Below are 71923 nucleotides of genomic sequence, written 5' to 3' on the forward strand. Positions count from 1 at the left end.
TAATGCTGTCTGTGGATTGCATTTTAGTATCAAATCCTGGGACAATGTTTTATAGAGTGTGATCTTATCATTGATCACCTACATCAAAATCACTTTGGGAATACGTTTAAAATTCAGAAACCTGGAACATATTTTACACTTAAAATGACACTTCTCAACTTTAATGCGCATCCAAATCACTTGGGGATCTTGTTAAAATACATTTTGGATTCCTTCAGAGTGAGGCCTCAGATTTTGCATTTCTAATAAGCTCCTAGGCCATGTCAAGAGTGCTGTCATAAGAATCACATTTTGAGGAGCAAAGAAATCATAAGGTTCAAATTTGAGGAGGGTAAGAAATCTCCAGCTAATTATTATGCATGAGAATCTTTGCTCAAGGCCAAAAGATATTAAAAGAACATCCTTATGAAAAATCTTCTACATTTATTCAGGTAACATTGAAGACATTGCCAAGAATGTTCTTCAATTTAATGTGTCTCTAAGAAACTGGACTACTTTCTCAAAGATAACAAAAACTTTGTTTTAACCTTGTCATTGATAAGATTGAGACAATTATTCTAATAGGTCTATGGTAGGGATCAAACACAAAAGTATATATAAAGTACTTAGCATCAAATCTGATACATAATAAGTGCTAAATAAATGTTGGTTGTCTTCACTGTCATTGTTATTATTTTGGTGCAGAAAGCTAAGTTCCAAATATATAGCAAAAATCATTGCAATTGTGGAAAACTTTCTAGATTTTATTTGTGTCCTGTTTACTTCCTGTTGGAACTTCCAAGGGTAGATGAGAATTTCTTTGGTCTTAATGGGAGTTGTTTTGTAGTTTATTAGTAATTTACTGCATTTCTGAACTTCCTATACACCATTTCAAATCTTGTATAGGATGATTTCTATAGTCTATTCAGTTCTAATTAACAGGCATTTTTGAGTATCTTCTAGGCTGAACCATATGATATTGCTGATATTTGATTAATTTTGACATAAAAGTGATAATTTCATATGGTTCAACCCAGTATTATGAGCCCCATACTCTGTGATTGGTGTAAACAAAATCCAAATGTGAAAACCCACTTCTGAGTATCCACCTGAAGACACTGTTGAACCCTGTCCAAATCTAGGAAAATTCCATTCACTCATAGGTTGGATCAGTCCAGCGCAGTTTTCCAGGTGATCAATCAAGAAATATTAATCTTTTTTTAAAAGATGGTTGGCCCACAATATAATAGCAGCTTGTTGAAATGGACCGTATAAATACCCATTTTTACTTTTTTGGCAGCAGAGACTAAAGACAAGCTGTCAAAAGACCTTGCCAATTTCATCCGGATGCCCATTCTCTGGCAGAGAAGAGGACAGAATGAAACAATAAAGGTGAGTTTAGCTGAATCCCTGGATGAATCTGTGCAGGAAAGGCTAATGAGAGACAAAAGGAGAGAAAGAACAGAAAAGAAAGAGGAAAGGAAATGGAACATCTCAGGAAGAGAAAAGGCAAAAGAGAATAATTAATAAATATTCCAAAATGTTCAGTGGTATAATTTAGCTCCCCCCCACAAAAACAAAAACAAAAAACACTTGTCTGTGATTTTCAAGAGAACTTTTTAAAACAAAAAATAAATCAGGACTTTAAATTCTTTCATTTTCATTGAATAAAAGCCACTTTATAATATTTTTAGCCATCTGCTCAAAGTCACCTGTTTCCATTCTGCACAAATCATTATTAAAACATAATTTGCTTTCTTTTATCTCGTATTGCTAACTTCCAAACACCCACATATAACAGCCTTCTCATCAGAGCTACTACTTTCTGCTTTTGAAATCCTACTACGATTTCACATGTGGCTGCAACACAGCATAAGCAGAATATGAATTGTCAATGAGCCCATCCTGATGAAAGTATTGAATCCCATCACTTATACAAAAATAGAAGAAAAAGATGGTATTGTTACTCAGAGATGACGGAAAGGCAAGAAATGTCAGCTGCAATTCAATTGTCAAAATCAAAAGATGGATTAGTATGTAGCGCAAACTGTAACCAAAATATTTATTATGCCAAGGACTACATTTATCTTTAATGTTTATTTCTTAGGAAAAACCCCTCCCATTTCTTTCCATTATACTCCAGTCGCTATAATACTCAGGACATTTGAGGCTGTCGGATTTGTTACTTTTTTTCCAGAAACACAGTCTGTAGAGTTATTATTCCTCTTTTTATGCTCCTAGTTAGACAGATGCTCCTCGTGAGTGCACAAAGGAAATTTTAAAAGAATCCTGTGGTATAACTTTTTGTAAAGGAAAGAACATTTTCGAAAAACAATTATCACTTGCTCTACCTTTTTGATTTAAGTTCAAATTTTTATAAACCAGGTCTTCCTTTAAAGCAGCAGCTCTCAAGTCAGTTAAAATGACTGCTGCCTTCTTTTTTTTCAACTGTTTTAAAATTCGCTTTATGAGCAGTTTTAAGTTTACAAAAAAATATTGGGCAAGGACTTCCCATAGAATTCCCCACTTCATTCATTTCCCGTTATTAACACTCTATATTTTGAGTGGTAAGCTTGCTTACTGAAGTCCATAGTGTATGGTTAAGGTTGACTCTGCATTGTACATCCCATGTTTTTTAAATTTTGTTTTGTTTTGATATTAGGAATTGAACCCAGGGATGCTTTACCACGGAGCCACATCCCCAAACCCTTTTCTATTTGAGAAAGGGTCTCACTAAATTACTTAGGGTCTTGCTCAGTTGCTAAGGCTGGCCTCAAACTTGTGATCCTCCTGCCTCAGCATTCCAAGTTTCTGGAATTATAGGCATACATTCCATGAGTTTTAACAAATGTATAAATGATATGCATCCACTGAGACAATATCATACGGAATAGTTTCACTGCCCTAACAGATACTGGAGTTGCATATTCTACATTTTTACTGTTGGGGTTAAAATTTTTAAAAAGTTTGCAGATCCCTATCTATAAGGACAAGTCAGAAGCAGAGCAGCAGACACAACTTGCCTTTGCCTTTGGCCCTATCTTACATCCTTTCCAAATTCCAAGGTCCTAGGAGTGATTCTTATTATTTTGAGTAAAGCACATGTGACAGACTCGAGGACCCTTCATGATTGACATCTCCGGGCACAAACCCTGCCTGTATTTGTTTTAGCCACACTCCACTCTTGCAGCTCCTCATATGCACCTCTCCCCTTCCTCACACTATCACACAGGGGCTGTTACCCTGCTTTAAACCTTTAGGGAGGCAAAACTTTGCCTTATCCTTGGAGGTTCATTCTCTGGGGTGTGAATTAATTTGACAATGCAGTTTGTGGTGAGGCTTGGGCAGGTGCTAGTAGTCTTTCCATCTTCTCTATGGCATTGACACCTGCCCATCACTATCCCCACTGAGAGAGGATTCTTGGTAGCCCCATTTTACAGAAGTTACTGGTTTTAGTCTGGTAAGGGAAGCTCCAAGAGGACTTCTTTCTGTATCCATTGAATCTCAAATGATTCTGCGTGAAAAAATCTTCTTGCCATCTTCTGAATGGGTCCTCACAGGACATCCATGCCCGTCCACGCGAGTGTGTACGCGTTCCATATCCTTATCATCTTTCTGCCTGTCTTCCCACCTTTAAAACTCAGCTATGGCATCATCCCAGGAAAACTGTCCTCAGCACCCTCCCGTGGGACACAGTAAGTGCCCTTCCTAAGCATCCCCACAGCATCTTATGTCATTTGGCCAGAGCATCGCTATACAGTGTCCTCATTATCTGTTTGGTCCATTTTCTGGCCTGGAAGTTGACGCAGCATGCTTGAGTGCTAGAACACAGAAATGCTAAATGACTGTCTATTGAAAAACGCAAATGAATAGTGACATCATTTTGGCAAGCTATGTAGTTTGAAAATTGGATTCCTTGTCTTATAAGAGGTCTTCTTAATTATTTTCTTCTGATTTTTTTTTTTCAAAAAATGTAAAACATAAGCTGGGTATGGTGGCGTACTCCTGTAATCCTAGCGGCTCTAGAAGCTGAGGCAGGAGAATCGTGAGTTCAAAGCCAGCCTCAGCAAAAGTGAGGCACTAAGCAACTCAGTGAGACCATGTCTCTAAATAAAATACAAAATAGAGCTGGGGATATGGCTTAGTGGTTGAGTGCTCCTGAGTTCAATCCCCAGCACCACCAAAAAAAAAAAAAATTGCAAAACATACATAAAACTTAACCATTTTTAAGCATATAGTTCACTAGCTGCATTAACATTGCTGGTGTGCCATCATCACCATCCATCTCCATGATTCTTATCTTATAAAACCAAAACTCTGTACCCATTAAGCAATATGAAATAATATAGTGTTTTGGTTTGCATTTTACTAATGATTAGTGATGTTGATTAACATTTCATGTGTTTATTGGTTATTGGTATACCTATTTTGGAGAAAGATCTGTTTAAGTCTTTTAGCCATCATTGAAACAGGGTGTTTGTTTTGTTGATGATGAGTTTTAGAAGTTGTTTATATATTCTGCATATTGATCCCTTATCAGATATGTGATATGCAGAAAATTTCCCCCATTCCGTGTGTGTTACCCTTTCACTGTGCTGATAGTGTCTTTTGATTCATAAATTTAAAAATTTGCATAAAGTTCTATTTGTCTGTGTTCTTTTGTTGCCTGCTGCAAAAGACTTGAACAGATACGTTTTTAGCTATTGCTTCTTTGAATATTCTTTCTATCTCTTTATCTGTGTCTTTCCTCCTGGAACTCACAATGCATATTTTGGTCTGCTCAATGATATTCCACAGGTCTCTTAGGCTGTGTTCACATTTTTTTTCAATCATATATTTTTTTTTTCTGTTCCTCAGACTCAATAATTTTCATTGTACCAACAAGTTCACTGATTCTTTTATCTGCTCAAATTTGAATTTGAATCTCTTTAGTGGATTTTTCATTTCAGTTATTGTACTTTTAACTCTAGAATTTCTTTTTAGTTTTCTAAAGTATTTTAATCTTTATTGATGCTTCTGATTTGTTCAGACGTTGTTTTCTTGACTTTCTGTGCATCTTCTTTAGATCTTTGAACATCTTCAAGACAATTGTTTTGAAGTCTTTGTCTTGTAGATTTGCCATCATGTCTTTTCAGGAAAAATTTCTGACCATTTTTTTTTTCTATTCAGATGAGCCACACTTTCTTGCTTTTTGTTTTTTTTTTTAATCTTGTGATTTTTTTGTTTTTGTTATTGAAAACTGGATATTTGAATCAATAATGTGACAAGTCCAGACTAATGTACAAACTTTAGTTCTTCTTAGTTCTCTGAGCCTGAACTTCTTCCTGGGCATGTATAATCACTTTTTAATTTTCCCCATATAAGTAGTTGTTTTTGAATGTGCCAGTATTTAATGTCTAGCTCCAAAAAGGAGAGAAAAGAAAAATTAGGAGGGATGGGGTAAAGATGGGGGTAAGAATACAGGATACTTAAATTCCCTAGAAGTTATCTCAGCTGGAGGGAACAGGCTTGCAGCAACATGGTGGGTACCACAATGGCTGCCTTTGTGATCAGAAGCAGCAACCAGTAAGCAGAGCAGAGATCCCCAATATTTAGAGGAGAGGGTCTTTTTTGCTCACTTTGGCTCCCACAAGCTGTATATGAGCTGCTTCAGGAACATGTACACAGATGACTGGCAAAGGGCTGAGTTCGGGGTTGGGGAGCTACACTGAGAAAAAGAGGTGAAATCGACCACATTAACTGCAGTTAATTGTCCAGCCTTCTCCTGGTGGCTGCAAGCATTTGATGTACTCCAGAGCTCCATGTTAGTTACATCACACAGTCTTCTTTCCACAGTTTTATTGAGGGAAAATTGACTGTACATTTCCATGTTAGATACATACATATTTACTTATAGGTTATAAATATTTTATATACATGTGCAGATAGTCCTGATTTTTGATTGTTTGACTTGTGAGTTTTTTGGTTTTTTTTTTTTTTTTGGTGCTGGGGATTGAACCCAGGGCCTTGTGCATGCGAGGCAAACACTCTACCAATTGAGCTATATTCCCAGCCTTTACTTATGATTTTTTGACTTTATAATGGTACCAAAACATACCAATACATTTTATTTTTCACTTTCCATATGGTATTCAAAAATTATGTGAGATATTTAAAACTTCATTATAAAATAAGCTTTGTGTATTCTGAAGCATGTGTAAAGTAAGCTAGGCTGAGTTATGATGTTCAGTAGTAGATTAGGCGTAGTAAACACTTTTTTCCCCCTTGATACTGGGGATTTAACCTAGGCATTCTACCACTGAACCACATCCCAGCTATTATTATTATTATTATTATTATTATTATTATTATTAATTTATTTTTTTTGAGACACGGTCTCACTAAATTGCCCAGTCTGGTCTTGAGTTGGTAATCCTCCTGCCTTAAGTCTCCTGAGTAGCTGGGATCACAGGTATGTACCATTACATCTGGCTTAGGCATATTTTTAACTTAAAATATTTTCATATTATGATGGATTTATTTGGATGTAACCCTATTGTAAATCAAAGAACATCTTTATGTTGATATTTCATATATGATATGTTATAAAATAATTACTACAGTCAAAATTAGATTAACATATCCACCACCTCACATAAGTGCATTTTTTCTTCTCATGAGAACAATTAAGATTTACTCTTAGCAATTTTAAGTATACAATAAAATATTATTAATTACAATCACCTTTCTAGGGATATTTCAGTATGTTAGGTATATTACATCACTCTCCACACCTCTAGCAAGTACCCTCCTATTCTCTGTTTTTATTAGTTTGACTGAGATTCCACATATAAGTGAGATCATTTGGTACATGTATGATTTATTTCACTTGGCATAATGTCCTCCAGGTTCATCTATGTTGTCTCAAATGGCAGGATTTCCTTTTTAATGGCTGAATCATATTCCTCTGTCTGCATAGACACAAATTTTTGAAAAACCCCATTAATCCATCAACTGACCTTTAGGTTGTGGCCATGCTTAGGCTATTGTAAATAATTCTACAATGTACATGGGAAGGCAGCTATTTCTTCTACATGGGGGTTTCATTTCCTTCAGATATGTACCCGGTTGTGGGGATGCTGAATCATATGGCAGTTTTATTTTTAATTTTTTGAGGCATCTCCATGTTGTTTTCCATGGTGGTTGTACCAATCTACATTCCCACCCACCGAGCACCAGGGTGCCCCTGGTATGATTTTAGAGCTGGAGGGATGAAGGGAAGGAGAGAGACAGAGAAAGAGAGGGACCGAGGGAAAGGATATATTTGAACTGGCATTGTGAATTTCAGAGCTCTGTTCAGAATTTGAACGGTGCCTTACTAGTTATCTCGTGTCTCTTGCTCAGAGCCTTCCTAACAGGTATGTGTGATATCTCACTGTGGTTTTGGTTGGCATTTCCCTGATGATTAATGATGTTCAGTATCTTTTCACATACCCAATGGCCATTCGTATGAGTCTCTACTGCCATCTGTGCAGCACAAAACGGTTCTCGGAATGCAGGTAGTGGTTGGATTAAAAAAAATAAAAAAATTATAAGAAATAAGGGCAAAGACTCAATTATGAGTGGAAGTGGGACTTGGGTGATCCAGCTCGGATGGAGTCTGGTTCTAACAATGATTGAGACCCTGTGTGTTTATTTTATAGGTTTTAAACATCAAAGGGATTCACTGAGAAAAGGCTTCTTCCGAAATAAACAGGACAAAGTTTGTGAGCAAAACAGCCTAGTTGGGGCTTATCAGTTTGCACCCATCTCTTCTACCTCAGGGCAGCTGGGGATTTGAATTCAAGGCTTCTGAACTAGTACATTCCAAGACAAGCAAGGAATTCTCCCTATCAACAGGAGTCATTTGCAAATGGGTGTTCCCCTTGGTGCCCCAGCACTGAGCACTGAAGGATTCCTAGGAGAGGCTTCTCATTCTCTGGGGTTACACAGTTAAAAGCAATGATTCATTTGCAGCTCCTGATGTATGTCTTTGGAAAAATGGCCCATTTAGTAATTGAGTTATTTGTTTGTTTGTTTGTTTTTTATTGTTGTTGTTGTTTTTGTTTTTTACCTATTAGGTTGTATCAGTTTCTAATATATTTTGAGTATGACCTCCTGATTGGATGTATGGTTTGCAAGTATTTCTCCTGTTCTGTGCCTTTTCATTTTGTTGGTTGTTTCCTTTGCCACGTGAGATTGTTTGGTTTGATGTTCTCTCCCTTGTTTACTTTGCTTTTGTTGCCTGTGCTTTTAGGGTCATCTCCAAGAAAACCACTGCCAAGACCCGTGCCAAGGAGCTTTCCCACTGTTTTCCTAGGAATTATATATCTCAGAGCTTGCATTTAAGTCTTCAATCCACATCAAGTCAATTTTCGTGAGTGGATCAAGATGGACCAAGCAGATTCTGCCAGTACAATTTTTTTCTGTCTTCCTGGACTCTCCCTTAATTAATTTTGATGAAGTCAGTTTATCAAAGTGAAGAAGGATGAACAAAAGTAAGAGATAAAGAGCTATGACATTTAGGATGAAAGTAAGATGGATTACATTTCAATGTCTTTAGCAGAAGGCTCTGAGAGTAAGATCTATTCAATTTGAGGCAACTGAGGCAGAGTAGAAAGAGTCCTGAATTTGAAGGTGAAATTCCATCATTTTATTGATTTGACCTTTGCCCCACTTCCCTATAAAATAGGGAAAAGAGTATATGATTTTAGAGCTGGAGGGATGGAAGGGAAGGAGAGAGAGAAAGAGAGGGACTGAGGGAAAGGATATATTTGAAATGGCATTGTGAATTTCAGAGCTGTGTTCAGAATTTGAAGAGTTTGGGGAAGGCAGCTTTGGAGAAGCTGATCCTGATTGAACTACAGGCAGAAATTCCAGTGTGTCCTGGCAGGGGGAGCATCTCCTGTGAAGTGTACCTGGGTGTCCTGAGACCCTTCAGCAGCACACCTGGATGCGAATGCACTCTTCCAATTTGATTTGGAACCTCTGGTTTGCTGCTGGCTCTAGTTGAGTTTCATAAACCCAGGACAGGCTACTTGAATGAAGGTGGGGTAACCAGTTTCATCAGTTTATACCATATGGGCACAGCTGTAAGCTGTGGATTAGGACCAGAGCTCACTGTAGAGGACGAGGAAGCAAATTAAATAATGGCTCCCATGGAGGGCCCTGAGAAACCTTTGGGCCAAAATCGCTCTCCAGTTGGCTTCTCCCTAGTGCTTGGATTGTCTGCATTGCTTAATCTCTTTGAGGGGCTCAGAATCCAATTTGGAATCAGAAATTGTGATTACTATCTATTATTTTAACTAAAGTTCCACAAGGATCTGTCATTTTTCTTCCCAGAATGACAACAATAAAAACAGCGAGCAGTTGTCTAGAGGTATGGATGTGCACACGTGTTGTTCCAAGCACGTCACACAAGTTGCTCATTAAGTCTTCATTGCAGCCCTGAGTGAGGGCTATTATCACTCCCATTTCAGAGATGAAGGCATTCCGGTGCAGAAGGTGACAAGTCTTTCCTAAGGACATAGATCAAGTACTTAGCAAAGCCAGACTCAGAATCAGGGCAGTCCTGCTCCCAAGTCTAACCACTTAACCACTGTGTTGTTGGCTATGTATTTGTGACAGTGAAACAGAATATTACTCATTTATTGCTTCTTTTAGGAATTAGTACCTGACCTCATTTTTACTTAAGAGATTATGTTTGCTTGATTTTTAGTATTTCTATTACAGAGTCAAGGGGAAGAGGACAGCTGTAGAACACTTGCCTAGCATGTACAAGGCCCTGAATTCGATCCCTAGCACTGAAAAACAAAATAAAACAAAAACAAATGAACAACAACAACAAAAACCCAGAATAACTGTGATTGGATGTTACTAATTAGCCCACAAAATCTCCGTGATGAAAGTGAAATAGACCAGAACATCTCGCTACCACCACAACCTCTAACAGTTTTTCTCCTCTTGAACGGTCACCCAGATGTACAGGCAGTGGCTCAGGGGTAGGAAGAAGACAGCCCCTCCCTTATCTGCTCCTCAAGTCCCCATTAATGGAGCCAGTCCTGAGCCCTGGGCCATCTGGATCATTGGAGGCTGAAGGTGGGAGCAGAGTGGATGACCCCCTCTGTTTTTGGTGTTCTTATTTCAAGAGATAATGGGGAAGCTGAAACCTTTTGTCTAGTCTGTCACTTTTTCTGTCTCTTAGTTTCTCTCTAATTGCAAATTTTAAAAAACCAAAGTAATGTCTGGCAGATCCTGAAATGCTTGGATTAAGGCACAGGAAGTCCTTGTTAGAGTGTCATTACACGGGAGCAGGACACTAACCCATAACAGTTATTCATAGCTATAGAGCCCAGCTCTGATTCATCTATCACATGGCCAGTCTTCCTGGCCAGGAGAAATTCCAGGCCTAGCCCCCTCTCTTGGAGGGCCACTATGGGAAGAGCTGACTTGGGGAGCAGAACACTGACAGCAGGATGGTACAACCTGAGGGGTACATGCTCGCTAGGACCAGAGGAGGCTGCTGCCAGCTTCTCGCCCTGCAATGGCTTAGATGGGCCTATCTAGAAGTCATTTCACCTAAAATATATCAAATTAAATGCACTAATGTACATGAAACCCTTTGTAAATTTAAGCGCTTGTCATTATTGACATCAGCTAAAACTTAGGATATATAGATCCATAACCACATTAAAGGAAGATTCTCTCTCTCTCTCTCTCTCTCTCTCTTTCTCTCTCTCTCTCTCTCTCTCTCTCTCTCTCTCACACACACACACACACACACACACACACGGAAATTAGATTTAGACAGGTTTAAGGTTTTATTCTCTGACTCATGAATGTGATGTTGTAATAATGTGGGTTTAGAATGTCAGTGCACACTTGAGAAACTTACTACAAGGAGACAAAGAGGTGCGTATCCTAATGAGATTACAAGAAAATGCAAGCACAGGAGCCGTCAGAAACCCCATTTGTCTGCTGGGCATTTTCTTTGAGACACATCATTGATCATGGGTTTCACTTGGGGTCTTTGGTTTATTGTCTGGCTTGCTGTCTTGTGCCAGAGGATCAGATGATGATTTATCTCAGCTATTGATTGTGTGTGATCCTGACAGTCCAACAGAGCTGTCTGCAGACTTGGAGCTGGAGATGGGGGAAAACCAAAGCGGGACTTTCTGCTTTTGTTTGCAACATTGCCAAATTCACCCATTCTCTTAGAATTGAATCTATTAAAGATAGAGTAAAATACAAAGGGTTTTATAAGAGAGGGAGAAATGGAATAACAAGAGGAGTTGGTGGGAATTTGAAAGGAAGTTTAGAAAACTCTTTATGATTGGTCAAAATGGAAATAAAGTATAAAAGCTTGAATAACCTTTTTTTTTTTCCTTTCTTTGATTTTGTACTGGTGGGGATTGAACCCAGGGGTACTGTATCACTGAGCTACATCCCCAGACTTTTTATATTTTTTTATATTTTATATATATTTAAAATACATACACACACATATAGTTGTAGGTGGACACAATGCCTTTATTTTGTTTATTTATATGTGGTGCTGAGGATAGAACCTGGGGTCTCATATATGCTAGGTGAGTGCTCTACTGCTGAGTCACGACCCCAGCCCCCTTTTATATTTTTTTGATACAGGTTTTCACTAAGTTGCTGAGGCTGACCTTAAACTTGTGGTCCTCTTGCCTCAACCTCCTGAGCCACTGGTATTACAGATGTGCACCACCCCACCTGAATTGAATAACCTTTTTGCTCATGGAAACACTTGTCATGTTCTGTTTCAAGCTAAGAGTGTTTGGATTAAGGACAATGTCATCTATTTAGTAGATTTTTTTAGGGGGAGGGTCGGGGGTTACTGGGGATTGAACTCAGGGGCCCTTGACCACCACTGAGCCACATCCCAGACCTATTTTATATTTTATTTAAAGACAGGGTCTCACTGAGTTGCTTAGCACCTCACTTTTGCTGAGACTGGCTTTGAACTCACGAACCTCCTGCCTCAGCCTCCTGACCACTGGAATTATAGGTGAGTACCACCATGCTTGGCTATTTAGATCTTTATGGAGATGAAACTATGTATCAGGCACTGTGCTTCACGCTGAGCATGTGTAGATGAATATAACAAGCCCCTTTCCCCCTTTCAAGAAGATTACAAACTAGTGTGGAATACAGACCCAATAAGAGCCAGGAAACCGGTGCATAATTCCTAAACCTGATAAACTCTGCAGGGTTCTGGGAAGGGGTTGGGAAGCCAAACAAAGAAGTGGCATTGCAAAGAAGTGGCATCTCAGCAGGAACCAGAAACATGGGGTGATAGTCTGTGGGGTCAGGGAAGGTGATTTCTTAAACTGAGGGAGAAGACCTGAAGAATAGATGAGCAACATCCAACTGACGTCTCACCTTTACCAATAGGCAAGAAGTGGGGCTTCAAGAACACTTATACTTCAGTGGCAAATAAAAAGCCTTCCCTACTGCTTAGAAATTTAGCTAACTCAAGAGAAAACTTGAGTGGCCAGTTATTCAAGAAAATGGGTCTCTAGGAGTGTAAATTGGTATAATCACCTTGGAAAATAACTTGGACTTATCTGATAAAGTCTAACTCTTCAATACCTTGAGACTCAGCAATTTCTCATGAGTGCCATGGTTGCTACAAGTGTTGCTCCTATGTCTCTACCCTGCTGCACCTTAATTGACCATAGTCCCCAATGTCTGCGGTGGGGATCAACAGATGCCACTCTGGCATAGGATTATTTTGAGGTGAAGCCATCTGAGAAAATGCAGACAGGAAGAACTCTTGCCCTTCCTCTACCTGGCTGTGCAGGAAACCACTCTAATTACTTAAGACAGAGATGGTACCTGGAGAGTCCACATAAACTAACCTTACTAGCTTTCCCTAATCTACTAGTAGTGTCTTCCAAATGTTTACCTTTCCACATTCCTAGAATGTTCAGAAACATTTCCTTTGTGTGGGGAGCCACTCTGAATGACGCACACCTTCCAGTCCTGAAGGTCAGAGCCCAATCACTACATTTCGTGGTGATCTGGGCATTGTCCCAGCCAGGGAAGTAGAAGGTATGCCTTCAGATATAGGTGTGTCACCCAAGGGGGTTGAGCTACACTCACAATTTTTTTTTTTTTATAATATTACCCCTTTGCCCTGTTTGGGATAGAATATTCCATGGAAACTCCCTTTATGTGTCCTCTTGTCTTGCTCTGCCTTTGGGTGTGGGCTTCCTAGAGGTCAGTCAACCTGCAGCTAGACTCAACCCCCTGGAACCTGACCCCTTGCCTCATTTGAATGGCTTCTCTTCAATAAAAGGGTTCAGCATGTGCTCCTCTCTCTCTTTCTGTGGACCCTTAAGGTCAGAGGAGCTGTCACAGGACCCAAAGAAAAAGGTAATCTCTGTCTCTTGTGTGATTATTTTATGCAGCCTAGTTCACCTGGAGTGACCCTGAGTGTTTTAGTCTTGAGGAATGCAACTACTTTGCCTTGACACTGCTCCACAAATTTATCAACCTTTGAATGGGGTAAAAGCTTCCAGGCCCATCTGCTTATTTATTTATTTATTTTCCTTATCTACGAATCATCCCCTCTGCCCCTGTGTCACGTAAAACTTTTAAGATCAGTGAAATTTGTATTCTGCTAATCCTCCCCCCATCAGTTTATTTTGCAGGTTTGGCCACTGAGCCTAAAAACATTTTCCTTCTCTAGACTGAGGATATGTTACTTATCATGGTAAAGGCAAATTAAAGTTGCAGATGGAATTAATGGGTTTGAAGATGAAGGATGGGGCCACAAGCCAAGGAAGGTGAGGGGCCTCTAGAAGTTGGAAAAGGCAAGGAAATTAATTATTTTACAAAGCCTTCAGAAGGACACCTTGACCCTACTGACACCTTGAGTTTAGTCCTGGGAGTCTCATTGTGGGTTTCTATCTCTAAAAACCTAAGATAATTAATTTATGTTGTTGTAAGCCGTTAAGTTTTAAGCCATTTTTACTGCAGTCTTGGGAATCTAGTACAAGATTTGTACACGGGCTTACCTCACTCATTTTCACTGCTATGTAGAATCCCATTGCATGTATTCTTTTCCTACTTTCAAAACAATATTCAATCATGTAGCTTCAGGTACCTGTAGTCAACATAGTTTCATTAATTTTCTTCTGAATGACTATTCCACATTTTATTTCTCTAGGTTCCTATTGAGGGATAGTATGTTGTTTCCATTTTTTTTGTTATTATAAAATGTTGCTATGACTGTTTTTGAATTTGTTTCCTTATGCACGTGTGTAAGAGTTCCTGATAGGAGGGTGAGTTGATAACTCACGGGAATAATGAGTCTAATGTGATGCCAAGTTTTCAACTTAAGGGGGGAGTGGAATTGCTGAATCTCAGTGTATGCATCATTAACTTTATTATATGTGCTAAATTGCTCTCCAATGTGGTTCTAATAACTTAAACTCCTCCAGCAGTTCATGAAGGTGCCCACTTTCCTGCAAACTCAAATTTGACTTTTAAATTTTTGCTAGTATGATGAGTCTAGAATGGTACCTCCTTTTAATTTTAATTTGCATATCTCTGATGACTATCGAAGATGGATATACTTACATGTTTATTGGGTCTTTGTCTTTCCTCTTCCTTGAGTTGTCCGGATAATGTGGCACAATACAGGAGAGAGGCCCAATGAACCCAGGACAATGCCCCATAGGAAAATAGGATTACACTCCCTTTGGCCTTAATGGTTATTTAAGTAGGATTTATTACATTTAAATAAATTTAAGTGAAATTTTCATGAAGATCTAATGAATGTGTCACATTCAGTACAATATAAGTAATCATATTTCTCTTTTCACATCAAGAAGAACAAAAAGCTTCTCATAAGGGATGTTGTCTTGATAGTATTCACAAGTATTTAATTCTTAAGTTGTAAAGGAAAAGTGCTTGACAGAAAATTACACGTGGGAGGTGGTCCCGGGATGCTCTGTTCCCTGGTTCTAAAGCAGCACTGTGCCTACCCGTCCAAATGCCTGGTTCTCCTTTTCCAGAACTCTTCAGCTGAGAATTACCTCTAGTCAGGAAAATGACCGCCCTCTCTGCGGTTTCACGGCGCCCTCTTGTGGAAACGATCTGAACGTGCACGGTGGAGGGCGCACCCACTTTCCACTGTGAAACAATAAAAACTGAGGCTTTCTGCATTTCTGTTTGTTAACTATGAAATTATATTTAGTATATGAGGATAAAAATCGCATATATTTTACATCTATCTATCTATTCATCCATCCATCTATCCATTTATCCCAGTCTATCGGTATCTATTTTTCATAAGTAGATAAATACAACTATGGACAAATAAAGATGTAAATAGCTTATAGGCTTCTTTTCCTTCTCACTTCTAGGTCTTTGTGACATGGAAATATCCTCAGTAAAGTGCTTTTAAGTGTTGTTATTAATTGACAATTTGCCTTTGACTTGACATCTTTTCCTCAAATTCTACTGTGTTCCTTTTAATCATGATCTTTATTTAGTCCTCCAATGTGATCTTTTTCTCCTAAAAGAGAAGCTGGCTCAGCATAAATCACAGTCTTTATTGTAAGAGCCACATTTCTTTCCTTTCCCTTCCATTCCTCCCTCTTTCTTCCTGCCTTTCCTCCCACTCCCCACCTTCTGTGATTTCTTGTAAATGCTCAGGTGAATTTCCTGACATTGCAGTGCTGATTCTGTTGCTACACTGACATCCCTGGTTCATGGTGAGAATGTCTTCCAAGACGCTTTGGACATGGGAGTGATCTATACATGTCAGTTGGAGGGTGAGCTGAGTGAACGAGTGAACGAATGTAGGCTTTCTGCAGCCATTTATCACCGATGGGCAGAGCTGAGTCAGATGCTTCTCAATCACTGAGCATCTAGCAAAGATGAAGTTCACGGTCCTACTGGAGAACTACACCATCTGGGGTTTTATGACTTTCATCTCTAGCTCTATGGTATTTCTAAGAGACTTCTTTATAATTAACTGTTGCTACTGTCAGTCTAAAATTTGCTCCTTTAAAAAATTTGCATCACATCACTTATCTAATTTAAATAAAAAATAATTATACTCGTTTTTTAATTTGTAAGATGAATTGGTATCATGGTTGGCAGCAAGCTCTGGAACCCCACTTTCTGCATATGAATCCATGTTCTTCTGGGTCATTGGTGAACTTGGGAGGGGTATTCAGATTCATCAAGCATTGAAGACCTCCTGATTATTTTGGAGATTTGTAGACATTTATTTTCTTCTGGACTATTGTCTTTTACTCATTTTTCTATTAGGTTGCTTTTTTTTCTTTTTTGAATTGCAGTTATTCATATATTCTGAATTCCAAACTTTGCCAGTTATAGTCACTTCATAAATTTTCTATTTCTATTTCTTTCTCTTCTCTTTTTATGCTGTCAAATTTATCAACTTTTCCTATAATGTGTGTGTGTGTGTGTGTGTGTGTGTGTTTTGTCTTCTGTTTTTGTTTTTGCAGTGTTGGGGATTGGACCCAGGGTCTTGCATATGCTAAGCATGCACTCTACCACTGAGCTACACTTCCAATCTACCTAGAACTTATTTTTGCATATGTGAGAAATGATTGAATTTCATTTTTTCCTCATGTGGGTAGTTTTCCCATTACCACTTACTGGAGTGTACATTGTTTCCCAATGGGATCTGCAATGTTTCTCTGTCACATAAATTTCCACATACTATTCTTCTTATTCATTTGTGTCTGGATAATGTTGGCCATTTGCTACTTTTAATAATGTCCTTCAATTTGGTTCTTTCTAGTGTTTTCTTGGGGTTAGATTTGGGGTATGTGTTTTTACCAGGATTTTTACAGAACTGATGTTTGTATTTATCAGGAGGTATATGATATTTTTATCTTATTACTGATAATGTATTCATCACTTAATAAGTTGGTGTCTATCAGTTTTCTTAACTGTGAGCTTCTATTTTATTTTCTTTTGTAACCAGTAAATATATTGTTCAGAGATACTTTGAGGTATGTATATCTCCTGTTACTCATTGGACATTTACCTACTAGCTTTAGAAACTTTGGGCTCCCTGTCAGGGAAGAGCAGTTATCTTTTATTTTCTATAAATGCATATGGTAGACAATAAGAAGGAGAACCATCCCTAAAAAGCCCAATGGGCTAGTCAGAATGGGCTAAGTTATGCTGTGACAACAAGCAAGTCTCTAGCATCAGTGGCTTAACATAGCCAAAAATTTATTTACCTCCTTTTCCACATTCATTGTGGGTTGTCAGGGGGATTCTGCTCACTCAAGGATGCAGGTTGACTGAGGTCCATCTTCACATAACTGCCATACAGGGAATGAGGTGAATGTTGGTTGACTCTTAACACTTCTTCCTAAAAATGAAACACGTCACCTATGCTCTACCAGCCAAAGTAATGAGTATAATCATTATAATGAGTATAATCTTACCATGTGCTCAGGATAGTGGAACTGGAATGCTTATGGATAGCCCCAGGACACCAATATATGTCTCCCAGAATTCAAAATTCAGTCAAATAAGGTGTGGTAAATTGAACTATTCTTCCCAAAGTTTTCTCTCTTTCAGAAGACAGAGCATATACCTTTATCACTTTGAATTCAGGTTTGTCCCTGTGATTACTCTGGCCACTGGAATATGAGCAGAATATTCCAGAAGGCACCAGTTTTGGGCAGGAGTATTAAAATCCAAGGCATGAACATGGTGTATGTCATTAATTTCTCTTCTGGCCTTCGACCATGAAAACAAAGTATCACAGAGAGGGTCTACTCCTTCTTCTAGCTCTAAAAGGAGAAGACAGGTGGAGCCAAGTTGAGCTCAGGTCTGTGGAGCCCTGCAGAGGTTGCAGCTAAGATGTCGCTTTGATGAAATGTAGATAAGAAATATTTGTAAGCCAGTGAGATACAGGTGGGTTAATACCAGGACCAGGACTTGGGTGCTGGAGTGAAACACTCTCCTTGGATGAGTTTAGAGGTGCCAAACAACTCAAAGGGATTGATATTTTCATGCAGTGTTTCTAAAAAACATCAAAATTAATTCAAAAGGATCCACGAGGAACAAAGTATCAAAAGTTTGAATGTAGATGACATGAGCTGATCAGCTTTGCTGAAGTTCACTAAATCTGAACACAGATCCCCCCTGGAGTTTTAGCAAAAGAAAGTGAAGAATACAAAGCCTGTTTGATATAATGGGCTGGCACCAGTTAGAAGTCTGCCCTGAGTTAATGATCCACTACCACATGTTCTGCTTTGTTTTAGTGAACACATCAAGCATTGCAAGTAACACATTGCAAAAGAAGAGCTTATACATAAAAATGAAGGAACAAGGAACATTTTAGAAATCTAGACCCAAATGTGTCTTACTGGAAAGGATCAGCGTCCAATTTGGAGAGAGGCAGTGGTTGAAGTGTTACAGGGCTGGGGTCCGCCGGGAAACCCGGGCAGCACGAAGACCCCCATTCACACCCTGATTCTTGTGGTCAGGCTGGAAAGCTTTCAGACATGTCAGTTGGAGTAGCAGGAATGAATTTATTTGAAGGGACAGGAAAGGGGAAAAGGGGACAAAACTCAGGGGAGACAGTGGGTCCTCTCAGAGAGGAAAGAACAGCATGCCCCTCCTGCCCTCTAATTTTATTGAGGGTCCCAGGGAAGTTTCCAGAGAGTTCTGTCCAGGTCACCTCTTTATTTTTGACTGACAGCAGGATAACATCAGACTTTCAAGTCCCCACTGCCATGACAACTCTAGGTCACTTAAGCCCATGCTGTTCTTACAGATTTTATGGTTAGGAAAAATTATCTTCCTGAGTTCTGTGTTCAGGGTTGTGTAAGAGTCACAAAAAAACCCTCCCCCTGAGGGTAATTTGTGTTTTTCTTACCAGCATTTCAGGTCCTGCATTTCTCCTGCTAACAGATATTTTGCTGAGTAAGGAATGTTACATTTCCAGGCAGGGTTGCAGGTAAGTGGCTTTTTAAAAGTGAAAATGTAAAAAAAAAAAAAAAAAAAGTGAAAATGTGAGGGTCAGCACAGTGGGTCCGTTTTATAGAATTTCCTCCTTATCCTCATGCTGCCATCACTTATATCTGTCTGTCCCCTAACAGGAGGAGGCCCCTATAGCCTGACAGGGCAATTCCTCTTCTGTTGTGAGTTTCTCAAAACTAAGGTTTCATCACAGGCTTCTTTAAGAAGTGCAGTTGCAACAACTGTGTTTTCCATTTTCATCTTGGAAAGGTAAATAAGATAATATATTCAAAGCAGTTCAAATCTTTTCTTTTTTTAATTCAAAAATTTTTTGGTAGTTGATATGGACAGAATGCCTTTATTTTATTTGTTTATTTTTATGTGGTGCTGAGGATCGAACCCAGGCCTCACACACGCTAGGCAAGTGCTCTGCCACTGAGCTACAGCCCCAGCCCTCAAATCTATTTTAAACAAGAAAGATGCGTGGAAATCATGGGTGGAAGTTTGTCACCTACAAGACTGCAAAAAGCATTCTCTATTCACTTGCATAATTTACTTCTTTTGGATGTCATTTTAGCAATAAATCAGGACACAAGTGAAACATTGCAATAAAATTATTTCAACAAAGATAACATCCTGACAGTTGAACAGCCTACACCATAATTTTCAATAGTGGAAGTGATACTGCAAGTCAGAAAGGGAGCAGATGATTTCTCTTTAAAAAAAAAAAATCTGTCTTTCTGCTGTAGAAAATGGCCCAGCTAAGTGTCTAAAGCTTAAAGATATATTTTTGTCTAATTGTCTTACTTCAATTCTGTTCACATAGTATCTTAATTAGTTTTCTTGGTAACAAATATAGCTAATAACAATCGGTGATGCTTGTGAAAACTAATTCCCAGACATATAAGCTATTATTCTGTATTTATGGAGGATGTATTAGAAATTGTTGATACTCTATTAAACTTAATATTTCAGAAATTCTACTTGCCAGAAAGGCTTTCAACCTTAAATTATTTTGTAAGTCATATAACATAACGTACAGGTAGAACTTTATGTGATATTTCATGAGTTCTTAAATTGGAATTAATTTCAGTAATGTAAACGTTTTTCTGCTGTAGAAATTCAGTACCTGAAAAAAAGATTACTTTGTTGTTTAAAAAATTGACTAAATAAAATGTAAAATTAAAAAATCAGTAAAAGTACAAGTTTTCACCAGTTTAAACATATGAATGTTAAACAAAAAGCAAGAGTACCATTTAAGTTTTCTGGGTTCATTACTAGAACAAAAGATAGGCTCTTGGATTCATTATTTCATTCCAGTACAAAATAGAATCTGTCTTGATGTGAGTTTACTCATAGTATGGACATCCTTCCTGGAACATTTTGATTTACATTTCTTTTTACATGTGTAAGACAGGATATTGATCCTATTGCTCTGAGTCTTCAAGTAACTGACCTTTACAAGACAAAAGTTCCTTCTGTGACTTAGAAGCAGAGTTCCTGCTCTGACAAATTTTATACTATGGTGGGAGGAGGTAGATTAACAATAAAGAAAACTGCATCCAGTAACTGAATTAAAGAAATATTATTTTAGATGCTAAAATAATGCTAAGCATAACATATTTTATTGCTGCTGCAGAAGCTACAGGGGTTGGAAGAAGAGTGAGGAGCATTCTTGAAAGAGAAAAAAGCTGTTTAAAAGCATGACCAAGAAAGCCTTTACTGAGCCGTGAGTGAGGGTAGGCTGGAAGCACTTGTTGGAGGGGAGGAAGAAAAGGAGGCTGGAGAAACAGACCAGGGGCAGACGAGGAAGGACCTTGGAGTAACGATTTACAAAAAGTTAATTTTTTTCCATAGACAGCAAAATGCCACAGATGCTTTCAAGTGGATTGTGATGGATAGGGATTTTGCTGTAGGGGTGGATCTCTCTCTCTGTGTAGAGCTTTTCCTTCAAAGAACTTGAAATTTCAGATTTACTTTCAAAGTATATTGAAACAAGAAACGACTAATTTGTACCAATGAAACCAAAGAGGTGGTGAGTGTTGGAGAGGTGGAGGAGGCACATAGTTGTGGTTTTTCCCGCTGAGAGGAGACCAAGTTTGCATTTTAGGAAGAGGAAGAGGTGATGGGGATGGAGGGGAAGGGCCTTCTTCCAGGGAGAGTTTCGGGAGGGGTGAAGTGCACAGAAAGTTGGTAAGTAATTGGAAGGCCGTGGAGTGGATAGAAATTTAAAGATTCTGGGGTGGGACAGCATGACTGGTGACACCATTTTCTGAGATAAAGAATGAGAGCAAATAGGTTTGCATGTGTGTTTTTTGGAAGAAGACAACTATGAATTCAGCTTAGTTATGTGGTTTAAGGTGTACAAAAGACATCCAGAGGGGGCTAAATGAAGTCTTTTGAAAATCATTGACCCATAGATGATGCCAAGTCATGTGCCAGACAACTCTCAGCAAATGGGACTCGGTTTCTGAGAAGATTAAGAACTCTGGCAGTCCTTCCTTATCTATAGTTTTGCTTTCTGAGGTTTCAGGTACTGATGACAGACTTCTGTTTGAAAATACTGTATAGAAAATTCTGGAAATAATTTAAAAGTTTTGAAAAGCATGTCATTTTGGGTAGCACGATCACACAGTCCCATTTTATCCTGCCCGGGACATAAATCATCTATTTTTCATGTTGTATATGCTCCCTGCCTATTAGTCACTCAGTACTTTTCCTGAATTCCCACAGCTTTTTATAAATGTCCATTGGAATTGTTAGCATAAACGTTCTGTAACTACTTATGTAACTATCTCCCTTATCAGGCTGTGAATACTTCAGAATAGGATTTGTTTTTTGATATCTGGTTTTATAAATTCCTAACATTTAGTTAAGTTCTTGTATATAGCATGTGTTAGAAAATATTTGATGTTTGAATGCATTTTGGCACCTGGTAACATTTCCTAAGGCTCTGGTTTGGCCAGAAAAGAAACCTGAAACATGGAGTCCATTTCAGCATTGGCCTTAGACTGTACTTTTGACTTAATGAAGATATATTTCTAAATAATTATGAACATTGAATCTAGATCTTGATAGGTTTTGGGACTTTTAACTGTATGCACTCCAGCTTTGTGTTACAAATCCCAAAGATTTCTCACTACTTCTGGAGACAACTGATGACCTAGAGTTGGCCTCTTAGTATGTTACCCAGAAACTCTGTATGGTTAAGAAAGCATGTTGGAGAACATTGAGACATTTGTTTTGACTCATTTGTCTCTTGCCCCATGGGCTTGACTTTCCAAAGGTCTTTCTAGCAACAAATACATCAGTGCAGAAAGCATTCTTGAAAGGATTATGGGAAGTAATGAGTCCCACATAAAGAGAAAGATGGTCCAGTCTTGCAAAATACAGTTCATAGACCTCTTTCACTTAGTCAGAAGAGCTGGTATGCAAAATCTTGGATCTGGGGTGCTCTCTTCTCCAAGGAAAAGGCAAAATGGGAACTCTGGAAGATGAAGCATTTGGTCATTGTCTTGGTTAGGCTCTTTTGGTTTAGAACTCAGCTAAGTAGCCACAGCAAGGAGGGGTAAGCAGGGGGAGGGGTGGGACAGAACAGATAATTCTAAAGATACATATGGGGGCAAAAAAATGCAATCTCAAAACTCACGAAAGCTGGAGCTGTTAAGCCATCAGGGACCACTGGGGCAGCTCTGGGGAAGGCAGTATCTCTCTTTGAGAATGTTTTAGCATCTTAACTTCTCTCACAGCCTCACTGCTGATTCGTAACTCCTTTTCCATTGCGTCTACTGCTCTATTTTTGCATAAAATTGACTCCCAGGTTCTCAGTATTTCCTGACTCACAAATGTCTTGAGCTAGATGTTTGCCTCAGTTCTCTATTTTAATACCAATGTCTAGGGTCAGTAGGAAGCCTACCAATGGGATACACTGAATCAAATGCCCGCAGCGATTCCCCAAAGTGAGGGACAGAAGCAGAAGTCACATGATCTAACATGGCTACCATTAGTGACTTTAGCAGGGGATTAAGTGGGCATTTTCCCTTAGAGTTACATAGGCTTGTGATTCAGGGTTACATAGGCCTGATTCTCCACCACAGCTGCCAGTCCTTTATATCTAGGTGGCCAGAACCTGTCTGATGATGTTGTTACATTGTGGGAGCTTCAGGTCTAAGAAAGTGTGGAGCGATTTCCACTTGCTGAGTATCCATGGCATTCATATAATGAATGAGGAGACAAAAGGCTTCCTGAAGGGCACAATGGTGTTAAATCCGCCAATGTCATAGGAATGAAGCCCTAGGATAGGCTTAATTGAGGAGTCTTCAGTTAATTGAGGAGTCCTGAGATAATAAGGAGTCAGGCAAGACGGCTGATTGAGCCCAAGGACCTGAAAATTAAAATTCTGGGTTTAATCAAAGTCACATCTCTCCCAGGAATCGGGCAGGCTTTGCTTGAAGCCCTCTCATTTTGATGTCAGGAGGAAGAGATAAGGCTGGGAGGAAGGGAGACAGGCTCCTGGGTAACTTCCTGGCAGGAGAGCACAAACAGCACCTGCATATATTTGCTAAAAAACTTACAAAAAGGCTATTTTAAAATCAGGACCTACATGACTGGGGTCCATGACATTCCAAAGAAAGAAACAATCTTGACTGATATTTTGATTGGACTATAGGCTTCATAAATACCTCGTGGACACCAACTGCCTTACCCAAGATTGGGCAGAGGGCTGACTTCCTTAAACCATAGATCTATATAAACACCTAGACAATAGCACTCTTGGGTATCCCTCTCTTGGGACCAATCCCTTCTTGGAAGCTCTGCATTCTTTTATTACCCTAATAAATCCTGTTACTTTGCTCTCACCCTTGTGTCCATGGATTTTATTCTTCAAATTCATGGGACAAAGAATCCGACCTCATGCTTTGTGCTACAATTTGAGTTGGCTAAAGTCTTATTCTATACTTCCATGACCATTACTACTGAGTTTAGGCACTAATTGGGTTCCAGCTGCTCCAGTTCATCGTTTTATATGAATCTTGACTAAAGTCTGCATCCAGGCAACTGTCTTAACCAGATGTAAAATAGTCCTGGGTAACTGAAAAGTCTTAACTCTGAAAGATTTGTCCACATACATTCCTAGCATGGCATTCGATTGTTCCCAGGTTATGTACATAAGCATGTGTTAATTAGCCAAAGTTATTGCCAATTAGTTGGAAAAGAAAAACATATTACTCTAAATAGTATGTATATTAGATAACTTACATATTTCACATGTACAATGGAACCTGTGAGATGCTCTTTTCACCATTTCACACTGAAAGCCACCATGACTCAGAATGAAGAGGGCACTTCAGATTCAAAGTCATATATGTAAGTCAGGATGATTGCTGGGCACTTCAGGTTCAAAGTCATATATGTGAGTCAGGATATGTTCAGTTGTAGCTTATCAGTTCCCAGGTGGAAGGTGTAGAGGCAAGATCTTAATCCTGGTTTTGTCAGACTCCAAATTGCAGTCTTTTGACTATAAGAAAATGCTTCCTTAGAGTGTGGTTATTGTATTTTCTTGTCAAGTTTTTAAATCGACAGATAAAATTGTATGTACTTATCACTTAGGGTTTGAAGGAAATACATATTGTAGAGTGACTTTAGCTAACCAGCATAAGCACTACCTCACAGTTACCACTTCTGTGGTGAACACTTAACAGCTACTCTCTTGGCATTTAAAACCTTTTGATATATTATTAACCATAGCCATCATGTTGTACACTAGTTTTTGAACTTATTCTATCTAGTTGAAATTTTATATCCTTTTACCACCATCTCCCCCAGTGACTGGTAACTACTATGAGAGATGCTGAAATACTCAACTGTAGAAATGAATCTTAGTAACTTCACTTTCATTTATGGCTTGTACACAGGAGTGGCCCAATAAGTGGTGTACTTGGTCAGTGTAAATACAGTGTAAATCTAGAATTTATGACAACATTTAAAGAACATTTATTAATATGTACACATACTCAGTAATGGAAATGATTTAAAAAATCATGTCTTAGTTCAAAAGATAATTAATAATTAATGTTTATTATTCATTAAAAATGAATTTTCTAAAACATCAGTAAATTTCATTTTTAGCTCTGTTTTGAAGTGTTGATACCACTGAAGTAATTCTTTTCTTCTCTGAATCTTTTCTTGTAAAACTATAGTTTTCTCTTTTTCTAAAATGGCAGGAAGTTCCTTCCAGTTTTTAATAAAGATGAAGGGAGCACCCCTGGACTTGAGTAACTGCAGAGGGGCATTGTAGTGGACAGACGAATTTCCACAGTTGCCCCCTGTCATCACGTCTTCCACCACAGGGATGGAGCCATAGGAGCAGGCCTCATATATTCTATAACACTCTGTGTTGACTCCTACTGGGCACAAAGTGAGGTCACTGTGAAGCAAAGCATCTTGGTAATTCTTAAGACTTACATTTGTTTCTTGAGGCTGCCACCTGGAAAACCAGAAAAATAACTGTAGGTTTCATTTTACTAAGCAAATCTTTTTGAAAGAAAATACTTTGTCTTTTTTAATGTCAGTTATCAGAAATGGTGAACACATTATAAGGACAGACAAAAGATATCTAAAATCTTGGCCCAAATAGATTTCTTAAAAATGTGAACATTTTATTTAATTTTTAAATTTTTAGTTGTAGATGAACACAATACCCTTATTTATTTATTTTTATGTGGTGCTGAGGATAAGAGCCAGTTACTCATACATGTAAGCCAAGCATTCCATCACTGAGCTATAACCCCAGCTCCAAAATTTGAACATTTTATAGATGCACATTAAAAACAATCTATTGGTCACTAAAAAAATTCCTGAATGAGTAATATTAATTTAATCTTTATTTTTCGAGTGCCAAGTCCTTTCTTCTCTCCCTTCTCATTCTAGTTCTAGTGGTGAACATGGACAGTAAGAAAGTCAAATCAGGTAAGGTCCTAAGAAACTCAGTGAGACCCTGTCTATAAATAAAATAAAAAAGGAGCTGGAAATGTGGCTCACTAGTTAAGCAACACTGGGTTAAATCCCTGGTACAAAAAAAAAAAAAAATCAAATCAGTAAGTTTTCTAGAATGTGTTAAATGCTGTGTGGAAAAATAAGAGAGAAGCTGCAAGAGGATAGGGTAGCAGTCTGCAATAAGTGACCAGGGAATATTTCACTATAGTGGCATCTGAGCAGAGTTTGAGGTAAAGGAGCAGGCCATGCAGATCTTGGGAGAGCAGAGTACAGAGCAAGCTAGAACGAAGGCCTGTGACAGAGTGTGTCAGGTGTATTACAGAAACAGCAGGAAGGCCAGGATAGTTGAAGCAGAGGAACTGAAGAAGGAAATAGGAGATAAGGTCTGAATGGCCTTATCTAAGGGGTGTCTTACATGTAGGGTTTGATTAGAGGATGACATGACCTGATGATGATGAGCATCAGTCTGGTTGTGGGGTTCAGAATGGATTGTAGGGGATAAGGGTAGAAGCTGGGTGATCAGTTAGGAATCTAGACTTTCTTTCCTGTTTTTATTTTCTCAGTGACATAAAAATAAGATAATAAAGTAAAAGAGATGGGGAGGTGGCATTACAGTTCAGGAGAGAGCAGGGATGAAACAGTCTTCTAGGAGAATGGCAGAATGCATGGGCAAGGAAGAGGATGATTGCTGGGCACTTCAGGTTCAAAGTCGTATATGTTAAGTCAGGATATGTTCAGTTACATGGGTGCAGGTATGGAGTAGGCTGAGAGCTGGATTTAATTACAGTTGGGAATTGCCAGTTTAAGAAACTTGGGGAGTTGAAGGGATATGCAGTTCTGACTGACTATAAAATTTATGTCGGGTATACAATAAAGTGAATAGATGGAATGAAGGATAAACAGGGTAGTAGGAACAAAGGACTGTCAATTCTAGCTGAATTATTGGAGTCAGACTATTACAGGGAATGAGGTAAAAATGGTAGAATATGGTACAGAGATGTTAGAATTTGAGGTCACCTTGAGGGAATGTGATATGTGTAATGACAATGTCTAAAAAATGAGCATGAAAGGAAATGGTTAAGGTAATCTGGGGGCCCAGAGCAAGGAGGAAAAGGTGTAAAGGAACTGCAAGATGGAGGTGATGGAAGAACCATCTAGATAGATTTGGAAATCACCACACTAGTGTCAGACAAGGTCTAAGAATGTGCTAGAAGCAAAACTCTTCAAGGGATTAGGGGGATGAACCCAAGGGACAGTATATGATTTCAGAGAGTAAAGTAATTGCAATTTTGTCTGTGGGCATGAAATTTAAAGTTGGGAGTATTATGGAGGGAAAGAAGAGAATGGTCTGGAAGTAGCAATGATAAGCAAAGATACCTACTCAACCTTGGGCTCAATGGATTGAGAGGAATTATAAGAATAATTCTCTTTCTCCTGAAAGCCTTTGTTATTTTACACTGTTCTTATCCACTCCTCTGCAGACACATTGGCCCTTGTGAAAAGTGCTTTCCTGCCTTCTGATCTTTGCATTTGCTCTTTTTTTTCTGCCAGAATACTCTTCTCTCAAATATACACAGGCTCACCTCCCTTCACCTTCTGCAGGTCTGTGCTTAATGCCTACCTTGCTTGTGTGAAAATACCAAGTGATCCAGAACCCCTAGTCCTCTCTATGCCCCTCTTCTGCCTAATTACTTTTCATGATATTTCTCATTTTCTGTTCTTGTCTCTTCCAAAAATCACATAAGTGCCAGGAAAGCATGAACTTGGATTGTTTTTGTTCACTATTATATTTATCACAAAACAATTCCTGGAATACAGCAGTTACCTTCACAGTAGATTAGGAAGAATTCTAGAAGAGAGTATTTTCTAAAATTAAAAAAATAAATTCCTAGATCTAGAAAAACATTTTTAAGGTACTAGTTCCCTAATGAATGTGCTTTATATTAAAAACTCCATTCGTTTATTTAAAAACAGCATAAATGATTCCAAAGTTACTTCCTTTACTCCACAAACACCTGTTTTCTATATAAAAGATGGAAGAAAATTAACCTTAGTAGGTCTATTCACTCACTATTTATCCTAGGTCTACCTTGTTCAAGGCCCTATGTTAGAGTAGAGGATTCAAAGAAGAATATATAATCCCTGTCCTCGGGATGGTGTCAGGTTCTTGATTGTGTGAAAAATAAAGTAGGCAAGTCTTGGCAAACCAAATTGGTCTGTTGAATATCTCAGGGAGTTAAGACCTTACTGACATTTACAGTCTCTTGTGTGCCAAATTAGAATAACAAATATTATTGAAGAAACCCTAAAGTGACATTTGCAAATGATAGATACAAACGTTTTTCTTCAAGATGGACTACAGCTATAGGACAGTCACCCTATTTTTAATGTATACAACCTAATCTCTTCACAGTTTTAATTACCAATGTATCTTCTTGGGAAAGATTGGTATAAATGGAGATAATAATGCTTCAATGGAAACCTTCTGTGTTTGTACATAAAGTTACACTCAGACTGAAGAACAGAATGGATGAATCAAGTAAACAGAACTTACTGTTGTCTTGCTGAAATCCAACAAAGCTTATCATTTCCATCTTGTTTCAAAATGTTCATTAGTGCCTGTCTAGATGAATTTTCATAAACAGTTCCTAAGAAATTACATAAATATGGCCTCTCATCATGCAGCATTGACCAACTTGCTTCTACCACAGGAAAATTCCTGTATCTATAAAAATAAGTACATATGAGTTAATTTATGACATATGATTGGCAATATCCCTACATTCCATCTTCTTAGGTAGGACTATACATAGAAAGAGACTTAAAATAAGATTTCTAAATCTAAAGTTGTTAACTTTCTATACTTACTTCAGAAAAGTCTCTGAATCAAGTGACTTGAAAAAATTTAACATTGATATCTCTTAGAAAAATGTCATTGAGATATTGTGCCTAAAATTCTTTGTTTTTTATTTTTACTTCTATTATTCACTTATAGTTGTTAGGCTTATTGAATTCAAGAAATTCAAAGCATAATGACTCATCTACATTCATTATATTCATGATTTAATTAATGTTTTAGCCAGGTGATGGGAAGATCACAGAATACTCTTAGTAGGGAGAGAGTGATCAAAGGGTGTGAAGTTTCAGTTAGGAGGAATAAGGTTTAGTGGTGTACTGCACAGAATGGTGATTATAATAAATAATTCACTGTATATTTTAACATTGCTAAAATAATAGCTTCTCAACGGTTCACCATAAAAATTATAAGTATGTGAGTTGATGGATTAGTTATTTAGCCTAATTTAATTGTTCCACCTTGTAAACACATATCCAGACATCACACTGTATTCCCATACACACACACACACACACACAGAAAAAAGGAAATATTATAGAACATATGGTGCTATAGCAAAGAATTCTGAAAAATTAATTCCAAGGGCTTTTCAAGTAGATTAAAACAAACAAAAAAATCTTTTATTCCACATAAGGAAGGCTTACTGCAAGTGAGTCATTCTTAGGGGCATTTGGGGATAACAAGGATCAAACTAGGCCTAAATATAACCTTCATATGAGAGCAAAGCTTTAATAATTTGTTACAGTTAGTCTATAATGAGGTTTCCCAACTTCAGCACTATGGATGTTTTTGGGTCAGGTAACTTTTGTTGTGGAAGCTGTCCTATACATTGTGGGATGTTTGGCAGTACCCCTGGGCTCTACCTGTTAGATGCCAGTTTTTGCAACCTCCACCCTCCAGTTGCAGCAACCAAAATATTTCCAGACCTTGCCAAATGTCTCCTGGGACAGGGTGGGGTGGGGTGGGGTGGGGAACTGTCCCCTGGTTGAGAATTACTGATCTGTAAGACATATGATTGTTGGCCTAGTCCAACAATACTAGCATTATCATAAGTATCCATCTTATACTATGTGGATAGGTTATGCAATGCTACTGTGAAAAAGTAAAAATTTTCAAAGCATTTTACGAATATGGGCTCTTCTCAAGGGATAGATTTTTTTCAGAGGCTCTTAAATCTGGCTATATTTAACAAAAACCTTTCTGACTAGCCCCACCCAAACCTACTGAGTCAGAATATTGTAAAAGTAGGCCTGGGAATATGTCTTGTCTAGCATGCTTTCCTGCTAACATTTGTGCAGCTAGCTAAACAATGGTCAAAGGCTACATCTGGCAACCAGTGACTGAATAATGAATATTTGATTAAAAAATCATATCAAATAATTTGTCCACTTAACTAATATTTATTGAATGCCTACCACATACAGGCACTATTTTAGGCTTTAATCTAAAATTAGAAGTGAACAAAAGAGATAACAATCCTTGTCCTCAGGTTTATGTACTAGTGGCAACTTACCATTTTTGGGTGTGTGTATAATACTGGGAACAGAACCCAGGGGAGATCTACCACTGAACTACATCCCCAGTCCTTTTAATTTTTTAAGTTGAAACTGGTTCTTGTTAATTTTCCCAGGCTGGCCTTGAACTTGTCTTGTGATCCTTCTTTCTCAGCCTCTTAAGTAGCTGGGATTACAGGTGTGCAGTATTACACCAGAGTACAATTTACCTTAAAGCTACTGTAATCTTAATTAAAACCGTCTGTTAACAGAGAGATAAAAAAAATGTTTTGTATTTTATAGCTGGAAAAAGATTATATATTAAGATAATTAGCCACATTTAATTAATCTTTCCTTTTATAGAAGGGATTTGTGCAAATTCAACCAGCCCCAAACCCAAGGGTATGGTGTGCTCTTAATATAATTATATTTAGCCTTAAAAGTAATTTTGTTTATTTTATCATTATTCATTTTTTTCTAAACATCTCTTTAGGGTACTCCTAATAAAGCTTGAATATCCATCCTTCATCTCAGAATTCTGAAACAAAATAAAACAAGCTTATCTGTTCTCATAAAAAGAATATAATACTCTGAAAACATCACTGTTGTCACCAAAGAATGAGACCACACCCTAATTTTGCCTTTAGGAAAGATTATCCTTGGCCTCAATGATCCAAGAAAAATCAAATATGTCATCATTTTAAACAATTTATTGTAACTTACAGTCTAGAAAAGAGTAATCATGTTTTATACTTACGTTGCTACTCCTAAAGGCCATTGAAAAATATCCACATCATTAATCCAGGGGCTGTCATATGTTATGAAAAGCAGCTCCACTAAGCCTCCATTTTTTTTGAGAAACTTGAGTATCCAGTCATTATTACAAAGTTCATTTCCAAGCAAAACCACAGCAAGATGCTGAAGTTTTTGAGTTTTCATTAAAGTCTGTGCAAAAAATAACCACTGGGTGGCATGAGAGATCTTTGCTTTTTCTCTTCCATTTAAAACAAGCACCACATTACTGGTATCAATGGGGAAGTACCCTGGGACTACAGATGGACCAGTGAGGAAGCTGATAAAAACAACAAATGAAAAACAAGAGACAGACAAAAATAGGATAAAGGTATTTGGTATCAGAAGTTTCAAATCAGTTTATATATAATCTATAATGAACTTTAATTCATATTCTCTCTAGAAATGAAATTTCTATAATATAATAAGTTCTTTCAAACAAGTTTAGATGATGGAACATGATTGAAGATCAATAGGAAGTTTTGACTGGAGACAGATCAACTTGCATATGATGATCAGAAGTGTGGGATCTTTTATTTTTATTTCTTTTGTCACATTTAAACATTCCAATGAAGATTAGGCCTCAATATATGAAGGAAAACAAACCTTTTTTCCTAAAATGATAATTTTATGTAAATTTGAAAGCACACATAGGAAAAAGATTTATACTTATATATCTAGTATCAGAATAAATGTAAAAATTTGAATAGGAGGATACACATCAAACTCATATTAACAATTGTCTCTGAGGGGAAAGGAAAATGAAAGGTACTGGGAAACAGGACAAAGAAAGCCTCCTCGGGGTCAATGCTACAGACCTAATGCACAGGTCAGAGATTCTCAGCATCTTTATGGTTTCATTAACTGTTTTAGTGATTCCCAAACCAAAAGAAATGCCTAACAGTTCCATTTAAAAAAGTAATTAGTTCTTTCCCTCCAACTAGCATTTACTGTTATTTGTATTCTTGATGACTGTAATTCTAACTTCAGTTAGATGAAATATCAGTAGTTTTTTTTTGGTACCAGGGATTTAACCCAGGGATGCATAACCACTGAGCCATACCCCCCAGCCCTTTTAAAATATTTTATTTATAGAATGGGTCTGTTAGGGCCTTACTAAATTGAACTCACAATTCTCCTACCTAACCTCCCAAGACACTGGGATTATAGATGTGTGACACTACGCCCAGCTCCCTGTAGTTTTGATTTGGATTTCCTTAATTGCTAAGATTTTGAACATTTTCTCATATAATTATTGGCCTTTTGTATTTCTTCTGTTTAGTTCATTTGCCCATTTATTGATTGGGTTATTTGTTTTTTAGGTATTAAGATTTTTTAATTCTTTATATATTCTGGATATTAATCCCCAGTCAGAGAATAGCTGGCAAAGATTTTCTCTCATTCTGTAAGTTCTCTCTTCACATTCTTAATTGTCTCCTTTGCTTATACATTGTTGGTAGGACTGCAAATTAGTACAACTATTTGGAAAGCAGCACGGCAATTCCTCAAAAGACCTGGAATGCAATAATCATATGACTCCTTGGTATTTAGAAATAAAATAAAGCATAGAATAGTTATACATGCACACCAGTGTTTATAGCAGTGCAATTCACAATAGCCAAGTTATGGAACCAGCCTAGGTACCCATCAGACAAATGGATAAAAAAGAATGTAGTATTATACACAATGGCAATTTACTTAGCCATAAAGAAGAATGAAATTATGTCATTTGCTGGTAAATGTATGGAACTAGAGACCATCATGCTAAGTGTAAGCCACTTATAATGGTCAAATGTTTTCTCCCATATGTGGAAGCTAGAGAAGAACAACAAAAAGAAAGGAATAAAAAGAGTCAGGGAATCTCATTAAATTGAAGGAGTAGAGGAAGGGGATTGAGAGGAAGGGAAAAGGGGAGGGCATAGGTAAGCACTAGTGAAGGAAATCTATTAATTTATGCTATGTACACATATAAATGTGCCACAAAGAGTCCCCCATATGTAATGATAATTCATAATAATAATAACAACAATAGAAGGGAGATCAGTAGAATACAGCAAGTGGATAAGGGGAGGGAAAGGGAAGGTATTGGGGAATGAGATTGATCAAATTATGTTATGTACATGTACTAACATGGCATAGTGAATCCCATGATTATGCATAATTATAATGCCCCAAGAAAATATAAATTTTAAAAAGATTATGGGGAAAAATGTGACTGGGGGGCTGGGGTTGTGGCTCAGTGGTAGAGCGCTTGCCTAACACATGTGATATGCTGGGTTCGATCCTCAGCACCACATAAAAATAAATAAATAAAATAAAGATAAAAAAAAAAAAGTAAGTAGGTCACTTAGTGTAATCTCCCTAACAGCTTAGAAGCCATTTAAAAAATCACACCTATGTACTGGAAGAAAAAATAATAACCCTATTTCATTCTTAACTAATCACAAATACTTAATAATGGGATGTGTGCACCTGAGTCATCCTGGAATCAGAGTGGATACTGCCACTTTCACTTCTTGTTCTATGTTGAGAGCCACAGCCGAAGGGGCCCCAGCACACTTTCAGACTGCCAGCTGATGATTGGCTCACAGCGCCCCAGCAACTTCTAGCTGATTGGCTCCTCTTCGGTGATGCTCATTGGGCTGTTTCCCCGCCCTTTCAGACTGCCAGCTGATGATTGGCTCACAGTGGCCCCAGCAACATCTAGCTGATTGGCTCCTCTTCGGTGATGCTCATTGGGCTGTTTCCTGCCCTTTCAGACCACCCAGCTGCTCATTGGGGGACTTTTTTGGCTCTGCCCACGCGACCCAGCCAATCCGCCTCAAGAGCAGGAGGATTGTGGGAGAGAGAGCCTTGTGGGAAGCCGGTGGTGGCAGTTGGGCTCTGAGGGTTTTTCCTGAGGAGCTGTTTTGTTTGGCGTGTGTGGTTCTAAAAATAAAGTTAGTTTCTTTTGACAAGTGGCTCCTGAATTGTGCCCAGCCAGACTGCGGCAGTTCTACCCTGATTTTTATGTGGTACTTTCATTTAATTGTAGCAACCAAGGAAAACCCAGCTTTACAAAGGTAAAACATCATTAAAATAAATATAGGGTAATCTAGTGTTTCTACTGTGATACCACCTTCAGTTAGCAGTTGGCATGGTGTCTTGACAGATGTCATACGTAGCCATGTTTCCTTGTCTCAGTACACAGTCTGGGAAACAGTGATAGAGGTTACAAAATTTTAAGGGAAAAGAAAAACAACTGCATAAGATCCAGGTAGGTGGGTGGGTATATGTGTTTTGTTGGGAGGTTAGTCAGTCAAACTGCAGTGGGTTGAGAAGTTGGGATTGGAGATTATGAGTGTAGACAACTATTTTGAAAATCTGCATAAGAAGGCAAGAAACAAATAGTGAAAAGTCAGGGATAAAGGACAGCAAGAAAGTAACTGACCAAGCAAGGTCCTGGAAGAGGCACATGGGATGTAGAAGTGAGGTGAACTAGGAAAGATCAACTCATTGTCTGAGAACTCAGGAAAGAGTAAGGATGGGTGAGGGATGAAGTAGACAGCAGGTGAATGTTACAACAGCTAATAAAGGGAGATAATAATAGATGCCTCAATTTTTGTGATGAAACTGGAGGCAGGATTGTCCGCTTAGAATGAGGTTAGGTAGGCGTTAAGGAGTGGGCTAGCAGAGTGGACAAACTTTTAGCCTCCCATCTGGTCTGCCTGCACCCAGCTGTCTTCTTCAAATAATTTTTCCACATGGCTGTTAGAGAAGCATAAACATCTGCAAAAACATGATCTTCACTATTCTGCTCAAATAGCTTCAATTGTTTTTCACTGCCAGCAATAATGTCCGAGAGCCTTAAGATGGTGTATATATAAGGTTTAACATGATCTGGCCATTGCCCAATTCTCTCAGTTTCAGCCATGCTACCTCATCTTTATGCTCTAAGGGAAATCAGATAGCTTGCAGTTCCATGCACAAGCCAAGCTGCTTCTCAGTTTTGGGTCTCTAATGTCATCGCTGCTAGGAATATAATCTCTCCTCTCTCTGCCTTGCTAACTCCTACACATTTTAAAGACTCAGCAGTTATCACCTCCTTTAGGAATTCTTTCTCCAAAGGCCCCACAACCTATTCATATTAGGTTAGTTGTCATCTGTGTTTCCTAATTAACCGTTATGATGGAGTATGCATATTATTATTATGCTTTCTATACTGCATGACAATAATTTGTTTTTCTTAACTACTAGAGTGTGAAGTGCTCAAGATTAGGGGAAAGCATTTTATTCATCTTGAAATTCTCAGAACTTACTAAGAATTAACTTTAGTAGGCCCTCAGTAAATGTTGAATACATAAGTAGCAATTTTCTGTGAGAGAGTTATTTGCTCTATCATTTAAGTTCTCCTACTGCTTAAAATATGAACCAAGGAATGTAAATTCAATTTAATAGCAACTTTCCTGATACACATTTATTTTATAAAGTGAAGGTATTTATTTGTGATGAATGCTATATTTTAATTTACTAAGTTATTAGTTAAGGATCAAAGTTCCATTAACTGAAGAGTAAACATATTTAAAGAATTGATATAGAGAATTTTAAAACAGTGATTTGCTTGTCTATGATATGCTAGGATATTTTTAACAATCAGAATTATAGTTTTCAATATTTTTCTTCTGTTGCTTGTCTCAGTTGAAAAATTTCCTTCAAATAAATACTTACGATGTTAAAAAAAAAACCCAGAGAAGGGGCTGGAATTGTGGCTCAGTGGTGGAGTGCTCGTCTAGCATATGTGAGGCACTGGGTTAGATCCCTAGCACCACATAAAAATGAATAAAATAAAGGTATTGTGTCCATCTACAACTAAAAAAAAGCCCAGAGAAATCAATTAAATATTGAATTTTAAAGCTGACTCTGAAAACAATATATTTTTGGAATTCCCATAATCACTTCCACTCTTTTCCAAATTCAGCAAGTACTAATGAATGAATATCATATATACCACTATTATGTTAAGGGAACTATGATGACAAAGTACCTAGTGGTCTCAAAAGTGCCTTAATAAGTGATAAATGCACAATGCAAAGTCACATGACTGTCAGTCATTGGATTCTATATTATTATTTTTTTGCTTAATATATAAGAAACTTCAGTTTTATAAAACAGGTATATCTAACTTTTTTTTTTTAAGTACTGTGTATAGAAGTCAAGGGTATGCTACCACTGAACTATACCCATACCCCTATTATTTATTTTTTATTTTGAATCAAGGTCTCACTTGTTAAATTGCCAGTGTTATCCTTAAACTTGTGGTCCTCCCGCCTCAGTCTCCCAAGTTCCTGGGATTTCAGTACAGGCTACCAGGCCTGGCTGGTATATCTGATTTATGAATGATTCTTACATTGAGTAGCTGCTGTGATTCACCCCTTAATCTGAAGGTGCAGAGTAGGTATAATTCCACACTTTCCCATTTTAGTATTATGATGAAACACCCAACTCTCATGATAGCTCATAAGAATGGGAGATTGGGGGCTGGGGATGTGGCTCAAGCGGTAGCGCGCTTGCCTGGCGTGCGTGCGGCCAGGGTTCGATCCTCAGCACCACGTACAAACAAAGATGTTGTGTCTGCCAAAAACTAAAAAATAAATATTAAAATTCTCTCTCTCTCTCTCTCTCTCTTTAAAAAAAAAAAAAAAAAGAATGGGAGATTGGGCCAGGAGAATGTGATTTTGGAGGATAAGTCATCTTTCCCCAAAAAGAGGGTGTCACAATCATGTTCATAATCTACTAATTTTAAAGATTAATACACATAATATAATATTTTTTCATAAACTGTACATTGTAGACTTCTAATTTACAAATGAACTTTTAGCACTCAAATTTTTGTAATTTTATTGTTACTTGTAATACATTTCTATTAATTTAATCTTCTAATAACAATATCATAGCTTTAACTCACAGTATATTATAATACTAATATATTTATTTCATTTTTTTCAGAGAACTTAATGTCAGTTTTTTTCACATGTAACTTTCTATTTTGATTTATTTTCATATTATTTATCTAAGGTGGACAAATCTCTACGAATTGTTCAAACATAAACTTATTTGTTTGTATAGATTTGTTCACCCTAGATAAATAATGCAGTCAAAGAAATGGAAAACAACATGTGAGAATTTGTTTGATTTTTAAGAGGATGAACAGGCACATACGAATTGTTCAAACATAAACTTATTTGTTCGTATGTGCCTGCTCATCCTCTTAAAAATAAAACAAATTCTCACATGTTGTTTTCCATTTCTATGACTGCATTTATGTCAGTGAGTCTGATAAACTCTATTTGTTTTCAGAATCAGCCTCGGTAAATTAGTTAATAACAGGTTAAACCATTCTAAGAATAGAAAAAGAATTAAAAAGGGTATCTTTATGATAGTACTGTTTAGGAATGAAACTGTTATGTTGATTTCACTTAATCCGCCCCCCCCCCCCCCTCCTTTTTTGCCATTGCTTGGGAGCTGAATCCAGGAACTTANGCTACAACCCCAGTCCACCTATCTATTTTTTTTTGCCATGCTGGGGACTGAATCCAGGAACTTATGCACGCTAGGCATGCATTCTATCTCCTAATTTTAGCCTCTTAATTCTGTACATATTTAGGCCCTTGTCCATCAACTCTCTATATTAAAAAACCCCGAGTTATGCTTATATAAGCATTGAAGATATAAAGCAGTGTTTACAAATGTATCAATATATTACTTTTTTTTTGCCATCTAAATTTCCATTAGTGTTTTTTTCCTTAAAGAATTACAACATTAAAGTCTGCTGGGATTGCACTTTTTTTACTTTTTAATTTTTGTCTAGTGAGTCTGGAAATTTCTATGAGGTTTTCTTAGTTGGATTTTATATATTTGTTTGCACCTAGGTACTCTATTTTTATTTTTTGCTTTTTGAATTCAAAACATTGAAAACTACTGCTTCCAAATACTAAAATCTGTGGGTCACAGTATAATGGAAGATTTACATGGTCTCAAGGTATTTCTTTAGTAAGATAATTAATAATCACAGAGGAAAAAATAGTTAATTTTACAATGAGGAAACTGGCAGTACTTTTGCCAAGTGATCAAAGTCAACATAATGAGCAATGGGGAAAAAATATGGGTTGAAGACAGTGCAATGTTACTTCTGAAGTATTATAAATAAAACCCCATAATCTCCATCCAATCATGGGGAAACATGAGACAAAACCAAACCAAAGGACATTCTATAAAATAAATGTGCAGTACTCCTCCTAATTCACAAGGTCATGAAATACTGAGGACTATTTCTGGGCATGGTGGTGCATGCATATTTATAATCCCAATGACTTGGGAGACTGAGACAGGAGAATTGCAAGTTTGATACCAGCCTTCCCAACTTAGAAACACCCTGTCTCAAAATTAAAAAATAAAAAGGGCTGGGGTATGTATGTCTCAGTGATTAAGTGCCCCTAGGCTCAATCCCAGGTACCAAAATAAAAAACAATAATTGAGCCTTTAATCCACAAGCATTTAACTGATAATAGTTAATATAGTGAGACTATTTCCTATGGCATAGTTTTTAAAAAAATTTGTTTATATTTTTTGACTTTTCTCTTTTGGAATAATTTCAGATTTACAAAAATGTTGCAAAAAAGTCCCACAAAAATTTTCTTTATACCTTTCATCCAGATTCCTCAAATGTTAACATCTTATATAACCATAATATAATTATTTATCTGAGAAAATTATCATTGATATTAAACTATTATCTAATTTACAATACTCAGATTTCAATAGCTGTGACACTCCTGTCCCTTTTCTGACCCCAGCTTCAGATGTAGGATCACACAGTGTGCTTTGTTTCCAATCTTCCAAAAGACAGTTCCTCAGTCTGTCTTTTTTTTGATTTTGGTATTTGCTAAATTGTTTTGGGTCTCGATAAATTGCTGAGGCTGGCTTTGAACTCGTGATCCTCCTGCCATGTCCTCTGGGATTACAGGTATGCTCCACTGTGCCCAGCAGTTATTTCATATTTTGAGTGATATAGCACATAAATTCCTCTCCTTAAGGAAAAGTGTTATAAATATCCCAATTTTTGTATTTTGATACTTTACAAGTACACCTTTCAACTTCTATCTTTGCAGTGTTCTGTCCTACAGATACTTGTATACCAAAATGCATTTTTTAATTGAAACTGTCCAGGTAGGATTTCAACAAATCCTGATTTCATGGTTTGCTGACAAATTAAATATTTATTTATTTCAGTATTAGGGGAAGCTATGAAAAACACCAGTGGGAATAAGATACTAAGAACTTACCATTTGTTGCTCTAAGGAGTGCATAATCAATTTATAAATAAGTCTACTACCACTTTTAGCTACCTGTTTGTAAAGTCGAGAAGAAACATTCCTAACCATTTCTGTAGACTAGGGAGGACGAAAAGGGAAATAGGACACTAAAAGGTACTTAATAATTATTTTGTCAAGAATAAATTATAAATGATAATGGGAAGTCAGGGCTATAGCTCTTGCTCTAAATACCATCTCATGCTATGTATGATATCCAGAATTCATGCATAGTTGGATTTACCTGATGCCACAGAATTTTACTGGAACTAACGCAAAAAATTATTACCTATAGAAAGGATATGAGAAAGACCTTTGTCTCATAGGGAATGCCTTTGTCTTAAGTAATATATATTCCTCGGAGCAAGGAGTTGAGACTTAATTTAAGAGAAGTGTCATCTGATGACTGATTCAAAGACTGGTATTTCTGCTATTCAAACAGTCTTTGGGTATTATAAGAAGTTATTTACTTGCATTTCTAATTTTTATCTATCGCAAAACTCTTTTTTTTAAGTACGGATGATTAACTTACAAAAATTACTGTTTCATTCAGATTATTTGATTCATTATAAGACAAGATGTGTTTTGAAAAGAAAATAATATACCACCATCCTATGTCAATCAATTTGCCTTCTCAGAGACAGCTAAATTCTTATTTCTTTTGGTTTTAAAAATCTGTTTTCCATCTTGTTTCTATCTATATCTGCTAATATTTAGGTAGTGTACTTGCAGCTAAGTGCAATTTTAGTCTCCTAAGAATACAAAACTTCCTAAATGTATCATTAGGAGATTAATTTGTATTATATAGTATCACATTAGATTTAGGGAAAAAAAGGTGGCTTTTCTCTTAAAATTTGCTTTATCATAATTTTATAGTAAAGCACACTTTTATCACAGCACTTTAGTTTTTAAAATAATTATGAATAAATAATAAAATAGCAAGAAGACTTCTATAGTGATTACTACATGCTATATACTATTCCAAACACTGTACATCTATTATTGCATTTAATATTTAAAACAATCCTGTGAAACAGGAACTTTTTTGACTTATTATAATCTGGAGAAAACCCAGGAACAGAAAGGTTAAGAAACCTATGTGAGATCAGACAACTAAGTATTAGAATTGGAAATGAACTGCAATAGTCTGGCTTCAGGGGCTGTACTCTCAACTCAGTTACCTTGCTACACTGCCCAAAGGTGTCAATGGCTTCATTGGGCTAACCAGCAGTTCAGTTTGACCTGCATGTGTTCAGATGCTGAGCAAAGACTACATATGCTGTTACTGACTCATATGGTGAGTAAGGAGTCATATTTCTTATCGTCATATTTCTTTTCTTCAGAAACACATTAATTTGGGAAGAACTACCATAATTAAGCCCAGTGCTTTTGATTCCATGTTTAATCAAAAAACTCTCAAGGTATCACTTATAGCCTGCCTGGATGGAAAGAAACATGTCACTGAAGCCAGTACAAGCAATTGCCTAATAGTTCCCTTCCATTTTGAGTTACTTACTTGGTTTCTGGATTGCATTCTTTGGATCTGTGAGTTGTAAGAATCAGTATTTCTGAGCCTCATGAACTTGAGAACACTGATAATAACTTTATACTAATGCCTGAGAACAGTAAGGAGGCTAAAATTAAATGATATAAACTCTCTATAAATGTAAAGGTTTATTTAAACAAAACATATATTTTTCAACTTTATTTTGTTTATATTTTATTGTGGTGCTGAGGATCGAATCCAGAGTCTCACACGTTAGGCAAGCGCTCTACCACTGAGCCACAACCCCAGCCCTAAATAAAACTAAATATTTACACTTATTTAAAACAAGTATCCTGCTATTCGAAACTCTTTCAATATCTTCAAGGTAAATCATTACTTTTGATTCATTTTTGGTCAAGTAAGGATGGTGAATGTGTTCAGGCATTCAAGTTAGTACTCACATAACCTCTCTAATTCAAAACTTGTAATTCCATAAAGCTTCATTAATTTTGGATAAATTACATATGCTACTTTTCATAAGCCTAAAACTTAAACAAGTTGCTTTATAAAAATTGGTACAATGGTGAACTTTCTTGAATACACATTCTCTTAAATCCAAAGAGAAAATAACATTGTTCTTTGATCAGACCATAAAATCTGCATAAAAATTTGAAAAGGGAAGAGTAAATTAGGTTTTCTTTTGGGAATTAATGCTGTTTGCTTCAGTCCTTTGCTACCATTGTTGTAATACAACAATGTAATATTATTCTTTTAAGCTTAAAGATGCTAATTCTTTAAGAATTTTTTTGAAAATTCTATATATTATGGCTAGAACTATTAGACAAATATCCATAACACATGCTTCCTTTCCTTTCCTTTCTTTCACTATTTTTCTTTTTCTTTTTTTGTGCTTCTAGGGCTCAAACTCAGGTCCTCATACATGCTAGGCAAGCGTTCTACCACTGAGCATTCTACCACTGAGCCCACATGATTACTTTTCAAACACCAAATTATTAAATTTATACACATAAAAAACATTTACTTTCCAACATCCAAATCCTAGTATTATAAGTTGAGAACTATGCTTAAGATTTGGAATGGTTAAAGCAACAGAAGCCTGAAGATGAAAGAAAAAATAATCCTCATCAATGACGATTTTTAAAAATTGGTTTACTTTTCAAGTATGATTACTTTGAGAAGATAGAATGAAACTGCTTTTCAAGTATGTATAAAGTAAATAAAGAATAAGAATGGCAGTAAAAGTTCAAATGAAATTAAGCTTAACTGTAGCTTTTCCCTTCCTAATTTCAGTGGGAAAGAAATGAAATCTTAATAGAAATTAGAAACTATGGTTTATATTTTTCACTCTAATAATACAACTGTTACATGAAATAGCATTTTAAAATACTTTTCTTTCTTATTTCATTAAGAAAGCAAAAATCTAATAAAAATAGAATTTTCATGATAAATTATAATTTATTATACTTTTTCTAAATAAATGATCTTAATTCTACTCAAAATATTCAGAAAATATGCAGTTAGAGAATATTGTAAAATATAAATTATAAAAAGGACTTTATAAAAATACAATCTAAAAAAGTTTTAAAAATTCACTGGTTGTATTGAATCTAAAAAGGAGATTTCTGAATATTAGTAATCTATACCATTAAATATGATGGTATACATACGATGGTAATGTATTAAACATGCAATGTTTTAATTAATAAAAATCTCAAAAGTGATAGCAAAAGCTTTAATATCACCTGAATATTATAAAAATAAACATGACTATTACATGAAGAAAAAATGAAAATAATTTGAGGTTTGTATATTACTCTTCCAAGTATGAAATGTTAAATGTTCATCATCAGACAAATGTTACAAAATATAGAGCATGAACTTTTCCACATAATCTAATAAAACAGATATATAATTCCAAAAAAGGGGAGTATTTTTTAACATTTCATTTGTCAGTTTCATATTTCATATTTCAGTGTCCAAGTCAGCTTTAATTATGAATATTTATAAGATTTCTCTATTCTCCACAAGCTGAAATTAAAATGTTTTATAAAAATATATTTTCCTTTTAATATTTATATAAACTATTGTATAGCAGCACAACAAAAGTTAAGGTCGCACAACTAATACCTGTAATGTGTGTTTCCCACAATTGACTTTCCTTCTCTCCACTGAGCAGTCACATCAGTGGGATCAAGTAAGCCTTCAAAAATATGCTCCCAAAGATACAAACCTGACAAGTAAAAATAAATAAATAAACAAACATAAAACATTAACTCTCTTGTATACTCTAGTGTGTAAGAAAAGTTTATGTTCTATTCCTTTGTATCTTTGACTATGAAACTAGAATCTTCCCCTTTTGGTTGGTTGGCAGGCAGTTCTACCACCAAGCAAATGCCCACAATTGTCTATGTGGCAACTAATGTATGACAGAGACAACTCAAGCTTTGAGTATAAAATGTGGCTAACTGTGGGTCATATGAAAGACAATAACCTCCCTTCCTCTAGATTTGAGAAACCCTTAGTATCACTGGATCCCAATTACTCATCATATTTTGAAATGTAAAAGTAATCACTATATGATTAGAACTGCTTTTTATGTTATAATAAACTGGAGGAATTAAACTATTTTGTTCCAGACACTACCAGAGGAGCTCATAGAAATATATACACAATTAAATAAGTCAAGAGGATTTTACCTCCTCTTCACTTGAACACACTTCCCTGACTGCATGATGCCCCTTGCAGACAAATACCACTTCATCTTTTGTCCTTAGGGTAGTCCCTGAAGTTTTATCATGATTTCATCTGAATGAAAGCTTTAAAAGTAAAAGAGAATAGCATCACACAATAAGGTAATGTGGAGACCTCACAACAACTTTGGGAACCTTGTTTTAATTATGCTGAAAGATGTGTTTTTTTCCATTTTCATTACACTCTGTCTCACTAAAGAACACCCAAACAACCAAAGCCTATAAGTGTTGGCAAGGATGTGAGGAAAAAGGTTCACTCATACATTGCTAGTGGGTCTGCAAATTGGTATCACCACTATGGAAAGGAGTATGGAGATTCCCCAGAAAACTTAGAATGGAACCACCATTTGACTCAGTTATCCCACTCCTTAGTATATATACCCCAAAGACTTTAATTCAGCAAAATCAGCATACTACATGAAGCAGCCACATCAATGCTTATAGCAGCTCAACTCAGGTCAGAGTCATGTGGAGCTAAAAGTCAAGGGATGTGGGTAGTGTCTAGAAACTGTGAAAGGGAGGGAAACAGATTTTCATCCAGAACCTCCAAAAGTAACACAGCTTCACACAGTAAAAATCTGTTAAGAGATAAAGTTAATTAAAACTGTAATAGGGATGTGGAGATTTAATGGAAGAAATCAATACTAGAATTTTTTTTAATTGTTAGATATTGATTGATTTATAGGCCTACATCTGGGTGTCTAAAATTTAGAGGTCAGTAGTGATCTTTGAGGATGTATACTTGTATGTAGGCATAAAGAACTTATGAAACACAATGAAATAGGTACTGTTCACTTTCCTCTTGTTTGGTACTTTCTACTTTCTAAATCCATATCCTTTATCATAATAAATCCAATTCATATTCAAAGGCCAAATAAAGCCCCTTCTTTTCATTAAATCCTTTCTAACTCTTATAGTCATCACTGAGGGCTTTGTTTTCTAGTTGAGCATAACATGTATCCTGGGGCACTAGACTCTTATGATACACAGAGCAAAAATATCCTTTAATATAAGGATTGTACACACGTAACTATATGAATAATTCAGGATGTAGTGTTCACCTGTTTAGGATACTATGGTGCAAAATTCTGAATAAAAGGAGAGATACTGCTGAGTTGGATCCTAATACAATTAAACTTGAGCAATCAAGTTTAATCAGTTACATACTATATCCCCTTGTTGGACATTTACAATGAAGAGTGTCATATTGAAAGCTCTGAAAATCTTGAAATGAAGAACCTAATTTAACTTTGTTCTGTTCAGTGTTTTCCAAACTTATTTGGCTATTAGGGCATGGGACACATCTGAGATTATATATATATATATATATATATTATATTGTGTGTGTAAGGATATATAAAATGTACATGTATATAGTTGTATATTAAGTGTCCAATAAATAAAATACACAGATTCATGAGAATTCAGGCTGACATTACATTTCAATATAATGGTGCTATATAATCTGCTCTTTGCATCTACAAATGAAGGTGTGTTCTGCTAAGGACCAATGATGAAAGTGCATGCCTGTGTATTTGTGCATGTTTATACAGATGTTATCTAATTGCAAGGAGAATAAAATATTGACAAAATGAAAGAAATATATGCTCCCTTAAAGAACAATGATGAAATAAATTAAAGTGAATTTAATATCAGTAATGTGCATTTATAATGCTTTTATTTTGGTACTGAGATTGAACCTAGGTCCGCTTTACATCCCCAGTCTTTTTTAAAAATTTAAGACAGGGTCTTGCTAAGATGCTGAAGCTGGCCTTGAACTTGTGATCCTCCTGCCTCAGCCTACGGAGTTGCTGGGATTACAGGTGTGTGCCACCACAACTGGATTTATAATGCTTTTTATATGTCTTTGCTCTATATGTTGACTTACCAATGGCAGCTTTGCCCCAGATTTGTATACTGTGGTCTGTTTTCCCCTTCGGTTTATTTAATACTTGAAGACTAGTTTTAACTCTGTGTTGTTGCTCATTTTTTTCATCTTCTTCCCAAGGATTCCATTCTTCACTTCCCAAAGTAGACTGTTCTGTTTTAAAAAGAGTAATAGTGTTTAACAGTAAGGTATAACCAAAGTTGTAGATAAATTCAAATTTTATAAATTAGATATTAGAGAGTTTTAATTTCATTCTAAATTCAATTTTTCGGAGAGATGACACAACTGAAATTGAACTGGTTAAACACATTTTTAAAAAAAGTAATCAGCAACTTAATGAACCATTGATCTGAAAGATTTTAGAAATAAAATGCTAATGTAAGACAAGCATATCCTCCAAAACAAAACCTTTAAAAATAATGGAATACTGTATATCAATTTACATGTTTAACTTTCCCAATTCTTTAATATAAGGATTGTACATACGTAACTATATGAATAATTCAGGATGTAGTGTTCACCTGTTTAGGATACTATGGTGCAAAATTCTGAATAAAAGGAGAGATACTGCTGAGTTGGATCCTAATACAATTAACAATACAGGACAGGGGACAGAATTTGCAGGTAAGTGCAGTCACCGTCCAAAGTCACTGCATGATTAGAGAAGACTCCTTCAATAAGGACATTGATGTCTTAGACCCATTGGCCCTCTTGCAGCATTCCCGCAAATCCTGGCAGTTGGGTTCGTCTTGGATATTATTTAATATGTTTTTAAAGGGAGTCCGCGCCTTTCAGCCTCGTGGTGGGGAGTAGGGACCGCCAGCGATCTTCGGACAAGATAAGGAGGCGGCAGGAGGAAAAGCGCACGCTGGGCCCCGGAAGGAATCCCGGGCCTGGGGGCAGGGAACTCCGCAGCCCCGCAGCCCTGCTACCTGGCGCGCGGCGTGAGACAGGGCTCTGCCTCAGTCCTACCTCGGCCGCGCCTCTCCCGCGCTGGAGCCGCCCGCTTCCTGAAGCCCCGAGAGGTCGCAGTCGGCACCCGGCTGCGGTGCCCGAAGAAGACGAGGTAGGCGGCGTAGAGCGAGAAGAGGCAGTACAGGGCGATGATAAACGAGCAGAACCGCTTCCGCGTCAGCCTCATCCCACTCAGTCTTCGGGTCAGGCCGCCGCGGCCACAGAGCCCCGCGAGGAGAGAAGCCAAAACGCCTAGCCGCCGCCCTGGCAGCGCCAGGAGCAGGCCCAGGCCAGGCAGCCAGGAGTCACCCGAATAATCCCTAGCGGCGGCTCCTCAGCCCCGCCCAGGCCCCGCCTCCTGGGCAGTCACGAAACAGGCCCCGCCCTAGTCCCCGCCCACGACTCTGGCCCCGCCCACCTCCTCGTCTCGTACTCCTCAGGGCTGTGGAGAATCTGCTAGTCTTAGAATCTAGAATCGTGGATTGAAGGGAGCGCTCCTCAAGGCGCTGCTTCGGTAAATGGGGCCGGGTGGGAGCCTCGAGCAACTTCAGTGTTGCACTCACTTCATCTTTCATCCTTGGCCATTTGTACGTAAAGACTTCGGAAAACAGCAGCACCTGCCAGGGTCCGTGAAGGCCACATGTCATTTTTTGTTCAACACAAAATTCCTAGCACCTAGGGACAGTTATGCTGGTAGATGAGTAAATATAAATATATTTTTAGAATAAGTAAATGATGATGGTTGCACAGTATCCTGAATGTAATGAATGGCACTCAGTTGTATGTTTGGAAATGGTTCAAATGGCAAACTTTGTTTATGTACACCCTACCAAATTAAAACATTTTAAACTTTATTACTGTGAAACGAGTTGAATGTACTACAGGGATGCAAATAGAAGCTGTAAAATGGAATATTGTCAATAAACTTTCTAAGACAAACCTTGAAAGTTGGGCTACAATTTCTTTTCAGTTGTGTCTGGTTCAAATGTCTAGCAGAATTGGCAGACAGAAAACTTGTAGGTCAGAAGTATAGAGTTATGCACTAACTGGTTCAGCTTTCTACTGTGATGCATAGTCCTGTTAACATTTCTGAATAGATTTCTATCTCCTCCTTTAGCAAAAACTTACCTTTCCTGACTATTATGCTCTTGAGTCAGGTTCTTTGACTTCCATGTGACAACTAGATAATTGATAGAGAATTCTATGGAGGGAAATTTAGGTCTAAATTTATATCAGCATCACCACAGGTGATGTGACAGGTGAGATGAAGTGACAGGCCAAAAGTGCTTACTTCCTTCAGGACTCAACTGGGACTAGAATTCCTTGGTCTACTCTCATTTCTGTATTCTTGCCATTGAGTGGTAATGTCTGACTTCATCTAGCTTTATTGAATTTAATCATGTCTTTTTTTTTTTTTTTTTACTGGGGATTGAACCCAGGGCACTTAACCACTGAGCCACATCCCCAGCCCTTTTTATGTTTTATTTGAGATTGCTAAGTTGCTTAGGGCCTTGCTAAGTTGCTGAGGCTGTCTTTGAACTTAAATCCTGTCTAGTCACACATCTTAGTTTTCTGATTTGACAATGAATAATATTGTTTCTTCTTCCAAATTAAATCTATTGTCAAAGGGCGAAACCATGCTGTTAAGGATATTAAAGCAATGTAGAACAGTTCTGAAGGCAGTTCCAAAGGAATCCGCCAAAGTGTTTTTGCACAACCTATGGAATAACCACATATATTTGTTAAAGACTGTCGAAATCCTAACCTCTAAGGTGATGATATTAGGAAGGGGGATCTTTGGGAGGTTATTATGTTATAAGGATGAAACCATCACAAATAGGAGTAGTGTACTAATTAAAAAATAAAATCCCAGAGAACTCTCTTGCCTTACCCAAACTAATTTATATCAAGACTTATACTCTGATCTAGGTATATCTATTGAGAACTGAGACCATTATATTCATATACCTTATGTATAAGGAATGGGAAATCAAGCCAAATATAAAGATGTTACTTTTCTACTTGTTTTAGTAATTCATGTCCAGGAATAAGGCCATAAACTAATAACTAAATTCATTATTTTAGAAAATTGCTGCAAACTATTCTGAACAGTTTGTTCTGGGAAAATGGCTGTTATATCTGAAACAGATAGTTCCCTCTGGGAAAATATGCCACTTATTAAAGGAAAATTTAGTTATCATACTTGCAATGGTGGCCAATTGTCCTTGGCCTGAATTAGTACCCTGGATGTAGGATTTATACTCTTAAAACTGGGAAAGTCTCAGGTAAACTAAGACAAGTTGGTCACACTACCACATCCCTAACCTATTATGTTATAAACTTTGCTCAATTCCCAGAATAGTTCACTGCTTTGAAAACCCTTCTTTAAGCCATTTTTACTCAGGTTCCTGAGTCCTACAAATACCAACCTGTATCCCTTTCCTTCTGAGACTATCAAACTTTTGTCAAAGGATTGTTCTTCCTTATTGTGGAAGATTTAATAAATTTGATCAATAAGTTATTCCAATGATCTCTTGGGGAGATGGTGCTTGATTTATGTATACAGTTGTTTGACATATCTTTTCTGTGGAAATGACAATTACAGCCATATGCTGCATAATGATGATTCCATCAGTGACAGATGGCATGTATGACAATGATCCTATAAGAGTGTAATGGAGCTGAAAAATTCCTATTGCCTAGGGATGTAAGAGCACAACATCATTGCTAAATGTGTAATTCACACATATGTGGTGATGCTGGTATGAACAAACCCACTACACTGCCAGTCACATAAAAGCATAGCACATACAATTATGCATAGCATGAAACACTCAATAATTATAATAAGCAAGTGCGTTATTGGCTTATGTATTTACTATGCTATACTTTGTAATCATATTTTGTATTTTGTGGTGCTGGGGATGGAATCCGGGGCCTTGCTTGTGCTGGGCAAGCACTCTACCATTGAGCTGCACCTGTAGCCCTACTGTTACTACAGAGTGCATTCCTACTTAAAAAAAAAATAGTATACTGTTAAACAGGAGGTCATGTTATATTATCTGTAGTGCACACATCTCATGTTCACTAAGCCTCTTGACTGTATCAAGAGGCCATGTAGCGTGATTGATCTGTATCATCTAGGTCTATATAAGTTTGCTCTATGATGTTAGCACAATGACAAGACCACCTAGTAAAATATCTGAGATAAAACTAACATTAAGGTGATGTTATATTGAGTAGAGAAAGAAACACAGAAATGAAGGTGTTTATTCTACTTCAAACCACAAATGATTGCACAATTTGATGATGTTTTATTTATTTATTTTTTTGGCATCCAGGATTGAACCCAGGGGCACTAAACCACTGAGCCATATCCCCAGCCCTTTTTAGTTTTTATTTTGGGACAAGATCTTGCAAAGTTATTGAGGGCCTTGCTAAATTGCTGAAACTGCTCAAATTAGCCTCCTAAACTGCTGGATTACAGACTTGCACCACTGCATGCCTGTATTGTGTATTTAGGTTATTTAGGAAGCTACTGGTTGATCTCAATCCAGCAGTGTTTATTTTCCTTTCTCTTGGTTTTTAGTGGTTGATTTTGCCCTGAGAGCAGCTTTCTGAATATTGTTCTATTGTTCTTTGGTTGGCGTGGGTGAACAGAGAGAGAAAAGAAAGAGAAAGAGAAGTGGTGGGAAATACCACAAATCAAGGAACATGAGATGAATTAAATTAAAATAGGGACAAAGTTTTCATGTGGTGAAAATCTATTCAAAAGGTGAGAACTCTTAATTAACAAGATGCTAATAAAACCGTACTAAGGCTTTGATGCTTTTTGCTAATTGATTGTGAAATGTATATATTAGGGGGCTGGGGATGTGGCTCAAGCAGTAGCGCGCTCGCCTGGCATGCGTGCGGCCCGGGTTCGATCCTCAGCACCACATACAAACAAAGATGTTGTGTCCGCCAAAAAAAAAAAAAAAACTAAAAAAAAAAAAAATATTAAAAATTCTCTCTCTCTCTCTTTAAAAAAAAAAAGAAATGTATATATTAGATGTCCACAATTACAAAATTCTTGAGACACCTGACCAAAATTTCCTCTTAGTTTACTGAGGTTCTGGGAATATTTAAAAAGTATATTAAATACTTTTGAGAGATTTTTTTTTCATAGCTTGGCCAAGCCTTTGTTTCAAACCCTTCATAAGATACTTCTAGCAGGGCTTAACTATATAACAATTAATGTCATTAACTACAACTCTTAATATTATGATACAATGAGTCTTTGTGCATGGTTCCTGATTTATAATTCCCATAGTGCCCCTTGTTATCTTGTATATGACTAGAACATAAGCATGTCTTTGTTGTAAGGTTGGAACATTTTTTGTCCTTTGAAGCAGCCTCAGACAGCAAAATCTGTCTTTGAATTTCTCCTTACCTCCTTTTACTTGCTCCCCCACCCAAGGCAGCTCATAAAAACCAGAATTTCTCTTCCCAAATATGAGTCATAGGAACTCTAACATTCCCCTACCTTTCTGTCTCAGAGATGGCCCCTAAAGAAATTTTCTTATCGCCTTATCTGAGAGTAGATCATAAGACCCTTATTTCAGAAGAATAATTGGTCCATGCCCAGGAGGAATGTATGATGCACAGAAAGGTCAAAAGGAATTCTAGTGGACAGGCCTTGCTTTATTCTGTAAGCATTAGACTATATTCTTTGTCCAATCATATTTCTACATAGTTGTCTATGCTCCAATCATATCTATGCAATAAAGTCTCTATAAAACCTCCAAAGGACAGCGTTCTGGGAGAGCTTCTGGATAGCTGCACATATTACAGGGAGGTGAACAAGAACTCACTCTCAGGCTGGGAGGGGGATGCACCCCATCTCCAAGGAGATGGAAGCTCCGGGGCTTGGGACCCTTCTTGATCTTGCCTTATGTATCTTTTTTTTAACATACATTTATTTTGTTTATTTTGTTTTTATGTGGTGCTGGAGATTGAACCCAGGGCCTCAACCTTATGTATCTCTTCATCTAAATCTTTATATGTATCTTTAAAACATCCTTTATAGTAAACCAGTAACTGTAAGTAGAATGGTTGCCTGAGTTCTGTAAGTTACTCTAGCAATTGAACTTGAAAGGGGCGTGGTCTTGGGAACCCCAGTTTGCAGTGGGTTGGTCAGCAGTTTCAGAGCTTGATACTTCTGACTGGGTCTGAAGTGGAGGTAGTCTTGGGGACTGACTCCTCAACTTCTGAGACTTGATATTATCTCCAGGTAGATAGTGTCAGAACCTAGTTAGAGGATGCCCAGCTGGTGTCCACTGCAAAATTACTTGCTTGCTGGTGGGGAGAATCCCTACATTTTTTGAGGTCACACAAGTGATCTGTTCTGTGATTGTATGGTAGGAGAATTTCAGCTGAGTTTTTTTCTCTCTATATATATATAATCAATAGTCATGTTAATTACAAGAATGGATCCCAGTAAGATGCATTTTGTTTCCATGTATGATGCGGAACAAAAATAAGTGAAGAAACGCTGTAGAATTTTAATGGCATTGGGAAATAGAAAGCAAATTGCATTAAAAAAATTATTATCATTTATTTATTTTTAAAACAACTGCCCAAACAACAACCAGAACATATTGAGGCTTAAAGCTTAGAAACAGCACCACCTAGAGGTGACACTGAAGTAGGTGGCAGAGTCTGCATAAGCATCATTTCCTCTGTCCATCTTTCATTCATGGTCTTCTCCTTGCCACAGCCTCTAAGTTCTATACACAATTTCCTCACTCTGTAACATTTTATCAAAATTTTTGTTTTTGAATTACATGCGATCCACCTGCTTTTAGCAACGGTGACTTAAGGTGATTACTTACATATTCATTAGTCCCATCAATGTGGATTTTGTTCTACTACAAACCTTCTGAATGCATACCATCCTGGGTGGTAGCCTTAGAAAGATATTCATGAACCACAAAAAATAATTTGTGACAGCAAGAACCTGTGTGGCTCTATCTCTAAGTTACCTCTGACTTCATTTGCATTTGCTATTTTTCTAAAGATATTTTCATCTTTTTTGGGAAGAAGTCTATTGCAGAGCTCCACGAGTGATCCAAACATTTCAACCTCTTTTATTCCCATTTAGTGAAACATTTCTTGCTTTTTTGTTTGCTTCATTTTTCTGGTTTCAAGGGCCTAAACGTTTGGTGTATTCTTCCTCTTGATTTTGACTTTGTGTCATCTGACCTTGGTGACTTACACAAATTCCCTGGCCTCCATCAACATCACACTTTTATATTTCTGTTAGCTCATTGTGATATTTCTTTTTTTCCAATAGAAAAGATATTTCCGATTTATACTGCCCATTCAATAGTCTGAGGTTTATTTTTATTTTCATAAATTCTACTGTTTATGTCAGAGTTGTTGCTAGGTGACACAAATGAATTGGGTAGCATTCCTACTTTTTTTTTTTTTAGGCCCTAAGACAGTTTGCATAGCATGAAAATTTGTCTTTGAAAGTCTGACTGCACTTTTAAGTAATATTAATCACCTCAAGAGCTATTTTTGAAGATAGCTTTTTAATAATATTTCCTTGGTTTTATTTATGCTTGTAATACTTCTTGAGTCTGTTTTGAAAATTTTCATTTTCTAAGAGAGCAGTTCAGTTCATCAGGATTCAAAAATATTTAGATACATTCTGTCTCTCCTTCCTAATTTTATGTTTTGTTTTTCTTTTCATATTAAATTTGCCAAATTTTATATTTAACTTTATTGTTTTATTATTTGATTTCCCTCTTATTCCAACAATCCAAAAAAACAATCTTTGGATTTATCAGTTCTCTTAAACTGTTTAGCAATTACTAAATTTTGTATTATTTTTCATTATTTTATTCCTTCTGTTTTCCTGTTGGATCTTTCCCCCAATTCTTTAATTGGATAGTTGATTTAAAAATTTTTAAATCATTTTTCTTATAATAAAATCATAGAAACTTATTGATTTACCTCTATAACACTGGTCACATTTTGAAAGTAAAGTATTTTTGCTCTTTGCCATTTTAGTTTCTCATTTGATAAGAGATTATGCAAGAGAGGGTATGTGGTATTTTAATTACCAAGTGGTAAGGATTTTGTGATTAAGTTTTTTAATTGTACCACTGTTATGATTGAAATGATATTTTGTTGTTTTATTTCATTTCCCTGGTTAATAGTAAAGCTGAATATCTTTTAATATATGTATTTATTTATTATTTATATTTATTGTTTTTATTTTTCTCCTCTGTTAATTATTAGTTCATATGTTTTATATTTTTTTTGTTTTGTTTTGTTTTATAGTTTTCCATTTATTATTTATCCTTTACTTTTGATTGTAGGGTCAGCATCTTTATTTGTTTTACAAAGTAATAAATTCTTGCTTATACATATATATTTATAATATATTATTAATATATTTTTGTTTATATATATATTATTCTAAGGGTGACATATATACGCATTGAAATATATTTTTCCTAATCTATTAATATTAATTATGCTATTTTATTGTAAAGACATTAAAATTTTAATATAGTTAAATTTGTAAGCCTTTTCCTTTATAGTTTAGGTGGTGTATATGTACGTGTGTGTGTGCACACGTGTGTTGTGTGTATGTGTATTCTTTAAGAAAAATCTTGCTTGGATAATCTGCTGGAATCTAATTAAAATTGTATTGAGTATGTAGAATAACATGGATAGAATCAACAAGTTAGAATATTGAGTCATTCTATCCCTATGTATTATGAATTATCCCAGCACCAATTATTGATAGACCATCCTTTAATTACTAGTCTGCAGTGTTCTGTAAGTTACTACCAATTTATAATAAGTCTTCATATTTGAAAGGGCAAGTTTGCTCAATTTATTCTTTTATTCTTTAAAACTGTCTTGACCATTTTTGGTCATTTGCTTTTTCCTGTACATTTTAGAATTAACTTGTCAAATTTTATTGAAAATCCCCTTGAATGGTAACTGAGGATTTATAGTATTTATAGAAAATTTGAGGAATAGTTGAATTTTTATGCAATAGTGAATCATGTAGCTTACGTAAGAACATTCCAACTCTAATTGATTTAATTGTATATGGGCAATGCTGCTGGAAACATCCTTGTTTTTGTTTCCTTGTGTCCACATGTGATATTCTCCAGGGCAAAACACCCAATATGCACTATCAATTGAAAATGCAAGAAACATATTCAATGACAACAGTGAATCACAGAAGCAAATGGATAGTAAGATACCATTTAGGCCCAACTTAATGTCGTTAAAACAACTATATAATTTGTTGTTATTGTTGCTGGGGGTTGAACTCAGGACTTCATGCATGTTAAGCATGAGTTCTACTACTTAGCTACATCCCCAGATCAGCTTTCTAATTTTATCCATAGTTTGCATGTTTTTATTGGATTTTCTATATACTTTTGGCTACATGTAGCAGAAACTCAAATACAGCAGTGATTTAAACAACAAAGAGGGCTGGGGATGTGGCTTAAGCGGTAGCGCGCTCGCCTGGCATGCGTGCGGCCCAGGTTCGATCCTCAGCACCACATACAAACAATGATGTTGTGTCCGCTGAAAAATAAATATTAAAATTCTCTCTCTTCTTTTTTTTTTTTTAAAAAAATAAACAACAAAGAAATCTATTTTACACTGTGTTAAAGTTTTGAATGAAGTAAACTTTTCCCTTGAATCTATAAACAAAAAGAGGAGAAAAAAAATGAAAATTAATACAAATTCCTATTGCAATAACAACTTGTACTTCAGTCAAAGACCTTCTGAAGAAGAGAAATATCAACATGACAGAACAGAAAATCATCCTACTGACTTATATTCTCTTATTCTAAGCGTGACAAAAATAAGTCAGAAAGGCTTTATTTGAAACGCAGTTCATTAGCTATGAAAAGTACAATTCTTGAATCTTTGACTGACCATCACCAACAAAGTCTAACAGTTATTCAAGAGATCTTCTCAAGACCATGAAGATGGAGTTAGAGGAAACATTTGAAGTTAGTTACTACAGCAGGTTCAAAAGAGGCTTTTTAGCTTTTTAGCAGCTGCAGAAAATTTGCGCAAAAGTATGCTCAACCATGATAACTTTAGCATACTTTGCTTTTTAGGAATCCAAAGATTAAGTAATATGTCATTTACAACAATTCATGATAAACCAAGTTTTATTTATTTTATTTAATGCTTGTTACAATTTTTGACAACTATTTTTATTATGATTTGTTAAGAATTTGTATTTGAATAATAATATATTTTTGCCAGGCATGGTGGTACATACCTATAAGCCCAGTGACTTGGGAGATCACAGGAGGATCACAACTTCAAGGCCAGCCTGGGCAATTTAGTGAGACTATGTCTTAAAATAAAAAAATATAAAGCAATGGGGATGAAGTTATTGTTAATTTACATTTTTACTATGTTTATAAATTTGTACATTTTTTTGGTATTTGAAAATACCATTTTGTATTTAGAATATTCATTGTGTATTTATACACATCATTTCACATTTGAAAAGATAATTTTTGTATCTGAAAATATAAGTATACTTCACTGAAAACAACATACTTTCTTGCCTCTGATTTTCATTTCTGGACCTAATCATACTTTTCTGTTTTTGACTAATCCATACTAGATCAGTCTAATTTAACTTCATTACTTGCTCCAGGAAATATCGGCCACTGGAAGTTAAGATTATAAGCCAAGGGAAACAGCTTACTTATGAAGAACTCACATCAAGATCCTATTCTCCCTGTGTCCACCTCCCGAACTATAAACCACACATACATCTGTCCACTCCCATTCACATCCCTGCCCTCAAGGCTCACTTGAAATCACCTAGTGCTGTGACCTGTAAGTATTCTGTCTTGATTTTCCTTTCCTGACACACTACACAGAGTGTCTAGTTTGTGTCTTTCCTTGCTATTGTAACCCGCATAAACTTAGCTTTTATTGATTGAAAGTTTTTTTTCTGGTATTTGGGAACTGAAACAATCTGAATATATAAACAAAATAAAATTATAAATACTACTATTGGTATTTGAATATTTTCAATTTTTTTTCTTGTGAGTTCATCATTGGTAGAGGTTATTTACTTTTCCTGGAGGGAGATTCCTTTGTCCTGATTCAAGTATAACTGCCTTGAGTAGAAAAAGTGCCTTTAGGGTATGGGTTTTGTTTTTCAATCAGATTCAATAGATGTGGACCAGTTTTCCTTCATTTTTATTTAAGTATGACACATAATACTATACTATTTATACCATAATCTCAATGTGGGAAAGGTAATATCCGTATAGAAAAGGGCCTTTGAACTGTGATTACTATGTTCTTGTTTGTTTCTATTCTCTCAACTCTGGTGCTGTTGGACTCAGGAAGATTATTATGAATAAGACCTTTTTATTGATTACCTATGGACATATTCCATGAAGGAAAAAATTAGCCTCAGTTTTTATAGGCCACAAGACTTTATGATTATTTGTTACCTCAGTATTATTTCCTCTGATACTCATGTTTGAAGAGTGGCTGACAAAAACTTGCAAGTGAGTTTGTTCTCAGAAAAATTAATCTACTAAAATCTACATATAATGTGGTGATCTATCTAGTTCAGTGGTCAAGAAAGCCATCATTTGTAAATACATTTCTGGAATGTCCAATGACTGTTATTGAGTAAAGCAATTCTGCTTCCCAGGACAGAAAGTAGTGGTATCTTTAAAATGGAGTTACAAGGCACCTTGAGAGGCCAGTATCCAATAATTAAGAACTCTGTGTTTACCTAGGAGGCAGTGAAAATATGGGGGATGGTCTTAAGCACTCATTTATTCACTCAATAAACATTTATTGAAAATGACTATGTGCTAATCACTATTTTTAATAATGGTGTGCTAGCTTTAAGCAAACAGACCTTCTTTGTGTAAATGACAGACTATGTTCCTGGCACCATAGCAATAACAGCATCTTCAACTTGACAGCACTATTTTTGTCTATTGTCTTAAAAGTTATCATGAACAATTTTTGATCAACATTTGGTGCTATGGTCTATTTAACAAATATGTATTGATCTGGGTAATACAGCCTGGAAAAACAACATCTGAGTTAAATATCTCAGTTTCCCATTTAAATAAAAATATTATAGGTTTGAAATGAGGAGTTTTGATAAAAGGAATTTAAACAATTTTTTTTGTACTAGATTTTGTACTCTTTGCTGTGACATTGTAACTGATTAACTTAGCAACAAACAAACAAACAAAAAACAAAACCCCCAGTTACTTAATAGAGATGAAACTTTAAAAAAAAGTCCCCTGAAAAATTTGAGATAAAAAAATACCATTGGGGCTGGGGTAATGGCTCAGTGGTAGAGTGCTCGCCGAGCATGTGCAAGGCCCTGTGTTCGATCCTCAGCACCACATAAGAAAATAAATAAATAAAATAAAGGTTAAAAAAAAAAAAAAAAACCAAAGACCAAACAACAACATCAATACTGTCAAGATGCAGAAGGGAAACTGCACTTAAAGAGAGTGAACAGAGGAGGGAGCTGCAGGTAGAATTTTAACCACATGCACGCAGCTATGTTGGTATTAGAGATTTCTGATATGTACTAATAGAAATGATTACATGTTTTAAAAGAACATGTCATACCAAAAGTCATATGTTTATATATATGTGAATTGGTTTTGTTTTGTTGGGGGTAAAAAAGAATGTTACAAGGTCAAATCTAGGTTTGCTATTAAAGATATTTGTATTCACAAATGAGGTCACTATATCATACATAGACCAGGTTCCTCATGTTACTCTACTCAGGGAGGCAAAATAGAAAAAAAATAGTCTTTAAAAGGAAAGATTCAACTGGCTCCTCACCATCCACTTTATACTGACATGCGTCTCCTTGATATTCCTGCTAAAATTGTCTTGTCACCTTGTGGTGTTTGTGATTTGCCTTTACTGATATATTTGCCAAGGGTCCTCTATCACTGCTAGCATTGCTGGTATATATCTGTCAGCTTACAACATTTTTCACTGTTGCTTATATACAGCTCTCTTATCCTATACTCATTTTCCAGCCTATATAGAACTCATTAGCCATTTTTCTAACAGGCCTCAAAATATGTCCAATCTTGCAGATATTCTAGAATAAAGCTTGGATGTGGAAAGATGTTAGGGCAATTATATGCTGTTCTTTGAAAAAGCCAGAGATGGATGGGGGGCTCCTAGTACTGCATATATCTGAGATCATATAATCTAGTTTGAACAAGTTCATGAAATGGAAGATCAGTGTATTTTCAGTGGTCATTGCTCAAATAACCTAAACTCCAAAAATTTTCCTGTCATCCAAATATACAAACAGAGCTGGGCTATATTGCTCTCAGTTCTAATACCAGTCCTATTCCATGTATATGAAGAAGTTCAATTTAGGAAACCTTAATCTCTTGAGAAAATTTGTTCTTTTTGCAGTGTGTACACAAAACACTTTAAAATGCTGTCCTCCTTCCCTCCTTTCCTCTGTTTCTTTTGACAGTTCTCCATGGCTCTTTCACATTTCTACATGTCTTGTGAGTGAAGGAATTGGGTCAATTTTGTTAACTTTTCAAGGATGTTTGTATAGCAAATATCCTTGGAAGATGAAGGTAGTACTTTCTTCTTGAGAAAAAAGTAGTTATTTACTGTCCAGTATTATAAAAATAATAACTTTCTTTGGGACAAAATGTTCAGGCAGGCTTACAGTTCATTACAAATGATTTGAACTCTCTAAGCTCAAGGATCCTCAGCATAAACCTACTGCATGTGCAGCTCCTGCTTGGACCCCTCTGGGTTGCCTCTGCTAGATGTAGGGGCAGCAGTGGTACAAACATGATCCTCAGGCTTCTTACTTTGCTTCGGGTTCAACTCAGGAGGCTGTGTCTCCTGCCAGCTCTGTGAAATTTGGCAGGCTAATGTATTAGCATAAAACCAGGTAAAATGTCAAACCCTCCATAGTTCCTGACTTTTTCTTATAGAAAGAGGTGTGTCTCAGTACTAATATTCTTTTTTAAAGAAATCTTAGTCAATATAGCAGATAACAAACAATAGTAAATAAATATTTCTAAAAACTTAAATGTATATAGGATATTTACTTGTTGGCTGATTTATGATAGCAAAAACTGTGATAAAGCATTTATAGATATTTTTATTTTTTTTAAATACCTTTTAGTTGTAAATGGATTTCTTATTTTACTTATTTATTTATATGTGGTGCTGAGGATCGAACCCAGGGCCTCACACATGCCAGGCAAGTTCTCTACCACTGAGCCACAATTCCAGCTCTTCATAGATATTTTTCTTAAAGAGCATTTCAGTTCACAACAAATTGTTTTTTAGAAATATTAGGTTATAAAATCATGACTTTCTCAATCATTTATTAGTATTAAATACCTTTGGGACTTGTCAATATAAAATAAATACATGACTCCTAAAGTTACACTCTATATTTCAATTCTTTTTGAGGCAGAAAAAAAATCTATCAAGTAATCACACAGATAGACACTAGATTCTGATTTAATATTATGTAGCTATTTAAATTGCTTAAAATAATTGTAAAATTATAATCACAATGGGTATTTAAAATGTATGATAAAAATGTACTAAGCTCATAAAAAAAATGCATGTTTGCCTTTGTTTAGGAAAGCTGGTTATTTACTACACTGAACAGTGGGTATCTCTTGTAATGAGATTAGGAAGCACAGAACTTGTTCTTCTGAAAAAAAAATGTTTTTACCAGCTTTGCTTTTTCACTGAGTCGACAACTAGATGCTCCACATGCTTTAAAAGAAATGAATATTCTATCATGTGTTCTTTCTCTCCCTTGGGTGTTCTTGTTTAGGTTTTGCTGAGGCAGGGAGTAAGAGGAAGTTCTCAGAGGGCTCTTCTTGTTGAGTGGGACACCTGTGGTCCTGGTGAAAGTGCCCACACAGTGGGGCTCTAATTTCCTATGGGTACTAATTAATTAATATTAATTACCTGCAAACTGATACATAGACTTAAATAAATTGAAGGAAACAGCCAAGCAGGATGTTTCATAGACAGACAAGTGGATTCTTAAGTTACAAGGAAAAAATAAAGGAATTATAACAGCTACAGCCATGAGAAAATAATGGAAACAAGGTACTTGATTTTAAGATGTATGATAAAACCGTGTAATTGTGACAGTCTGGTATTGGTGAACCTGTGGACCAACAGATAAAGCATGGAGTGGAGAGATAAAAAGTATGAATAAATAGTCAATTGATGTTTGATAAAGACATCAAAAGCAATTCAAAAAAGAAAAGGTACTTTTATCAATGAGTGGTGTTGGAATAATTGGGTGTCTATGTGCAAAAATGTCTTAATTTTCACACCATATATAAAGTTGTCTTGAAATGAATCATAGATATAAATGTGAAAGTATAAATCTTTAAGAAGAAAGCATAGTGAAAAATTAATATTACCTTGGGGATGGCAAAGAATTTTTAGATATGACACAAAAAGAGCAATCTCTAAAAAAAAAATTAGATAATTTAGACTTCATCCAAATTCAAAACATTTTCTTCTGCAAAGAGACACCATTAACATAATGAAAGGATAAGCTACAGACTGGGAGAAATTATTTGCAAATCATATAGGTGAAAAAACAATGTATGCAAAACATATTAAGAATTCTTACAACTCAATGGCAAGGAAACAACCATGCAGTGAAAATATGGCAAAATATTTGAGCATATATTTCATCAAGTAAATATTCAAGTGGCAAATGGATATGTGAAAATATGCTCAACATCATTAGCCATTAGGGAAAGGTAAATTAAAACCACAATCTTATTCACTGACTAGAATGACTAGTAAAATGAAAAACAAAGCTGTTGTGTTGTTTTGTTTTTGTGATGCTGGGGAATCAAACCCAGGGTCTTGTGCATGCTAGGTAAACACTCTACCACTGAGCTACACTCCCAGCCCTCAAAACAAAGCTTTTGAACCATGAATTCCTTTCAAGGGGAAACATGTGAGAGTCTACTAATGTGGATACTTTTAACTACCTTCAACAAAAATTTTTCACATTAACCGTGGACAACTTTGCTAAGTGAAGTCAGTGTTGTTGAAACTGGTGGAATTTTGTATAAGAAATATCAGGGGCTGGGGTTGTGGCTCAGTGGTAGAGCACTCGTCTAGCATGTGTAGGGCGCTGGGTTTGATCTTAAGCACCATATAAAAATAAATAAAGGTATTGTGTCCAACTACAGCTAAAAAAGAGTTATTTAAAAAAAAGAAATATCAGACTTTATCTCTTGTATTCCAAACACATATTACATATGGTTTACTAAAAATGGTTTCTGCAATTGTTGGCCACTGGGAAATAGATGCTGTGAACTAGAGCAAGGGTAACTTGCTGTGGATGTAAGAGGAAGAATGATTAGGTGTCAGAATTCATCACAGGGAAAAAATGATAAATAACATCTTTTGTAGGACTTGTTCTGCCCATGTTTCCTTCTTGGAAAAAAGTTTTGATAACCATCTGTTTTGCATTAGTATGCATAGGAATCATGAGATGTTGAACTTATTTATAGCTAAGATTCCATTTTCTGTCTTGAGAAGTTTCAAAAACTTATTAATTTCCCTTTTGTGGGCCAGTGAGATGACTTGAAAGATGAACAAAATTCGGTGATTTTCTAGGAAAAAAAATACATTATAGAAATTTTAATAAAAAATTTAATTGTCCTAAATCCTTCTATCAAGAAATATTTTAACAAGTTGATCTATGGTTCATTCCATTTTACATTATATAAATATAAATTACTTGAAATACAGAATATTTAGCTGGTACTAACCCAGACACTAATGAAACACCCAATTTCATAACTGAAAATGTTAGGATCAGAGTTCCTTAAATGATTTGGTCAAAATCACACAGATGGTTTGGAGCAGAATTCATGCTAAAATTTACATGACTGTCTATCCAGTCTGTTTTCCCCAATATTATATTTGTTTTCTCTTTATTTGTTCACACAGACAAAAAAGCCCCACAGGTAGTCCAATTGTCACACGTAGTCACAAGTAATCAAACACACATAATGCCTTATTGGAATATTGACCTTGTTATTGTAATTTGCATAAGACCAAATTAACATTTTTAAAATATTATTTTAATTAGGTATGTAAGACAGTAGAATTCATTTTGATCCATTGTACACAATTGCAGTACAACTTTGCATTTTTATGATCGTTCACAATGTAGCATCGCACAACATGTGCAGTCATACACGTACCTAGGGTAATGATGTCCATCTCATTCCACCATCTTTTCTACCCCCTTCCCCTCTCCCCAATCCTCCCTCCCCTTTGCTCCATCAAAGTTCCTCCATTTTTCCTGTGTTCCCCTCATTAGGGATCAGCATCCACTTATCAGAGAGAACATTTGGCTTTTGGTTTTTTGGGATTGGCTTACTTCACTTAGCATGATATTCTTCAATTTCATCCATTTACATGCAAATGCCATAATTTTATTCTCTTTTAATGCTGAGTAATATTTCATTGTGTATATACACCACAGTTTCTCTATCCACTCATCTATTGAAGGGTATCTAAGTTGCTTCCACAGTTTAACTATTGTGAATTGAGCTGCTATAATTGTTGATGTGGCCGTGTTACTATAGTATGCTGACTAAATTGACATATTTTTGATAAAATATGTTAGATTGGAGAATATAAATACACTTATTGTTTTTCAGTGCCTTTGAATGATAAGTTTTGTCCTTCAGAGATGTGATTCAACACTTGTGAATAAACAGATATTTAAGGGATGGGAAGGGAAGGGAAGGGGCATGGGGTTAGAAATGATGGTGGAATGAGATGGACATCATTATCCAAAGTACATGTATGAAGACACGAATGGTGTGAATATACTTTGTATACAACCAAAGTATACAAAGTATACTTTGTATACAACCAGAGATATGAAAAATTGTGCTCTATATGTGTAATATGAATTGTAATGTATTTGCTGTCATATATAACAAATTAAAATTAAAAAAACCCCAGATATTTCTTTTTCCTGGTCTGTTGCATGTTCCTGAAAGGGGGTAATTCAGTTAGAGTCCTCATTTTCAGACAAATGTAGATTGTGGACTATTCCCTAGGCAGAATAAAGGCCCTTAATCCCTGGGACTATGAATATATTATCTTACATAGCAATTATTTGATCTTAAATTAGGGAGGTTTCTGGATTTTCTGAGTAGACCCAACATAATACCATGAACCTGTACCAGAAATCAGAAATAGAAGCCAAGAGAGGAAGTTAGAGAGATGCAGCAGAGATGTCACATGGATTTGAAATATAAGAAGGGATTGAGGCACTATTGCTGGTTTTGAAGGAGGGGGCATAAACCAAAACACAGCAGGAATGACCCTTGCCTGACAGCCAGCATGGAAACATAATCAGTTGTGTCAACAACCTGAGCAAGCCTGGAAGTGGAGTCTCCTTCAGAGTCTCCAGGTAAGGGTCCAGGCCAGGCAGCACCTAGATGAGATTTTGACCAGAGGGCTCACTGGAGCCTCCCCTGGAATTTTCATATATATCAGTGAAATAACTCAGGGGTGCTGTTTTAATCTACAACATTTGTGGTGATTTGTTACAGCAGCAGTAGAAAAGGAATATACTGTTCAAGTGTGAAGGTTGGGAAGAAGGTTAATCTTAGTGTTACAACTAAGATGTTTCTTGTAAATGAGCTGGAAAGTTGGAGTCCTTAGGGTTTTCATTTAGCTATGTGTCAGACAGAGATAATTTTGAGCAACAGCTTTGTGTATCTACTCAAATTGCTTGCCAGTTCAGCTCCTTGCACTCATGCTTAAACCTTGGTCTTCAGGAGAGTAGAAGTTAGGGGGAAAAAAAAAAAACCTAAGCAATTTCACAAAATTTTACATAAAACCTTGACATTCTTAGTGCTACTTAAAAAAAAAAAAAGGAACATGTAACAGAAGTTAGTTAAAAACTGAGCTAAGATTACTTTTCTAACAAAGTTTCCCCTGAATCCTGTTGGCACCCAGTGTTCAGAGTGGCTTGGCCAATGAAAGAGCCACTTCAGAGAAGACAGTACAGGAACATGTTTCTAGATTTCCTATCAACTCCATGACAACTTCAGTGGTTTTAGAATTATAGTATTTTTATATTATTGACTTTTACTTAAAATGTATAATTTACTCAGTTTATACTACTTACCTAAGATCATTGAACAAAATGATATCAAAATGTACAATTTTAGGCCTTAAAATAAGTTACCTGAATGTAGATTGTGGCCCATTCCCTAATTCAAATCAAAGGGTATAGAAATTCAGCATTTTTTAATCATTTTAAAACTTGAAGCACTTATATACTTGGTTTAAACTGGCTTCTTTTGGTTCAAAGTATTGTTTTCCCCAAGGAGTATATAACTTAGCTTAAAGCTATTTGTATGTTGAACTTAGGGCTGTAGAATTTTCTTTTACCAGATGTAAGAGGCATTAAATAAATACTGAAAAGTCTTCCAAAGCCCTGAGAAAAAGATCTCTGAGTTACAGTATGACTTTATGGAAATCTGGAAATGATTCATGAAATCTTGGCTAAATTGTGAGTTTATTTACATAAACTTTCATAATCCTTTAAAAACAACTGTTAGTTACAGATTGATTTTGCCAAAAATTGCAAAACAGAAATGTGTTTTTATTAGATCTATAACTGTATATGAACTGAGGAAATTTCTAAAAGGTAGTTTCAAATAGGAGATTTGGGGTTACAGGAGTCATTTTAGAGGGGAGGAATTGAGATGGTGATGGTCTAAGAATTAGAGAGTGAGGAAAGCAGGGAGTATATGGAAAGCAGGGAAGCAGTCTGACAGGGTGGTAGAGTTTAATTTGAGAGAAATGAAAGGAATACTTTGGTTAGATTGTCAGGGTTCAGTGTGGGAAACAGAAATCATCCTAGGTAGTTGAAGCAATTAGGAATTTAATACAGGGAAATGTGTGTGTGTGTGTGTATTTATAAGGTATGGAAGAGTTGACTGTAGGCTGAGTCTCTAGCAACATCTTCAGAACAGTAGAGAAAGGATATACAGGGATATACATTGTTCTTGATACATCGTTCTTGAGATCATATAAAAACTGTGTCAAAGTCAAGACTGACACCAACACTTTTACTATTGCTGTGCTTTTATTTCTGAATATCCGGGAAACCAAAGAAGAGATGCTTGTGGCTACTCATATGGACTCAGATCAAGATGTTGCTGCTTCTTTCATAACTGCTTTTCAGTACACAGGAATCTGAAACACGGCCATTTCTAAGGTGATGTGTGCAAGTGCAGGCTATTGAGAACTGGCTGGAAGATGACCTCTGACTGATGTCTGCACTTCAAATCTTCCCCACAGCATAGCTTGCATGTTATGCAAGTGTTAGCTGTAAGAAGGTCCAACAGACAATATTTTTAGTTTTTCAGTATCTCCAATTATGAGACAAATGGAGAAGATTTTGTGAATCAACCCATAACTTCCATAACATTTGAGTATCTCATGGAATTCTGGGACCACGAGACTAAGGAATTTAACTAAATCTTGTAAAGAAAAATAGGTGCATATATTGAATGATTATCATATTCCAGAAAGAGTTCAAACCACTTTTATAAATAGCATCTTGTTCAGTTTTCTCTATAACCCCATAAGAAATTATCCTTAATTTTCCAACGAGCAAACAGATGTACAGGGAAGTTAAATTACTTAACTAATGTCATAGAGCCAGGAGTTTGAACTTATGAACACATGTTCCTAAATGCTATGTTATATTGTTTCTTGGGGTTGCATCAAGATAGGATTCCTGAAGATGGTAACACCTCCATTAATTATTAAAGCATGAATACTATTGAAGATTCATATCATCATCATCAGCAGCAGCAACACCAACAAAAACTATTGAAGCATGAATAGTAGTTTTCTACATTAAGATAGAAAAGTTTTATTTAGAGAAAATTATGATGGAGCATGATGTTTTCAGTCAATTGATGGTAGTTTTATTCAGCTGCTCTCTAAGGTAGAAATAAAGTAGAAGGAGGGGCTGGGGATGTGACTCAAGCGGTAGCGCGCTCGCCTGGCATGCGTGCGGCCCCGGTTCCATCCTCAGCACCACATACAAACAAAGATGTTGTGTCCACCGATAACTAATAAATAAATAAATAAATAAATATTTAAAAAAAGAAATAAAGTAGAAGGAGATGTGATCATAGAATAGAACGAAACAGGATTAAAGACTTGAATGAAACTGATCAGATTTTCATTTTAAAAAGTTAATCTCATTACATCAAAGAATATGCATCAAATGTGTAGAAGACAATAATGATTTAGCAATTGCTATAGTCCAGGAATGAGAAAGAAAGAATGAGACATAGGAATCACTTAGGTGGTAGAATCCTGACATAGTGACCAGTGGGATATAAAGGGAGGAGAGTGAGATTATTTCCAAATCTTTGATTCTACTACCATTCATTGGGCTATAGAAGTGTGGGGAAAATAGTTTCCATTTTGAACATAGAGACACTCCTTGATTTATAATGAGGTTGCATCTTGATAAACTCATCATATTTTTAAACTATAAGCATAAAATGCTTTTAACCTAACACTGAATGTTTTACAGCTTAGCCTTGCCTACCCTAAGTATGCTCAGAACAGTTACATTAGCCTATAGTTGGGTGAAAATACCTAACACAAAGTTATTTTACAATAAAGTGTGGAATATTTTATGTACTTTATTGAAGACTGTACAGCACATTGTAAGATATTGGTTATTTATCCTTAGAGAACACATGACTTGTGGAACTGTGGTAAGTGGTCCAGCATCGTGAAAGTATCTTACTGTATATTGTGAGCCTTAGGAAAGATCAAAATTCAAAAAGTGAAGTATAGTTTCTACTGAATGGGCATTGCTTTCACACACAACATCATGAAGTCAAAAAATTTTAAGTCAATCTCTTGTAAGCCAGGGACTGTCTGTACTGACATTGAAGTCTCTGTGTGGTGCTAGTAGAAAATGGTTTCAGACTCCAGACTCTTGCTACTGAAACTGAGAAATCAAACTGGACACATTCTGATTTGTAAAAAACCCTGCTTTGCACTGCCTCAGCAGGAAAATAATTTTTTTTGCAGGCAACCTGTGGCTTAAGGAGAGATTAGCAGGTAAACACTTTAGGTATACTTCACAAATCTCTTATGTGACAAAGTGGGGATAGTCATCATCCTTTTGAAGAACTGTGGAGACTAAACTCATTATTTTTTAGTTGATGAAGGACTAATTCCTTACATTCTTGGAGAACCTCTTTCTCTACTCTCTTTTGCTTGAATGGAAACTCCCTTGTAATGGTCCTGGGGCAGCCATCCCAAGTCCGTAGTTGACAGTTTTCTAAAAGAAGAGAATTCCCCACACATCCTTGCTGTAAAATAGGGTTAGGGTCATATGTTCCTAGTATTTTCTTCAGCACTGAAAAAACTAGAAGTAATTGGTTTTCAGCTCTTGATAACAGAGAATGACTATAGTGACTTAAATACATGGAGATTTGTTCTTTCATGTAAAAAAGTCCAAATATAGACATTCTAGTGCTAGTGAAGCAGCTTCATGTAGTTCTTAGGAAAGAAAGTGGCTTTATTCCTCAAAGTAGATCCATGGTCCAGGATGGCTGTTGACTCTCTAGCCATCACATCCACATTTCCAGAAAGCAGGAAGGAAGAGTGAGGTGTATACCCAAGCCCTTCCCAATAACCTTTGCTTACATATCTTTGGTCAAATTTGGCCATGAAACTATACTTAGCTTCAAAAGAGACTGGGAAATGTAGTCTTTTAGTTACTATTCTGCATAAAATCAGAAAACCCCTGAGAATTAATGTTGACATAGATAACTAGGTATCTGTGCCACAGAATTGTTCCAGAGATTAGTAGTACTTATGGGCTGTCACTGATGAATCAGTGACTAAAGCAAAGATAATAAAAAACGTGAGTTTTGAACAAGAAATAATAGTTTCTCTGCATTTGGTAATAGCTTTTGCCTAAAAAATAGTTTATTAACCCAGGAATCTGTGAGCCCACATCCATGGAATTTTTGGGCTTCATGGAATTTTTGAAATACTTGGAAGTTTTTTGGAAATTTTAATGCTTATGGCAGTATATGCCATTTTCTACAGGAGGGTTCATCATGTTTCTCAGATTCTCAAAACTGTCCATGATCTCCAAAAGAGTAAGAACTATTTGAATTGAACATAACTCCAAGCAAGTGCATAGCGCTTCATATTTAGATTACTTTCTACTGTCCCACATTCTCATATGCTTATGATTTTAACACAGGCGTGCGTGCGCGCGCGCACACACACACACACACACACATTATGCATACATCTTGACTGTGGTATATACTTTTAGTCCTCTGTCCCTCAGTGTAAAATTCCCTTTACCAATTTTCCATTTAGTTGCCTGCTTGAACTCCACAAAATATTCAAAATATCATCTCTCTTGGGAAAATCTTCCATAACTCTTTTCAGAGTTGTCCTCTCCTCTAAGATTTTAGAGCAGTGTTTTTGCCCAAGATATCAATGCTAGATATAAAGCTGCAACCATTAGGAAATGTATGGAGGAGGAATGAGACTGAAGTATGGATCAGATGGAAATAAAGTGAGGTGTGGATACAGTGCAAGTCTTCTCCTCAGGGGTATAGGACTCTGACTCCTACTAGAATGTGAGTAGTGTGACATATGACTGAAACCTGTCAGTCTGCTAATTTTTAAACTATTTCCCATTTGGAAATTCTTGATCCATTCTACCAAAGCCCTATAAATGAAATCATGATAATAATAATATTTTATGCATAAACATGTCTCAGTTCCATTAAGTAAAACTAATTAGGTTCAAGATCTCTTCTAAGCATCACAGAGAGACAAAGGTAATAAGACATAATAAATTCTTAAGAAGCTTAGAGTATAAGACATAAGGACTTCAAACTAGTATGTAAAACTGTGATGCAAGATAAAATGTAACCAACAACATTAAGTGAAAGTTCAAACAAAGTAGATTGGGGATGCAACAGGAAAAGGCATCATATCCCAGCATGAGAGCATTTTCATGGAGGAAGCAACAAATGAGATAGGATTTCAAGAATGAGCAAGATCATAGGATTGAAATGTTCCAGAAGATGAGCCAGCATAAGCAAGAATGGAGAAAAAGTGTGGATTTTACAAAACTAATTGTGAGTCCTCTAGTTTGTTTGTATTATAGAATTTGAGTGGAGGAACCATGGAATTATGACTGGACAAATTGATCTGGTTATATTTTGGAGGAATTTGAATAATAGACCAAGGAGTTTATCCTTCATCTGGAAAATAAGTTTTTGAAAAACTTATAGTAAACATTTGTCTTTGATTTTTGCCTGCCTCATAATTAAATCTTTTTCTCTTTAGGGAATTCTCCTTATGAGGCTTCACAAAGGGCAAAGACCTGTAGCTCATGTAAATGCTAAATTTTTACTTTTTCAATCTCCTTTGCAGTTAGAGCTAGGCTATGTGGCCTAGGCTCTACCTTGTGACACCAGACCTAGTCTCAATAAACTAGGGTTATAGGAAGGCAGTGTCAGGAGCTAGTAGGAGTGACAAGGACTGCCGGGTCAAGCTCCTAACACAGCCATGACAATGAGCGCTGTATAGTCAGTTCTGGAAGATTGGGCACTATTCCTGTCAGTTTGGCTTTGAGACCTCTCAAAGTTTCAGTCAGCTCACCCATATCCTTTAAAAAATTTTGGTTGTAGAAAATTTCAAACTCAAAAAAGTAGAGATCAGATACAGATTTGATCTTTGGCAAGAACACATCATCGTTGTTACTTTTATGATTGTAACAAATCGGAGGCACATAAAAGCCAGTTGTCTCTTTTTGTATTCTTCAGATAGACCAGGTGGATTCATATATGTAAAACCTCATCTATCTAGTACCAAGTTGAAATCAACCTTTTTTCTGGTAGTTTGGCACTAGAATGGGTAGAATAGGGAAATAAGTTTATCCAAGGACAGGAGATTTATGGGAATAACCAAAGCCTATTTTGGAGCTCCCTTCATCATTTTGGCATCAGAACTGATGGCCCCTTCTTTGTTGTAAATCACTCCTACAAATATCAAAGTGAACAAGATATTTAGAATTTTATAATGGCAAACAACAAGTATTGTATGTATGTCAGTGTTGCACATTTGAAATAGATCTTTTGAATTATACTACATCAAGAAGTGGAGGCCTGGGGTTGTGGCTCAGCAGTAGAGTGCTTGTCTAGCATGCATGAGGCCCTGGGTTCGATCCTTAACACCACATAAAAATAAATAAATAAACAAAATAAAGGTATTGTGTCTAACCAAAAAAATAAATATTAAAAAAAGAAATGGAAATAGAATAGTATAAGGACTTTATTGATTAGTTCTCCTGGGATTATCAAAAATATGCAAAAATTGCAAACCTGTCTTCCTTGGGGTTTTTGTGGCCTTCATGAAGGGGAGATGAGACTAAAAATCTGCTCTGCTATTGTTTTGTATGATGTGGATTTTCTTAGGGAGAGTGTCAACTTAAAAAATACAAATATTTTCCTCATTAGTAAAATTATACATGTTTATTATATAAAACTATTAAAATGGAATTTGAAAAATTTGGAAAAGCAAAGGAAAAACTGAAATTACTCATAATTTTGGTGAAGGATAAAGAACTATAGCTCACACAAATGCTAACCATTTGCTTGCCTAGTTTCCAGTGAGGGCTCACCTCTGTGATGTGGGCTCTACTCCATGAGCCTACACAACTGTATGACCTAGAAACCTTTTCTTACATTTTTGGTGAATTTCTAGACCCATTTCTCTAAGTGTGTTTCTTATCATAGTAAATATTCTTCTGCATGTAAAGCACCTGGAACAATATTTAATACTTAGTAGGTGTTGAATGAAGGTTAGTTATTATACTGTCACATGCTGTTTGAAAGCTTCTTAACTTTTTTGATAATAAAAATATTTCCCTTCAATTTTTCTCCATTGAGAATGATGCTAGCCTGAGGCTTAGCATAGATAGCTTTTACAATGTCGAGGTAAGTTCCTGTTATCCCTAGTTTTTCTAATGTTTTGAACATAAAGGGATGCTGTACTTTGTTGAATGCTTTTTCTGCGTCTATTGAGATGATCATATGGTTCTTATTTATAAGTCTATTGATGTGGTGAATAACATTTATTGATTTCCGTATATTGAACCATCCTTGCATCCCAGGGATGAATCCTACTTGATCATGGTGCA

General features: G+C 36.3%; 1 protein-coding gene across 5 annotated transcripts; it reads right to left on the reverse strand.

The window, feature by feature from the left end:
* Positions 1 to 25052: 25052 nt before the first annotated feature.
* Positions 25053 to 46928, reverse strand: Rxylt1 (ribitol xylosyltransferase 1). Of its 5 annotated transcripts, none has more exons than XM_048805883.1 (6): positions 46597 to 46928; positions 45625 to 45777; positions 43114 to 43216; positions 31097 to 31411; positions 28544 to 28612; positions 25053 to 25480 (listed from the first exon to the last, which is right to left on the reverse strand). In XM_048805883.1, exons 1-6 carry the CDS (start codon positions 46763 to 46765, stop codon positions 25063 to 25065), a joined length of 1227 nt encoding a protein of 408 aa, XP_048661840.1. In that variant the 5' UTR covers positions 46766 to 46928; the 3' UTR covers positions 25053 to 25062. The 5 variants fall into 5 exon arrangements, with proteins under 5 accessions (XP_048661840.1, XP_015338548.1, XP_048661844.1 ...); XM_015483062.2 differs by having other exon boundaries at positions 28544 to 28714; XM_048805887.1 differs by lacking the exon at positions 46597 to 46928 and adding an exon at positions 46146 to 46559 and having other exon boundaries at positions 28544 to 28714.
* Between the last annotated feature and the right edge of the window lie 24995 nt (positions 46929 to 71923).

Source organism: Marmota marmota, unplaced genomic scaffold (genome assembly GCF_001458135.2).
Source record: "Marmota marmota marmota unplaced genomic scaffold, marMar, whole genome shotgun sequence".
In the NCBI taxonomy this organism is placed as follows: Eukaryota; Metazoa; Chordata; class Mammalia; order Rodentia; family Sciuridae; genus Marmota; species Marmota marmota.

Bases quoted from the DNA above. Each gene is read 5' to 3' on its own strand.
- Rxylt1 (XM_015483062.2), bottom strand. From the start codon at position 46,765: ATGAGGCTGACGCGGAAGCGGTTCTGCTCGTTTATCATCGCCCTGTAC. The intron at 45,778-46,596 runs GTAGGACTGAGG...TTTTTAAAACAG, and splicing joins GCGGGAGAGGCGCGGCCGAG to AACAGTCTACTTTGGGAAGT. The intron at 28,715-31,096 runs GTAAGTATAAAA...TTATTTTTATAG, and splicing joins TGGCCTTTAGGAGTAGCAAC to ATACAGGAATTTTCCTGTGG.